Raw genomic sequence first — 62,187 nt, forward strand, 5'->3', positions numbered from 1 at the left:
ATCATGTACATATGTTTATAATTCTAGATGTCCCAAATTACAAAACATGGATTTATATAATGGATGCATGAAACACAGTACAACTTTGGTTAAATGATGAACCCATGAACAATACCCATAAGAAAAGCAGTTATTTTCTGCTCTAAAGATATTTAATCCATTCATTCATCTTTATCTTGGTCATGATCACTGTGGATCCAGAGCCTATCCCAGGAACAATGCGTGTGATGTTGGAATACACACTGGATAGGACACTAGTCCATCACAGGGCCCTGTGCACACACACATGCACACCTAGGGCCAATCTGGAGTCGCAAGTCTACCTACTGGCACAGTTTTGGGACCCAGCGACAACACTACTTGAGATACAGATTGGGACAGTTTTTGAATTCACATTCTTGTGGTATGATAATGGTAGCAACAATAACAGGGTTTACAAAATCCAAATTTATAACCAATCTTTTCTAAAAACCCAGTATGAACAGATTAAGTTTTAAACAAAATGACAGTAAAAACACCACTGCTCTAAGTAACATTTTATAATTTATTGCTTGCAGCAGCAGCATAAAACAGAATTTTTAAAAAATAATAAATAAATAAACATCAACATCAATCACTAAAATTGAACATAGTACACTACATAAAAAATCTCTGCACACTATGTAGTTGTATAAATCCATCAGTGCATCATTTAACCATAGTCATGTTTCATACATCCATTTATGCATCCATTAATTCCCTTCACTTTTCCTCCCTGCACTTACTGTATTTTAAGATCCATTTGACCTGAACCATGCTGTCTTAAATTACTAAACCATGAACCATGGTGGTTCAGGGGCTACTGTGAAGACTGAAGTTCTGCTAAATACCAGGATATTTAATCCCAAAACCTAGTTGCCTCTGCCAGGGGGCTTAGATTTAGCCATAGATAGAGCTTTCAACAAGAAGAAGAGCCAAACATCCTTCAAATCAACACAGAAAAGGTTAAAGAAACACAATATCAGTGTTGTGCAACAATCACCTCCGTCTCTGGATGTGTAAACCTTACTGAAAAGCCGAGCTCAACCAAGATCTCTTTACAAGTGTCTCCAACCTTCCTCTACAGGAAGAAGCTACCGAGAGTGCTATTATTCTTTCTAGGACAGGGCTAACTCACATAAACTAAATCATGCTTTTAGTTAACAGTCAATTCAATTCAATTTTATTTATATAGCACCTTTAACAATGGACATGTCACAAAGCAGCTTTACAGAAATCTGCATGAAGATTTTGAACTATAATGAGCAAGCCAGAGGCGACATTGGCAACTTAATGAAATATAGTGTAATATATAGTTATATAATTAGCATATATTTCGTGCCCAAGCAGAGATTGCTTTCATATACCAAGCTGGCGTCGGGCTTGGCCTGTTGTTGGGCTCGGCCTGCCGTTGGGCTGCACCCTTCTGGGCTACTGCTGCCAGGACACGGCTGGCCAGGGGATAAGATTGTTAAGAATGGATAAACACATTATTTTCAGATATATTGCTGTCATTACCTGCTTTTGCACACTTGGCCTGCTTATCCAGAATGTTCAAATGGCAGCTTTCTGCACTTGCCTTTATTTATTTATTTTTTTTACTGTAATCTGTGAAATGAAGAAGCAGATTCATTTGCTGTCAACTACAACACAATGTAACAAAGCAAGAGTCACTTTAAAAATAAAACAAATAAATAAAAGTAAGACTGATACAATGATTGTGCATGTGTCAGTATTTACAAGTCAAAAACATGTATTTCATTTATTTCACCTCAAATGCTGTCTTCACCAGGAGTGAAGGAATGCTCAACTCTTTTAAAAAGCACAATCCCACATGTTGATTAGATTCCAGTCTAGTCTAGAAATTTGCATATGACACAATATCATTCTGTTCTTATCAGTAAATTCTTGGTCCAGTGATGGGTTTGTGTGCAATATCTACAGATTTCTGCAAGCTGCTGAAACAGATAATTATTAAAATGCACAGTATGACTCCATACACACCCTGCTCCTGCATTGTCACACTGATCCAAAGCGCCTCTATTGGCTACACTAAATTTAAATTACCTGCAGCTTGACCGCTACAGCAGCTTCAGTAATTGGACTGCAGGACGGCACTCCGCCTTCGTACTTCCGGTTAGATGAACAACTTCCGCTGACGTATTTTGAAAGCTTGGCGGTTGAGAAGTTTTTTGTACATACGACAGGCTTGTTGTGTTGCGCTGGCTGAAGGATTGGGTTTTATTTTTATTTTAAAAGCTTGTGTTTATATTAAGTAGGGTAAAATGGACCCAGCAGCTGCGACGCTTCTTGTTGGACTTGCTGTCAAAATTAGCCGCAGTGACGGTAAAAGAAGTTATAAAATGAAATAAAAAGTTAGCAGCTAAGCTAGCTAAAGTTTTTAACGTTGCTATTCCATCTAGTTAGCAGCGTTACATCCGGGTTCTTGTAGTATTTCTGTTCTATATGTCTACTGTTCGAATTTCACATTAGAGTGGTTTATTTGGTAAAGTTAGGCTACTGGCTGTGATTTGTTAATGTTTGCTATTAAAGCTTAAAGACTTTTTGTGTTGGTGAAGGTGTAACTAGTATTAAGGTGAACTTGCTGTGTTGTGTTGTGTTGTGTTTTGTGTGTGTGTGTTTGTGTGTGTGTGTGTGTGTGTGTGTGTGTGTGCAGGGAGAGTTCACAGTGCAACAGTGAAAACTGTCAATGCTGCCAAGTCGACAGTACATGTGGAGTGGAATGAGAAAGAAGTGACTAAAGGAAAAGAGGTTGGCAAAAGACAACAGCTTGAGTCAGCCCTTCGCTGCTGTGTGTTGTGTGTGCATGCATCAGAAGAGTTGTGAAGTGCTTGTGGTCCTCACTTGGTGGTTCTGTGTTCACTAGATTGACCTGAGTGACATCTGTCGTCTCAATGCTGACCTGCTCGAATATCTGCAAGCATCAAACCAAGCAGGACCTTCCACCGCTCCAGCTGCCAACCCTGCACGTGCGCCTAAAGCGGACAAAGTGAGTTTTATAGATGATTCCATACCAATGCTGATAAACCCTATTTTGCCAGGCATACAGTGGATGGGAAAAGTCTACATACACTTGTTGAAATTGCAGATTTTTGGGATGTAAAAAATGAAATCAAGATAAATCCTGTCTTATCATTTTCCACCTTTAATGTGATAGAGCGACCAAAAAACTTCAAGTGGAAAACAAATAGAAATGTTTTAGGGAAGAAAAAGAAAGCAACTTATAATAACTGGTTGCATGAGAGTGCACACCATTTTATGAGTCATGTGACTGCGCTCAGAATTAACCAATCACATTCAGACATACGCTTGTCATCGGTGAAGTGATTCTGATTAAGCCCAGATGAGGATCAGTTGTTTCATCTTGCTCATCTTTGTAGGCTGTGCTGAAGCCATTGTCTGCAAAGAGCTTACAAAGCATGTAGGAAATTTCACTGTTGAAAGATATTTCGATCAGGAGAGAGGTACAAAACAATTTCCAAAACATTAGATGTACCATAGAACACTGTGAAGGCCATCATCAATAAGTAGAGAAAATGGGGCACCGCAGTGACATTACCAAAACAGTACGTTCTGCCAAAATTGATGAAATGAGAAGACGAAAAGTTCAGGGAGGCTGCCAAGAGCAGCTCCTTACAGCAACAGGAGCTGCAGGAAAATCTGGCAAGTACTTGTCACTTTTGCCAGAACCTTATGGCCAAATGTGTTATGATCTGATAAGACCAAGGTAGAACTTTTTGGGTACAACTCTAAAACATATGTTTCAAAATGTTGCGAAAACAAGACCGCTAATCACACAAAGAAAACTATCCCCATGGTGAAGCATGGTGGTGGCAGCATCATGCTATGGGACTGCTTCTCTTCAGCTGGGACTGGTGCTCTAGTCAAGATAGAGGGAATCATGGGTGGCTCCAAACACCAATCTATTTTGGCACAAAACATGCAGGCCTCTGTTAGACACCTGAAGATGAAGAAAATTTTCCAGCATTATAACAACCCAAAGCCAAAATCCAAGTCAACAAAGGAATGGCTTCAGAAAATCAAGGCTTTAGAATGGCCCAGTCCGAGCCCAGCTCTAAATCCTATCAGAAACCTGTGGAATGACGTGAAGACAGCAGTGTACAGGAGATCTGCTCTCAATTTGATAGATCTGGAGCATTTCTGGAGCAAGGAAAAGTGGAATAAAATGGCTAAATCAAGATATGCTAAGCTGGTACCCAAAATGACAACAACAAAGTATTAGTTAAGGGGTGTGCACACTTATGCAACCACATAAGTGTGCACACCCCTTAACTAATACTTTGTTGTTGTCATTTTGTTATTGTAAGTTTTTTTCTCTTTTTTCCCTAAAACGCTTATTTATTTTCACCTGAAGTCTTTAATACAAGTTTAAAAGTATAACTATATTGCATTAAAGATGAGAAAAGATCCAAAATGATTTATCTTTATTTCATTTTTTACATCACAAAAAGCTGCAGTTTTATCAGGGGTGTGTAGACTTTTTATATCCACTGTATGTCTGTGCCAGTTCCAGACCCTGTGCTTGTTTAAGCTGGCAGTAAAACTTTCAAAGATTTGATACAGTTAAAGATCATGCTTTGGTTACACTGTACATTATTTATGGCAACTTTCATAAAAAATGCAGAATATATTCAAAACATAATCTTAAACTGTATTATCTATTATTTTTTCATAATCATGTCTAAGTGTAAACAAAATACATATTAACACATTTTACAAAACGTTTTTAAAAACTTTTTTACACCACAACACAATGAGATTTTCAGAGTAAAATGTAGACACTAGAGTGAAAAAGGTCTGCAAAATCCAGTCTTTAGAAGTTATTAAAGAGTTTGTTTTCTGTGAAAGCTGGAGATTCTTGGCCACTTCTATTCATGAAATGTACCAGACTATCCAGTGAATGCTTGAAGTCTGGCTTGTGAGAATAGAGTGAATGTAGTTGTAGAAAATAAAACAGTAAAGATTTTTACACGCCGTTGCCACTGTGGCTACTAAAGCAGCTAGAATATTTGTCTTAATACATAACTTTTTTAAAAAACTGCTGCACATGTGGCCATGAGTTCCAGCCTATTTAAGGACATTTTTACCTTCTTTTTTTTTCTTTTTTCCATTGCTTTGTCTTAAGAGTTTTCTATACTTTACTGCATGTAACTGGTCTAAGGCTTCTCCAATGTTTGTTGTGATTACTGTATCAGTAAAAACCGCCATTTTCTGACCATATATTTAATTTCACTGTTAAATGTGTTTTTTAACTGCAAATAATTTGAGCAGCGTTTTGGTGCTGGAACTGAACTGATTTTGCCACTTTTGTGGTGGACATTTGGCCCTGTTTGGGATTGGGCACCAGCACATGGTTGTTATTGTAATTAATATTTCGCTGTAACCAAGTTAGTGAGTAGTAATGTAGGCAGCAATTGTCACAGGTAATCATGTGCCTTTTCATTTTTTTTCCAGAAATCAGAGCAACCTACAAAGTCATCAAAGATACCTGCCCCTTCAGAGTGTAAGTGACCTTTGATTTAATTCACCAGAGGGATTTTTCGAACACTGCAATGCTTTCTTCATATGGCGCTGTATAATGTTAATGTGTGTTTCCTGTTTGAAGTGGCCCCTCCAGCTGGTCCGTCTGAGGAGCCAGGTTTGCATACAGCACATGTTTCATCCCTTCCTGACGTATGCACTCTCACTGATGGGGCTTCAAAAATCTAAATCTGATCTAAACGGTTATGCCATAAGTTCTCAACCTTGGGGTTGCTCTGGAGTTCTATGCAGACAAACTTGACCTATGGCACATTTTAAAATAATTTAAACTGATTTTTATATATACTCCAAGATTTTGAGTCATATTTCTGTGTTTCTAACCTCAAAATACAATAATATTATGCAGTATATGTCCATGTACTAAACAGCAAATGGTCTAGATTTATTCAGGCTGTAGTCTGCAGCAGTGTGTGTTCTGGCATGATGCCATCGTATAGAGGGGAGTCTGGCCAAAAAAGGTTGAGAACTTCTAGGTTACACTAAGCTTTGGGAGTGTATCTTCCCTCTTCTTCACAAAAGTCATGTGCTGATAATGTGATACTGCAATATTCAACACTGTATTATTTGAGGCACTTACGATACAATACGCATGCAACCTATATGGCAAGGCACAGTTAGTTTTTTTTTTTTTTTTTGCGTGTGTGTGTGTAGCAACAAAAGAACAATAAAACACGAGCAGCACTACGATGGATAATAATTTCATGAAAATTCCCTGATGTGTTTGGTGTCTGTGATCACCTGGCTACAGTGTTGATCTTTTTTTCCTTTCCATTTTCATGTCGAACTATTTTCTTTTCACCTTACTTAATTAACTAATTCACCTTTTGTGTAATTTGTCTCTAAGTTTTGGCCTTTTTTGCATGTTTCTAAATAATATTTATATTTAATTGGTGTAGATTTGAGCCAAAATAACTTCCATTCGTGTCTCTGAGAAATTCCTTTTCTTCCTCCTTCAAGTCATCACTCAGTCATTTTCAGCTCCTTACGATTTTATTTACAAGATTAGACCCTGTACATCATTGTTTTAATTAACTTTAAAAGGTAAATGGCATACGTGGTGAAATTTGAGTTAAAGTTAACTCCCCAACTCTTGAGGAGTAGCTATAAAATAGCTTTAGTGAGCTTAAAGTGTCTCTGAATGTACTTTATAGCAACTAGCACTTGCACAGCATGGATACCGTCTGCATGCAAGCAAGTTCAAATATTATTCAAATAATGCTTTGAAAAGTTTGAATAGTAATTTTGAAATGCACATTTCTAAGTTAAAGATAGACGGTTGTCATTATTTCTATTATATTTTGACAAATGTAATATCAGCACATGACTACTCCACACTCTTTTGTGCTGCCCTTTCATATAAATGGTGAAATTCACTGCACTGATTAGCCCCAATAATAAAGTTTCTGCACTGGCTGCTATAGCAACGTGATTACTCAATCAAATCAGTTTATAGGCTTTATAGGTGTGCACCCAATTAAGTAGCCTAAGTAAGAATGACTTTTTCTTTATCACTTTTCCTGCACTAAGTAGTTTAACTTGCCTTCCAGTCCCCAGAAGGATGACCACTCGCCAGACTTGTCTGTTTCGACCACCAACCATTCCATCTGCTGGTTTGACTCCTGCTGATGATGCTCCCAGTCAGGAGCAGCCCTCGTCTACTATCCCTAGACCCTCAGGTCAGTGCACATTATCTGTTTTAATGCTACATAAGGCTTTTCAGTACCTGTGCTCATTATCTAACTCGGGGCTCAAACTTTTTTGGTAAAAGATCCCAAGTGGACATTATTCATTTTCTGTGACCCCCAAGCCTTGAGCCCTTGAGCAGCCTACATTTTATATATATATATGTGTGTGTGTGTGTGTGTGTGTGTGTATATGTATGTGTATGTATATATATATATATATATATATATATATATATATATATATATATATATATATATATATATATATATATATATATATATATATGATAAAAAAAATTATTATTTCAGATTTATAATTTTAGGCTTGTAGATCCATATTCCTTAAACGTTTCAGCTTATTTTCATGTTTGTTTTCTTGACTGATGTTGTTCTACTGAATCAGAGTCACTTGATGTTGTTGAGGGACTAGCAGAAGTGGATGGAAGGAGAAATTTGTCCATTTTTATTGGTGAACTCCTACGCCAGTGCGGTGCGTCGGGAGTAAAAGACTAAAATAGCATGTACACTTTAAATTTAAGTGTGGCTTGTTTGAATGCAAGGAAGCAAGGAGACTGAGCAGAATAAGTGCATACCTATTTAAAGTTAATACAAGGGATGGCTTATTTGAGTCACCAATTTATTGTAAAACACAGTGCCTTTTATCAATTTATCTAGGGTTTAAATATAATTAACTCAACATTGATTTTGCTTGAAGTTACACAGTGAATGGTAGGTACTCACTGCTGTCTTACATCTCAAGATGATGGATGCTGTATTTCCTGTTTTTCGGATTGTGGTAATGATGGTGATGGTGAAATGTCACTCCGTGTTAAATTTTGACCTGTGATCACTTTTTTTATTACAATTATATGTGACTAAAATGTCTGCGGTACAACTGAAATGTTACATATTAGTTTTAAATATGGTTTAGGACTTACATCCTGACTTGCAGTCAGACCTAGTCAGCTGGTGAAACTGGCTGCTGGAGAACAGGAGCATGTGTCCTCTATTGCATTCTTCATCTGTTTAGGAATAGCCAGTCAGCGTCCTCTCCAATTTGTAGGGCAATAGTTCTACTTTTAAAAGCAAAAAAGCCACATTTTTGCTGCATGCATCGTGTACTGAACACATAGTGTGTTGTAACACTACAGCTATACACTCTTTCTGTAAAGTATAAAATTGTGGACTTATTAATATTTAAAGTCATTAAAACATTAAATCCTTTAAGTCATTAAAAGCAAAATGCAACTTTTAAATGTCTTGTGGAAATTTGGCAATAATGTATTTATATGGATTTCCATGACTCTTTGTCCATCATGACAGGATTACCAAGTTATCCGAGAAGACAAGTTGCTAAACCCCCATCTCCTCTGCTTCCTGCCATTGAAGCTGTGTCAGAAAGTGAGGCCTCAAAATGTGCTCCTGCACCCACTGCAAGTAAGTTAAGAGTGCATTCTGCTGGTACATTTCAATCTCATGTTTTATGCTTGTACTAGTTGAGAGCAAATTTGTTCTGCATCAATTAAATACAATTTCATTCAAAGCAGTTTCTGTGCTAATGTAGCAGTCAGAGCCTGATTACGTAGTAAGTCAGAAAATTGAAAGATGAAACAGAATCTCCTTATTTTGTGTATTATTTTGTTACTTTGTTGATGGGCAAATCATTTGTATTGGTATTGCCCCTTGCCTGTATTTTAGACCAGCGCCTTTCACGAGTTCCAGAAGTAAATAAGACAACAAACAAAAGGCTGTCCGTGTCGACTAAAAACCCAGAAACCCAGTCCAAGAAAGGAAAGGTATGTGGTATATATGAAAAGCTAAAAGTTTTATGGAAAGCAATGCCACCTGCTCATGTTTCCATTTATCCTTAGTATGGAGATATGAACCGCCCCAACAAGCAGTTTTACCAGATGATAGAAGAATATCGAGAGACTGTGGAGAAAGTTCCATTGTCTTTGAGTGATCCTGTAAGTAGATTAGCAGTCCATGCTCTCAAAACGTCATCCGCTATAAGGACCTGTCAGTGCATTCATGTTTGTTTTCATAGTAATTATTGATTACGTATTAAATACATTTGTATGTTTAAGGTTGAGCTTCACCGAATCTGTGTGTGTGTTCGCAAGCGGCCACTAAATAAAAAAGGTAGAAAGCTTAAATGTTTTCTCTGAGAGTAGCTGTAAAAGACCTGTCCTTTAAAAATGATCATTTATATTTTATATTCTTTTTTTTTTTTTTTTTTTTTTTCTCCACCAATATTTCCCCTTTGTTACTATGGTGTTGATTTGATTTGTTCAGAAATAGCTAAGAAAGAGATTGATGTGGTGACGATCCCTGGAAACGGAGTCCTCCTGTTCCATGAACCCAAGCAGAAAGTCGATCTCACAAAGTACCTTGACAACCAGCCCTTCCACTTTGATTACTCATTTGACGAAGATGCCAGCAATGATTTAGTTTACAGGTAACTTGGTGTTTTGTCTGCAGTTATAGATTAGAGGGTTGCAATTCCATTCCACCTATTATGAGTGTTTGATATTGGCTGAGGTCTAGACACACTGAGCACATTAATAGGAAAAATTGTTCTGAAATTGAATTCTGGAGCTTTTTAATGCCCAATTTTAAAAGATTTAGTATAGATAACCCTTTGTCGCATTTGTCTCCTTCTAATATTAACCTAGCTGAGTTTTCATTTCATTTGACCTTTGTCTATATCTGCTTGGTATCTGTTTGGTAGGTGGAATAAGCTGGTTGCTGTAAGTTAAAATGTATCAGTTAGAATAATTCCAAGGCCACGTTTTATTTTATACAAATAATAGATTCACTCTGTCCACTTAGTACTGTTCTTTCTAAGGTAGGCCAGAAATGGCTGACTACTGGCAATGGCTGTGAATGTGTGGAGTATTTTCCATCACATTACATAGCAGGATACATTACAGATATGAAAATCCCCTAATTACTTGTTCCTGTCCCATCCTGTCCTGTGGCCATTTCTAACTGTGATTTTTAGATGTTTAAACATCTCTAATGGACTTTTTCTATTCTATTTTCAGATTCACTGCCAAACCTCTGGTTAAGACTATATTTGAGGGTGGAAGGGCGACATGTTTTGCATATGGTCAGACTGGGAGCGGAAAGACACATGTAGGTATACTGTCAGTCTTGTTAAATGTGCCTCAGTGTATGAATTTGAAATCCTCATTGCTTTTTTTTTTTTTGGGTCATGCTTTATAGACAATGGGTGGAGACTTTTCAGGAAAGGCTCAGAATAGCTCTAAAGGAATCTATGCCTTGGCAGGTGACTTGTACATTTTAACTCTCCTCTCATACTAATAGAAATTTGTTTTACAGCAAGCTATTTTTTTATTAATTTGTCTACATACCTTACAGCACAGGATGTGTTTACCCTTCTGCAGCAGAAAAGATATGCCGACCTATGCCCATACGTGACCTTTTTTGAGATCTACAATGGCAAGGTGTGTGTAAACAGGATTCAATACATGGAATTACTTTAAACGAGTTCAGTTTGCTTATATTTTGTATGAATAATGTAAATGTACAGCTCATTTTATCCCCCAATCCCACCAAGAATTTACTGTCTTGCTATCCAAAGGAATTAACAATTTAAATGGCGGTTTCCAATCTAAACATCTGCAGGGATTGCTGGGATTTTAACCTTGACTCAGTGATTTATTTCTAACTAGGTTAATGTTTGTCTTGTGGGCGCAGCAATGTATATGAATAATTGGTTACTTCACTGGAATTTCTGCCCTTTGGATGTAAAGTGAGCCATCTTATTCTTGTGTAGATTGTCACGTGTTCCAAAACACAGCTTTTATCACCACTATGCATTCCTACCGACTGTGCTAATATTTGGTAGGTTCACACATATAGGACTGAAGATTTCAAGCGCTCCCTTCATGCCCCATTGTCTTTAGCTCTGTTTGAGTGGTGTAGCAAGTTAGGAGTCTTGGACATGAGCATGTCTGATGAACAGCCAGGTTAAAATATTAGGATCAGTTCTTGGATAGATCTGCAGCTAATTCACTTGGTTTTTGTTTTAGCATGTATCTATTATGCTTTTTTTGTCCAAACTTTTTTTTTCTTTTTTTTTTTTTTTTTTTTTTTTTTTTTACACACTTTCGCAAGGCTTCACTGCTGAACTGCTAGTATCCTTTAGCTGGGGGGAAAAAAGGCTATTAAACTTCTTGTGTTTTCAGGTCTTTGACTTGCTGAATAAGAAGGCAAAACTGCGTGTGCTAGAGGATGAAAACCAACAGGTGCAGGTTGTTGGCCTGCAGGAGATGCCTGTCTCATCTGTTGAAGATGTCATAAAGATGATTGAGAAGGGGAGTGCATGCAGGTACACTTTTTCAGACATGTAGTGCAAAATGTTATCAAACGATTAAAAGCATCTAATTAAATGTTCAATGTTTCCTGCTACTCAGCCTGAACTTTTAACTAGTCACTAGTTCCATCAGGACCACAGTTAATGATGTGCAGTGTTGTCTGGGGATGGAACAGATTCCTATCAACATTAGGGCTTTATGAATCAAGTAGAGGATACCTTGAAAAATGTGCTCTTGCCTGATTGGATGACTTGTTTTCACCTCTGTTGTAGAACATCTGGCCAGACGTTTGCCAATGCCAACTCGTCCCGGTCCCATGCCGTCCTGCAGGTTATCCTGAGACGGCATAAGCTGCTTCATGGGAAGTTCTCTCTGGTGGACCTGGCAGGGAATGAGCGGGGCACAGATGTCAGCAGCAATGACCGGCAGACTATGGTGGAGACAGCAGAGATCAATCGCAGTCTTCTGGCATTGAAGGTACTGTATGGTTTTCCAGTAGGCTCATCTAATCACTGAATGTGTCATTTCCTGCTGCGCTGTAATGGATAGTACTATGAATTTAAATAAATAAATGTATCAAATTATTGGTTCTAGATACTTAACATTTGAATTTGGAAGCCTTTGCAAAATGTACCGGTGATTTCTGTCTCTCCATTTTTAAGCAGAGATTAGCACATTACCCAAAAAAAGGTCATTCAAATCTGATTAAGCCTGGTCAGGAGAGCCAGTCACTATGATTGGCATCAGTTTTGCATTCTACATTGGAAGAATTCTGGGAATGCATGCCGTGAAAGTGTCCCTCTGTGTCTTATTGCTGATGCCATGTGAATGCATCTGATTCCCAGGAATGCATCCGATCTCTGGGGCAGAACAGTGAACACATCCCCTTCCGGATGAGCAAGCTCACCCAGGTGCTCCGAGACTCCTTCATAGGCGAGAACTCCAGAACCTGCATGGTAATTAAAGCTGGCTCATATGCAAGAAAGATTACTAGTCAAGCCCTGTAAAGCCAAAGGAATTATCTGCAGTGCTTTAAAAATACATGCCTTACATTAAAGTCTTATAAACTACTGATTTAGCTGACATGAATCAATGATCATATTCAGCATTAATAAATCATGGGTAATGTTAAAGTAACCAATTAAATGAACATATCCATTAATTGACATTTGTTCAAATATTAACCAAATACACATGCACTAAATAAGTCCTCAGAAATTAATTTCCTACATGTTTATCATTTGCTGAACTCTGAACCCTGTGTCAGAATATTGAGAAATGAGGCTGAAAAGCCAGTTTCAGTTGTTGGTTCCTGTCAGCTGAATTTTACTCACTGATGGTATGAACATGGTATGAGTTTAAAAATTTTTTATTTTATACAAATTACAAATGTATTACAAATGCAATATTATATTAACTCAGAAGTTCATGGTGTGATCACGTTAACTAATGTATTAAATAATCAGTTAAAGGACTGTTCATATAAAGCATGGTTACAGACAAGAATGTTTATAACGTCATGTCACTGAGTAATTTCTATAGCTGCTGCAGCAATGGTTTCATTCATTGAAGTAGGATATAAAGAGAGGACCACGATTAAATAAATTATCGGTGTGCCTTTCAGATTGCCATGATCTCACCTGGTATGACCTCTTGTGATTACACTCTGAACACACTACGTTATGCAGACAGGTATAGTACATGCCTGCTTTCTTCAGTAAGCATATGTAAAGTAAACGTGCATCTAATTACTTTGCTTCTGTTGGGGGGAAAAAACAAAAAAAACCAAAAAGCTCTCTCTTGTCTTAAGGGTCCCTCTAGTGGCTAGACTTGGCTTCACACTTGTTTCTGTCTCTGGCTGGCAGGGTGAAGGAGTTGAATGGATTGTCTAAGGGAGCTGCACAGAACACTAAGCTAACAGAGGAGTCAGAGGAGGGCAGCAGTTCCTTAGAGGAGGTAAGTGGAGCTTTGCAGAGTTCCAGCTTAAAGACAGTTCACTTGTACAGAGCAGAGGCTTTCACATCTTTCCCATAAAAACTTCTAGAAAGCCCTTAAAGCAAATGGCTGAAACCATGTGCATTTTGTGATGTTTTTTTTAAGTAAAATATCACTTTATTCATGTTTGTTTCTGACCACTTACTTTTTAGGAGGGTATTCCTGCAGAACTTGAAGTCATGGCCCAGTTCTCTGAAGTGGAGGAGAGGTTCTATGAAGATCTGCAGGTGTGTAGTTTCACACTGCATACTCCATACTCAAACATTCACAGACATTTTAATCTGTGAATTCAGCATGATGAATTCAGATAATTATCTGCTGAATTCACCCAGCTGTTTTGTTGCTCACTACATGCCTCTGAGAGGTGTGTAACAACTTGTCACTTTTTTGTTTGTGTCTGTCATGCCATTTGCTGTCTTTCAGGGTGGCAGTGAAATTGCCAGAGCGATGGAGCACACATCATATGACATTATAAGCGGTCTACCAGAAATCGATGCATACATGGAAAGACTTCAAGGTTTGTTCCTCAAACTGAATCAATTTCTAAAAGAAATAAAACACCCAGTCCTGTTAAACACAATATATATTAGAGGTTTTTGTTGTCTCTTTGATGTAGGATCTTACCATGCTCTGCGATCAGCTATTGAGGCACTAAAAGCCAGGTCACCCAATCTGGCATGACATGCAAATGGAGTGGAAAAACCAAATCAAGTAATTTGGTTCTTTTGAATGCTGACTGCTAATGTTCTGTGTTAACACGTTCCCTTGTAAGTTTAATTACAATTTGTTTGGATGTTTATGTGTTGTGTCGTAAATGTTCTTATTCACCGAATAAATGTTTACTTATAACAGATCGGCCTTAACAGTTGTGTTCAGCCCTGATCTTAGTTTTCACCATGCTGTTATAAACAATGCTTCACTTTTTCCTTACAGGGTGAGGAATAAAATTATATAAGACTTAAAAATGGAGAAAATAAAGAGCCAGCAGAGATGATTTATTGCTTCAGTGTTTCTGGTGCTTAGTTTTCTGTATCAACTTTAATCATCTTTTCCAGTTCCTTAATTAAAGTATTAATCTGGTTTGAACTCAGTATTTTATTGTAGAAAATTACAATTGCCAGGATAAATGAATGTACTATATTATTAATCCTGTTTTGCTTATGTATTATAGTCTGGCATCTGGGTTTATGATTTTTGCAAGTGTTCAGTACCAAGCAAATAACCAATGCAGTATTCCTTTAAAAATCCTCAGTGGTATGACATTGACTCCACATTCCCAGACAACTGATGTTATGCTATAATATGCTCTGGAATTTGTCCATCACTTTTGAATCTTTTTGCTATGCAGCTGCTTATCTTGAAGCAATTTACCTCAAAGCTACATTGTGACCTGATGATGTCGAAGTGACATGAGACCCCCCCCAGCCATCTCATCAGTTCCTCTAGGGCCACCTTCTTCTTTGACCCTTAACACATACAATTCCAATTTACAAGTTCCAAGCAAAGTTTACACATGCCCTGCGAGCAAAAGACGACACAACAAATCAAAGACCTACTAAACAGCTCTCGCTGAACAGTTTTCCCCAAAGGATAAAAAATAAACAAACCAGCCTGAAACTGGGTGGCCCCATGTCTCTGTGTGAGGCCCACCAGTCCAACCGCTTCTTTTGCAAGAAAAACCCCATCCCCCCGAACACACACTACCCTACTCTCTGGGTGGCATTCCACAAACCCATTCCCCTAAAATACAGACACATTTCTCCAAACCGTATTCGAAGGCCACACTGCTGATTTTCCCATGTTATTGCAAAACTAAAAATGGTCGCAATAGTTCCCTTACATTCAGACTCCACAAATCAGTAATGGTTCCTTGGCAGTCATACGATGTAAGCAGAACTCAGTCTTGCATGATTTCTGTTTAGTCTAAATCCGGTCATCAGAAGATGGGCGACTGTACTGTGTTTTCAACATAGATTTGCTGACTGAAAACATTATCTCTACACTATTTATTTTGTGCTATAATGAATGGGCTGTTGATCAGTTAACTGCGCTATTTCCTGTTTGGTCATTGTTGTGATTTTGTGATAAAGCCTTTAATCCTACTTTTCTTACAGTTGTCTTTGCACGGAGGACAAGAAGTGTCACAAAACTGACAGTAGTAGTTTAAAATTCAGAGATACTGTAAATGGAAATGGATATTAATGAATTAATAAGTAAGTGAAAATGTGATTAAATCATAGTCATTACTAAAACCATTTATAAGTTAAAGCACAAATTGAAATCTTAGTTTTTTTTCTTCAAACAAGATAATGTGAGACAGAACATGTGAGAACCATGTGGTGTAGCAGGTCTCATCATGGTTTCAGTTTTTAATAAACTGTAATTCACCCTGAATGTAAATGCAGCTTCTAGTCTACCTTATGCTAACATTCATTGACTTAGCCTGTTAGCTAAGCTGCTTTATGTGTAAGAGGAGCTGTGCAATTTTGACTGCAGGAAGTCTGATTACTCCCTGTTACTGCTTCCCATGAGCTCCTGCCTGGGCTTAAGGCAACTTCCCCAGTCGTCCCTCTTGTGATTGCAAGGCTCTGTGTCACATAATCTGACAAACTGTTGTCTCTGCTAACTGGAAAGCCGGATGCTTTACAGGTCTATCTAGCTGGACAGATGATTACTGCATTACGTTGCGGACCTGACCAGGATAAAGTGCTTACTGAAGATTAATGCTATTTTCATTTATTTATTTTTGACCTTTTTGACTTTGTCTCTGCCACCTAATGTTTTCATCCGCGTATCTGTCCATGCTGAGATCCTCATTACTGTGACCTCAAGAAGGAGTGGTTGAATGTTTGTAGGATTTATATGGAGTTATCACTGTAAACAGCAGTAATCACTGTAATCAGATTTTGGAAAAGATACATTTACATTTATGGCATTTGGCAGGCGCCCTTATCCAGAATGACTTCCAGAAATGCTTTGAAGTCTCTATCAAAAAATGCATCCTCATACTCATTCACTAGGTCACAGACTACGAGTACTATCGGTCTAAAAACCCTTTTGGGGCGGTTAGCATTAGTAAAAAAAACACACAGACAACACAAGAATTATTATTATTATTTTAAATGAAGTGCTAATTTAAGTACTTCATGAAGAGGTAGGTCTTCAGTCATTGTTTGAAGACAGCCAGTGACTCAGCTGTTTGGCCATCTAGGGGAAGTTCATTCCACCACCTAGGTGCCAGAACAGAGAAGGGCCTTGATGCATACCTTCCTTGTACCCTGAGAGATGATGGGTTCGAACGAGCAGTGCTAGAGGATCGGAGGGAGCATGGTGCAGTGTGGGGTGGGATAAGAGCTTTAAGGTAGGTGGGTGCTGGGTGCGTTTCTGGCTTTGTAAGCAAGTATGAGTGTTTTAAATCTGATGCGGGCAGCTACAGGAAGCCAGTGGAGGGAGTATAGCAATGGAGTGGTGTGGGAAAGTTGAAAACAAGTCATGCAAATGCATTCAGGATCAGGTGCAGAGGCAGACCTGCCAGGAGCGAGTTGCAGTAGTCCAGTCTTGAAATGACAAGGAACTGAACAAGCACCTGAGTGGATAGAAATGGAAGAATCTTTCTGATGTTGTAAAGGAGAAATCGGCATGAGCATGTCAGTTTAGCAATGTGAGAGGAGGATGGTTGATTTTCCATGGTTACCTCAAGGTTGTGTGCAGTGACAGATGGTGAGACCTGGGAGTTGTCCAGGAATAACGCAAGACCCTGACGTGGGGAAGAATCACCTGGGATGAACAGCAGTTCAGTTTTGCTGGGATTAAGCTTCAGCTGATGAGCTGCCAGACATGCTGAGATCTGATCAGAAACATGAGTGTGGGAGGAAAGGAGAGGATAAGTTGAGTGTCATCCACATAGCAGTCACATGAAAACCCATACCAAACAGGACCAAGGTCAATGTCTGAAATAAGTTTTCTTCAATAGCTTCCTTCCTGTTTGAAGAAGGTTTAAGGGTATTTTAGGCACACAAATAACACTTTAAGATTTAACTAATTTAATGGAACAGTTTTACATGACACTGGAGACTCCTTCTCTAAATAAACGTCTCCTTACAGAAAGCTTCATATAAGACAATACAATTTTTGTTAAATAGCCATGTTTTTCTTTTAAATATGTTTTTTTATTATTATCATTAGATTATGTAGACTCTTCCATAAGAGTCGCTGTGATTTAGTCGTGTACTATAGAAACAATAACGGATCAGAACGAGTGCATTAGTATAAACCTGTGATTTGCCTTAGAGCTGGAATTATTGTTTGAGCCCTGCTGTTATAGAAAAATATATCAAACACTTTCTGACCAATCAGAATTGAGCATTCTACAGCGCTGTATTCTAAGTAGTGTTAGCATGTAGCTGGAAAAACAATAGCTACATCGTTAAATGTGCTGTTTACATGTGGAATGTAAAACTGAAAATGGCGCTAGACTCAAGACAGCAGGAGAGCTGGTCAAAGTTTTACGTTCAGATTCTGGGCTCATCTGCTTGCCTGTATATAGTATGTTTTATTAACAAGGTGTACACTGAATTTGGTCTCTTAATATCACTGTCATAATGCATTAAGCCACATTAAGCATTTTCTTTATAATGGGTTTCTATGGGAAAATGCTTAATGTGCAATTTAGCATGTTGTGTTCATATTCTTGGCTCATCTGCTTGCCTGTATATAGTATGCATCATCAAAAAGGTGCCAGGTTAAGCATTTGGAGATACGGTAGGTTCTGAGTCATATTACATGTTGTTCTTTTTTCGGCTGCTCCCGTTAGAGGTCGCCACAGTGGCCCACATATTTGATTTGGTACAGTTTTTATTTAACGCTGGTCACCCTTCCTAACGTGACCCTCCCCAATTTTGCCCAGGTTTGGGACTAGCACTGGGAGTGCACTGCCGTGTGCAAGCCCAGTGGCTGGGGTCAGTTCCCTGGCCAAGAATCGAACCCGGGCCATGGCCTAACCACTAGTCCTCCATGGACCCATGAGTCATATTATATATAAAGTCATATTTTCCATGACCTCTCTAACTGGATCATGGTTCTGCTAATCAGTCCTGTGTCCTAGATGCCCAATCTGACAATAAAAAGGACCTGCGTTTCCTACTCTTTTAACTAAGGCATAGGGAAGTTCACTAGCATTTTCTCGCCCTAGTAATGTGTTTCATGTGAGCCCGGAGCATTCGTGTGTCTGTTGGCCCCCAGCTCTGTTTGACTCTCTGCTCTCTCCCTGGATTCCGTCTGTCCACATGAATATTTTTCTCGGCTCAGAGAGAACTGGCAGCGGCCGCCGCTCGGTTCCCATCACCTTCACAGACTAAATAAACAGACAGAACCACCCAGCGAGTCCGACCAAGCACAGCAACCTCTGTTTTCTTTTCTTCTTTGTGCACGTTCCCTTTCCCCCTCCATCGCCTTCTTCTTTCCTGCACTATTTGACTTTGCCTCTCTGTTCAATAGTGATGGACGATTCCTGAATGACTCTTTTTAAGTGAATCGATTCGCGAAAACTGATTCACGTGCATGAAGCAATCCAGTGTGTTTATAAAGGAGCAGTCAGACAGGACACGAATAAAACTTGCCACACTTGAATGGGAAAGAACGTAAACTAGGTAGTAAATTTTGCTTTGCCTCACCTAGATGCACTTTAACCCAATGAATTCACAAGCCTCAAAAATGACAACAGAAACAAGGGCGGATGTGCTGTGGTACCATATAGTATATAAAAGCTGTATACATAACCAGGTTTCACCTCCTCTGAACCACTTTGCTTACACAGCTGATGAAGGACTCTTCAAAATGTCCTCTGTCTCTGGAAACACTTAATTCCACCACATAGATTTGGCATCGACTACAAAGGAGCTTGACCAGGAAGCATTGTTAAAATAATGCACTTGGTTTTTAATTGGCAACAGACAGTTATTGCGCAGACACTGGCTTGGTGGATAGTCACAAAGCTGACTAGATGAGGGAAAAAATGGCAATGGTGGTGAATCTCACAATGAAAAACACAGTGGACACAAAGGAACGTACAACAGTGTGACGGTATAATACATACGCGCATAGACAAACTCGCCACACAATCTTGCAGTAACATAATGCGTAATCTAGCAAAACAGCGACAACACTGAAATAATGAGGATGCCACAGGGGCTCAGGGGTATGCAAATTACTGCTCACTGTACTTGGTTGGAGCAACACTATAATATACACTTACTGGCTATTTTAATAAGAACACCTGTACAACATGCTCATTCATTCAATTATTCAATCTCATGTGGCAGCAGCATAATCCATAAAATCATGCATATACAGGTCAAAGTTTCAGGTAATGTTCACTTCAAACATCAGAATGAAGAAAAAAAAACATAATTTCATCGTTGTTAGTGCCAGATGGGCTGATTTGAGTATTTCAGAAGCTGCTCATCTCCTGGGATATTCACACACAACAGTCTTACGAGTTTGATGCAAAATGGTGTGGGGAAAAAAAAATCCAGCAAGCAGCAGTTCTGCAGGCTGAAACACCTTGTTAATGAGACTGGTTCCAGCTGACAGGAAGGTAACTTAACTATGGTAACTCAAATAACCACTCTTTACAACCGTGGTGAGCAGAAAAGCATCCCAGAATGCACAACAGGTTGAACCTTGAGGCTGATGGGCTACAACTGCGGAGAGCAAGTCACTGTGATCACACTTTTCTCCATTCTGATGTTTGATGTGAACATTACCTGAAGCTCTTGAACTGTATCTGCATGATTTTATGCATTGCGCTGCTTGGTTGGCTAATAATTGGATAATTTAATCACCTATACATACAGCGTTCATGGAATATCACACATGGGCACAGTGAGAGTTGGCTTTCATTCAACATGACATGATACAGTGAAACAATATATTTTTCTAGGGACCTACCGGTTCACTGCTTGTGCTGGTATTGGGGCTGATACTGACCTGATACACTTTATCAGTATTGGATCTGATGTGATATATTTTTCAGTCCGTTCCACTGACTGACATTTTATTACTGACTGACACAATCCTGATCTTGCCCATGAAGACAGGGCATACGTTTACAGAAAATGTAAAAAGTTTGATTCGAACAGTGGGATAAACCCTCACGCATATGCCTCAATATCAAAATTGTAACTTTCTATAAATAAACTCTTGATGTAATAAAGTGATCATATTGCCGTGTGTGAGACACAAGCATCCTACTTTGCAGGAAATGAAATTTGCTAGAACCTCACTTGTGCTGTGTGTATTTTTTATATTGATATTTAGATTTAGATTTTATCTTATGGGAGAGTTATTACAGACACCCCCATAAGAAACAGTGTGAAAGGGGTATTTTTATAGTGTTTGGATCAGTTATTGCCACGCACTTTTATGTAAAATACCTTTAACAGACTACACTTTCAAAATGTGATGGGGTAAAACTAGGCATATCAAAAAGTTGTGGGGACTACCTCAGATTATCCGGATGCTTTACGCAAACTAAACATGTACTTAAATCATGCCTAATTCCTTGCTCTTTATGTCAACGTATATGGAAAAAAGAGTGAATTAAAGTGTGAGCAGAAGGTCTGGCAGAATACTGTTCTTTTTCCAATTTACTGTACCTGAGTATGGGTTATGAAAAGTGCTTTGATAAGGTGTTCAGTAAGTGTGTTTTAAAGTGTTCGATGTTTGATGAGATGAATGTAGAGGATAGGATATAAAGGTGTTATTCAAATACCTAGTGTTGATTTTGGGTTGGTCATCTAACTAAGCTGATGAAAATATGACAAATATGACATCATGTTTCAAGAATTTAATGAATTTCCAAGTATGTAACATGCTTCTCTAGCCATTAGGGGGCAGTCAAACTGTTTAAATCCAAGGATTCTGGGGAATCATATTCACTATATATGTATATATGTGTGTGTGTATGTATGTATGTATATTATTATTATTATTTTTAACTCCTGGCGCACCTGAAAAATGTAACCAGCATCATACAGCCCTTGATTACTTGGCCTTAACATGAAAGGAACTGAAACAGGGCAAAACTTCAGCCTGAAAAGTGCAGATAGCTACCACAGGCAGAAATATTTTGCAAATATTTAGTTTGCTTCTTTTCCACAGGCAGCCTACCACATTCATATATCTGAGTGTAAAATGCTTTTAGTGTGAATGAATTCATCTACTGTATTCTCTTTTGAGCTGTTTTGTGTGAAGGAATGGGGTGCGCCCCACATTTGGCAGTGTTGGGTGTTACAGGCGGTTGATATGCAGCAGGCATTGGCAGCACTCCTGCCTGTCGGGCAGCACTGTTTATGACCATTTCTAAAACCCCGAATGGACAGCACACTTGTCAACACAGGTGTGCAACCACAGCTACTCACCGAGGCAGCGGTTTATTAAACAGACAAATGAATGGCCAGTTTTCATTGCTATTTGTAGGACTTCTGACGCAGACTGCCTTTATTTGGCCTGGCATGGGCTAGGTACGTTGAGCCATGGGATTCTTCATTTTTATTCACCAAGTCAGTGCATAGGATGTCCATGCTTACTTTTTTGCTCATTCTACTTGTCATGCTCAAAAGCAAGACAAAAATGTGGCTTGCTCCATTTCAAAGGGCATTCCCTCAATGTATCTTAAAAGTGGTTAATAGGAAATCCATCTGTGTCTTCTTGGACAGGACCTGAACCCCCAATGTTCAGACGAGAGGCCCACTGGACCCTTAGTGTGTCAGCCGAAGGTTGATCAGGACACACACATATACAGTATATCCACATGTCTGGAAAAAGGGGTGTTTAACTTATTCTGCAAGGGTGATGGATTTTGGTGATGAAAGCCATTGTGTTTTGAATATTGGGTCACTTCCTGTTTCATGTAAGTCCCAGTCATACAGATTCAGCATGCCTTAAACGTATGAGACAAATGTGCTTTAAAAAGAGTCACTAATCAGTTTTCAGTAAGGTGTTCAGTAAGTGTGTTTTAAAGTGTTTGATGGTTGATGAGATGAATGTAGAGGATAGGATACAAAGGTGTTATTGAAATACCTAATGTTAAAGCCTAATGCCTAACAAAACCATGTGTAAGAATTAGTGGCACCCATGAATTTGGTACTTTGCCAACATAGCAGCACTGGGTCATCTCCTATAATGCTTGATGAGAAAAAAGAGCAAGCAATATAAGACACTCCTCAGTCTCTCCAGATCCTCCATGGTCCTACATCCTCTGTTGTGGACTCCCCTTTTTTTTCCTGTTTTTGTCTAATCTGAGCGTAGAACCTGGTTCTAATCAGTTGCAGTAGTGTCTAGTGAGCTCCAGTCACTTACGTTTGTGGTTAGATGAAAGAAAAGGCTTTCTTTTGGCACGCCTTCCAAATAGATTTTTGGCATGGAGTTTGTGTTTAATTATAGATTTGGAGACTTGGTGACCTCAAAATGCTGCTAGCTTCTGCAAATCTCCAACTGTGATCCCTGGGGAAATAAATATTTGCCACTCTAACCATCCTCCTTGCTGTGTAAGGAACAAAACCAGGCAGGTTCATTACAGCTGCAAATGTTTTATAAATTTACTTATTGCTCCAACAGTGGATGGGGCATTTTCAGGCCTGTGCTATTGTTTGTAGTCAATGTCTGATTTATGAAGGACAACACTTTTATCTCATTTGATTTGTGTATTCTTTAATCTTCCCCATGTTGATGAATGACTAGTGGAATTTGGTGTCAACTCAGGAATTTATAATTTTTTTTTTTTTATAGAAGTGTTTTTATTCACTCATACTTTCAGTATGAGATAAAGCTAGTGAACCACAAAAACATTTTCATTGCTAATTTTTATTAATAACTGGTGCTGACTGTGTGTAATGACACTCATCACTGATAACTGAGTTGACTTATTTTTAGCCTGAATAGCACCACCTGGTGGTTAATTGTCATTATACACCATTTTATTCCAGCACGGCCTGTTTTGCAGGACTGCTAAATAACTGCAGTGATCAGGGTCTGAAATCAGTACCAGTCTGCAATACTGTTTCTTCCCTCTACTGGTCATGAGACAAAACTCTTCCCATTTCCATTGTCACAGCACCTCCATATTGTAGCATACAACTTGGGCTAACATCACAGTCCTGCGTCTGCATTTGTACACGGCTTCCAGCAGCCATATATGGGCAGAAACTGAAACCCAGAGCACCCGAGGACACATGTGGCCCCGCTCTCAACGCCCCTCAACATGTTGCGCCTGGCCACATGAAACAGCTTTGCCAGTCTCCTCTCTCCCTTCATTACGTTTTATTACCACTTGCATGTGTTTAATTATAATCTGGAGAAAAAAAAGACTTTTAAACCAGAGTGCCATACAGTGCACACCACCTTATGATTATTACCCGTTTCGTTTTAGAACTGAGACTCTGCTATGTGCAGTGAGCTGCTGTGGTGCACAATTTGTAGGCAGCAGCCCATGGAAAGGTCCAAAGCAGAACCCCGACATGACTGGCATTCGAGCCATTATTGTCTTAACCAAGCATACCACTTCTAAACACTGGGTTTGCATTACAAGCGCACATTTGGGCCCTTCTGCAAACAACACAGGGCCAGAATGAATCAATTAAACAGGCATTCCGTGGGTTCCTGTTTATTTAAACATGTTTACGCGGCAAGGGGCCTGTCTGCGAATTCATATTGTTCCCGCTCTAGAGGAGAAGAGATGAGAGATTGCAAACACATTTGTTAGTTTGAAGCAAGTTGCATAAATATTGATTGTGGGATTGATTGTGATTAGGAGCCTTGGATGTATAGCTCAGAGCTGAAATATGCAACTCAGAGAAGACTATTCCATCATCGCTGTGTTCATTTGCACAGATTCAGACTTTAGGCATTTTTCTGAAGACTGCATTTCATTATACAATTGTCGGATATCCACTTCGGCTTCGTTTTTTTGGTCTTGCGAAGATCGGTAATATTGTCCAAAAAGAGCACATTGCAGAAATACTATAACCCTATAACATGTAGGCTGCCCAATAAAACTTTCATGAAGAAAAGAAATGCTCCATGGACTAACTATAAAAACTTCTCACTCGGTCAGCGAGGAAAACAATGCATAAAACTGTGATCTCTTTTTCCTCAGTCAACATAAGACATAAAAATCATTGCCAGTCTATAAAAGATACACACATGCCCTTTTTACTAATCCACCCAACTGAATTTAAGCAACTGTAGCCACTCATCTTGTTGACCACCCAAGAAGCCCAACAGATCATGTGTTGACTCTTTTGATCTTGTACTGATTTTGTCTTCCTCCCCCTGCCACACACACCTCTTTCTTTAGCACTTGCTTTGCCCCTGATTCTTGCCACCTACATGCAGTGATCAGTTAAGGATGCCAGCTGCCTGTGCATTTAGGCTATTTAGAGCATCTTTCATTGGGTGCCAGATGCCATGCTCTATTTTCCAACAGTCTTTTTTCTAAACATTTCCACCAGCCCAGTTTATACACACACACACACACACACACACACACACAAACAAACTCACTCATCTTCCTCAGACTGACACCCACACTTCTGCTATGCTCACTTCCTGTCTTTTCCAATCTCAACCCTAATCTTGCCTGATAAGGGTGATTCTCATGAAGCCTATAGCCGAAGCCGTATTTCATGTCACAGTCACCAGGGAAATATCAAGAATGCTATCTCTGGGGTTCAAAGGCACAGGGAAAAAATATACAGGACTCTTGAGTTCCATCTTTTTCACAGTGCTTTAACTTAAATTTTGATGAGACAAACAGCATCTATCAATTACACAGAAAAGTTAACTTTTGATATAAAAGAATAATTTACTATAAATATATACAGAGCTTTCATGAAAAAAAAATGGTTCTTTCTTGATACTGTTATGCCTGGACTACCTACAATAAAATATTTCTGTAGAGTTCTTTTACATATAAGATATTCTTGAAGCCCCTTCTACAGGCAGTGTCGATTTGAAATTTTAAATATAATTTTGTAATTTGTACATATCAATTTCTCATAAAAGTGAATATTTGAATAAACAAATAAATAATTCTCATAAATGTAAAAACAAAAATCTTAAAAAAGGAAAATGATTTTTTTTAATGACTTAAATAATGATGTTGTACTTTTTATTCGTTATAGTTCCATTTAATGTTGTGGAACATCCACGAAACAAGTTAGTTCCTGTTATCACTTACATTATAATAGCTATAAACATTCTCCCACCATTTTCTCTTTTTTCTCTCTCTTGAAGTTAATAAAGCAAACAAATTCAGCCTGTCATGTTCCTGAGAAACCACAAAGTCCTCTGTCCTGAAGGCTTTCCCGTGTCTAAAAAACCCCTGAGATTACTTCACCTCAGGCTGTTACAAAGCGGACGGTGGCGAGTCCTTTCAAAAATGCTAAATAAACATACCCGCACAGATCACACCATATCAGTGCTTTAATCTGTTTAATCCGGGTGTATTAATGTCAACTTTGGAGCTGGAAATACTGTCAGAACCGTACTGTTACAGGAAATTCTGACCACCTTCTAACCAATCAGAATCAAGCATTGAACAGCACTGTGGTATAAAGAGGTCTAAAGGTAGATACTTAGTTTCACTACCTGTGTTGTCAAGCCCAAACTTAAACACATCCTCTGGACCTCTTGTGAACCTTTTGGTTGCTTAAAGAAATAGGCTCAAAAATGTTGCTTTTTTATAAGCTGTCTGATGTTTGGGGGAAAAAAAAACTTCTGTAATTTTTCCCACTGTGCTGAGGAAATGACTTCGTACCACAAGAGAACGTAGCTTACGATCCCCTTAAATTTATGCCAAAGCATATGATGTAATTTGGAGCATACAAACTGCAGAACTATGACAGTAACTTGAAAAGCCAGAGATATATCAGATTCAGACATGTGAGGCAGTGTTGTGGGAGGTGGAGGAATTTACAGTGCACGCCTTTCATCTGCATAGGTGGGCTCAGTGCACACGGGACTCTCGCCTCAGGACTCATAACAATCAAGCAGGAAATGTGAAGCCGGGTTGTTACACCCTCCCCTCCCCCACTGCACCTGAGCAGCTTGTTCCCTCAAATCACCTAACACCTCAGCCCTGCCAAGCACACACACACACACATCCTGTTGAGCCCCGAAAGGAGAGGTACCTCGGTACTGTACTGAATATCACTCGTGGGTAAGATTTTAATGTGCTTCTATTTCAGTGACATGCATCTTATAACAGATAACGAGGTCTTTAAAAAAAAAACAAAGAAAGAAGAAAGAAAAGAAAACAGAACCACATTCAAGTTGATTTTTAACATTTATTTTGTTAGTTGAAATCTTATTAAGGGTGAAGGGGAATGATGATCACACAAAGGTTGTGTGTTTTTTTTTTTTCTTGCACATGGATTTCTGAAGTCAGTGTTTTAGACAACAAATAGATATTGTTCAAATCTTTAGATGAAGAAGAAAGGCAAGGACATCTACACAAGGTGGACAGCGACAACCACAAACCCATCCTTCATTTTCCAAACAGAATTTCTTCTCATCTAACAGCAAATAAAAAAACTGAAAACCTCCACTCCAACCAATTTTACACCCCCCGCCCCAAAAAAGCAACAAATAGATATAATTATATATATATATTTGCATTTGTAATATATTTACTCTTTAAAAATATAACATCAGTCTAGTGACTAACATCTGTACAAACTACAAAAATAAAACTTTTTATATAAATAATTCATATGGCATGACATACATTTCAAATAGAAATACAGGACCCCCATCCCCTAGTCTTTCCTTTCTGCTATCTCACCATGCATGTACTTCATGTACATGTATACTGTGGATCGCTTGCTTGACTTTGTGTTATGTTGTTTTTTTGTTGTCTTTTAGATTCAGTAGCTACATATTGTTCTGTTTCTAGTTCTATTACAACAAAGAAACAAAGCTGCCACTTAAATCTAATGTTTCCCTGGGTTTAACCTGGCAGTGTTGTGACCAGTATTGAAAAACTCAAAATCCAAGAGACAGAAAAGAAGAAATACTGGCTTGAATGAGCTCTAAGAGTGATACACTGGCCTAGCTGGAGAAGCCTGCAGAACGACCTAATCCACCATTGCACAGGACTTCAACTATGTATTATCTCTAAAGCAGCCAAAAACAAAAAAAAACTGACCTCCCTTTGTACTTAAATAAGATTCCCTTTCTGAGTGACATTTGGGGAAAATAATAATTCAATATTGACCATATAACTGACCTGCTATATCTCTCATAGCTTCAGCAGGAGCATTGGAACAAATGTGAGACTTAACTCACTATATAGCTAATGATATTTAAAAAATAAAAAAATCTCTATCTTGCTGCCCCTTAAAGTATTCAAGTGTATTATCTGCAAAAATGAATCCAAAATACCTAGGAAGTGAATGTCATTTGATCTTGTAGTCCTGAAGAACACAGCATGTTTTACTGACCTCAACAGACAGAGGAGACAGTGAGAACTATAATGTACTACAGGTGGAGGAACCTTCAGGTTCAAATTTAGGACCACAGAAGGAAGTGTGTCATTTTTCATGAGAACTACACCAATGTAAAATATAGTTTCCAATTGTATGTAAAATAACAAAGGCACAGTGGTTGCTGTCAATAAAATAAAGGTAGGGAGAAATATTTCAAAGAAATTAATTATTTGTGACGAAAAATGGATGGAATATCTCTTTAAGTTTCTACATGTTACAGTGCAATCAAAGACAAGACACCATCAGTGAACACAGTGCAGTGGTAGCTCAGCGGTTAAAGTTCTGTGTCAGGGACTGTAAGGTTGTGAGTTAAAATCCCAACACTGCTAGATATCCACTGCTGGGCCTTTGGGCAGGCCCTTAAGCCTCAACTGCTCAAATTGGATTCTGTCTCTCTTCTAAGTCACATTGAATAGAAGTGTTTGCCAAATGAATACATATAAATGTAATGTAATCTGGGAACAAGCTGAAGACATTTGCAGTGTAAGAACATGTTAATGTTATGTTACAGCTTACATTGAGGAGGGGGTACTGCGCATTTTCAAGGCAAATCGTCTCATCATATATGATGTATAGCAGCAAAAAAGAACACTGACCTTTCATTTTCAATAACCTAATATTTAACTTCTCTGAATTTTTACATATAACACATTTCTTAATCTTTACAAAAGAGGAAACAAAGCCTATGAATCCTCTTATATCTGAATTTACATAAGAGAATACACAAGTGATACAGTACTCTTTTAAATAGTTTTCCCCTCTTTTTAGTATTAAAATATATATTTATAAATGTATAATTTTAATCTTTTAAAATAAATCCTCTTATCTGTGAGGTTTATGTACAGTTCAGAAAGACAGAGCATAGGGACATCCCAAAACAGCCATAGATAGATTCCAGACAAAAGGGTTTGTGGGATTGTGGGGGTGAAGATGTGTGCTGTCTAGCAATCTTTGGCTGTTTGTGTCCATGTACCACCTGCAACACACACAAAACGGGGAAAAAACACGATTAGAACCTTTGATCATTTTTTTCTATGACTCTACATCATCACTTTTACTTGATTAAATATACAGTATGGCTTGATATTGTTGAAATGCAAAGGTTATGCAAACGGTCAGTTACCTTACCTAGACCCTGTTTAGCTTGATGCTGGTTGTTATCTAGGGATTCCAGATCTTGCAGTTGCAAAGAGTCTCTCTTGGAAGGCTGATTAGCTCTCCCGTATGTTTGTGAAGTCCTCTTAGAGTTCTCAAAAGAGTCTGACACGCTATCCTCAAAGACCTCGTGCATGCTACCCTGATATGACCCCGGCAGATTGGGGTGCACTGACACGGTTACCGAGGCAGTGGCCGTAACCATGGTGACAGTGTTGCTTGGCTGCTGCAGTGTATTTCCACCATGGGGCAGAGCTTTAGTCCTGTTCTGCTGTGGCCCTCTGCCTTGCTGTAGCCTGGGACCACAGTGAGTAGTCCTCCCATGAGTGTATGCACTGTCATTGGGTAAAGGGTCTCGCCTAGATCCCTGGTACTCCGGCTTTCCATCCCACCGTGTGACCTGTGAACTGATGGAGTTTACTGCATTCTGGGCTGCCTCACTGGGTGGATCTTTTGGGCTTGTTGCAGATGGAATTTCACTATAAGGCTTTACCACCTAGGAAATGCAAGACATCAGCTTAGTGATCACAACTAACAAGCAGTAAAACCTGGAGACAGCAGTGTTATCACTTTCTTATATTGGATAAAGTTGATCAACTTACTGTGAGCTTCGGAAAAGATGGGTTCTTGCTGGCCTCCAGCAGTATGTGGGAAGTTGGAGGCAGTGTAGGTGTGGTTATGTACGCATTTCTGTCACAGTGCTTGTAGTCCTCATCACCAATCCCAGACGTGTTGGTTGTTTCGGAGTAGTACTCAGAGTCTGAGACCTCAGTGAAGGCCTGTCGTGGTGCTCTGGGGATGTGCCCAGCATAGTAGCCATGGTTGTTCATAATCCTGGGCACGGGCTCGGATGAGGGACTGGAGAGACCGCTGGCATTATTGGCAAGAATGACTTCGGCTGGAGGGCCCATGATTGATAGCAGAACAGGCAGCAATACCAAGCCATTTAGAATTCCCAACAATGTCAAAATGGCCAGCACTGCAAAAAAGTACCTTTGGAGGAAACAAAAGTGGGATGTACATTTTACTTAACAAACACACATCAGAAATTTACATATGCAACCTAAAGGTGACATGGTGTGGCTATTGTCAAAAAAAAAGAAAAGAGTGGGTTCTATGTTCTGTGTTGCTGTCGTCTAACTTCTCCTCCCACCATTTCCTCTTGCCATGTCTTCTCTCCTGGCAAACTGACAAAGCTGGAGAGAAATTCCTACGCTCCATCTTTGGCGCAAGCACTCTCTTTTGCTCCCTCTGGGAACCCTCATCTATCACCACTGCACTGGCACTTCCTGAATAAGTGTGTTTACATTAGTGAGCGGATTCTACACGTCAGAAACACTCACTTCGTTCCAAAAAGCTCGCTCTCTCACTTGTAGCCTACTCTTATTAACCCCCTCCATTTCATGACCACCAAGCTGCTGCTGCTAATGTAATTTTCTTCTCAACAACTTAATATCCCATCTCACTGAGATCCCATTTCACCTTGAGCAAGATACAGCAACTCTGTATTTATGGTGGTGGGCAGGCCAACAACCCTTATATCTCCCCATCTCTTATCCTTCCTCCTCCTATGTTCACTTTAGAATTAATCACACCACACTAGCACAGGTCTCCTCAGTACAAGGTCAACCAATAAAACAATAAGCCCATGAGCCAAGGTTTAAAGTATATGGTACCAATGGTCACCAAATCCAGAATGGTCCCAGAATTTCAGCACTGACTGTTTTCTTATTTTGAGTGAAATAACCATGAAATAACAACCCTGGAGGTAAGTGAGTAAAAGTTGTTCCTCTACAGACAATTTAAAGCTGGCAGAAATACCATCTACTGTCCTCCTAAGCCAAACATATAGCTGCATGGCCTGGAAGTAACTCTGGCAGCATGCATGTTTGGAGGTGGTGAGCAGGGCTGCACAATATATCGGAATTATCAAAATATTGCAAATGTAAATATCATGATATGCATAATGTTAGGGCTTGCGATAACTGAATGATTTTAATACAATTCAATTCAATAATTCAATTTTCAGTTTATATATATATATATATATATATATATATATATATATATATATATATATATATGTATATATATATATATATTCACTTACAGCATTATCGTACCACATATCACATATCATATTATTTAACCACTTATCGCATTTTTCTTCAATATCGTGCAGCCTTAGTGGTGAGGTATAAAGGTATGAATCCCTACAAAGATGTAGCTCTAGGCAGGTTGAATGACGCTCTAAGTAGAGCTGCTGCCATTGTGCTGTGTGCCCTGGCTGGCGTGCTAGTGGAGAGGCAGTCATAATGGGCTGCAGAGCTACAAGAATTTGCGTCTCTGGGTTTCAGTTCATGGCACCAAAGGAAGGCTCGCCCCTCACCACAAGAAAGAGAGCATGAGAAAATTACAGAGTTCCTCAGTTAAAAGCTCAAACATACATAGACAATGTAACTCTTCTAGCTGTGGTTCAGATATCTGGAGGTAAGAAAGAGAAAAACAGAGTCTGGAAAAATCAGGATGTGGATTCTGGGACTTTAAAGTGTTCCCTTTAACAATCCCTGCCACACACACTCAACATCATCTCTCATGTCACACCCAACAAAACTGAACTAAACAAGTTAACTTCTAGAACATCTGCTGGGAGCATTCAAGTTTTAGAGTGGAAGCTGCTGTCCATTGGCCTGTCTCTTCCAATGAGTCCACAGGTTTGTCTTGGCTAGCTAAGTCAATATATCAAGCCGATATATAAAACACTCTTTTAGAAAGATTACAAGGCCAGACAGCCACTGCCCCACTAAATCTTTATTTTGGCTTTTATCTATTTTATCTTTTTTTGTTTGTTTTTATAACAGTACATCATACCTTCAGATTAACAGAACTGTAATTACCTAATTTTAGTCCTGATCTACACTTAAGTGGGGTTAGGGGAGGTTTACCATTATTTCTCCAAAAAGAAGTATCTCTCCAAAGGGAAGTGTTTTACCACTGTTCTCCTGACACCTGCACAAGATGGGCAAACTCAGTCAGGCTAGAATTCTGTGCTGCACTAAACACAGAGACTGAGCTAAAGCATGGGATCGTTCAAAAATATGAGGAGGAATTGTTTCCACCTATCCAGTCTTGCCTCCTACCTCCCTCACTCATGCCTGCCTAATTAAAAAAAGCTGAAGCTTTCTACTCAAGTGTGAACCATTTTTGTTTGCAGCCAGCTTTGTGCACACAGGGGCCCCGTTCACACCGGGTATGATGAGCGTTCGGGTCACAAGTGGACAGCTGAGATGTGTAGCCATTCACACCTGGCATTATGAACAAGTTGGCAGTGATCACTTTTTATCGATCTTGTTATCTTGTTTCATACATCATTTCCACTGGAGAAAGGCTGTCATGCACATTTGTTATGTCGGTCCTCCGCTCCATTTATTTTCAGGCAGAAATGTCCTGCGAATTATATTTCATGTACCTTTATGGGCTATTTTAATAGTTTTAATCATATGGTCTTCTGCTGCATTAATTTTCAGGCAGAAATGTCCCGCAAATCATATTTAATCTAACTAGGTGGTCTGCTAACTTGAAAATGAACAAGAGATGAGACGATTCGCCTAATGACAGTTCTACCGTTCAGCACGATTTCCAAATGGTCTCGCAATGATGACCTTTTTGGCCAGGGCATTGACACAGTCAATTAGTTTGTCCTTCTTTGCTGCCTGGGATGCACTGAGATGCATTTACATTCACACTATAACTTTTATATACGTCAAGTGTTATATACATGTGGTCATATAAGTCCCAGAATACCTCCGATTGTGGCATGAGTGATCGGATCACAATGCGTCTTTGAGATGCATTTGACCCCGTTCACATCTGTACTTAATGTTGTCCACTTTTGAACTGATCACCCAGGATGCATCTTAATGCCAGGTTTGAATGGGCCAGGTATCACAATTTCATGCTGCAATGCCCTTAACATGTCAGATAAATGGATTCTGATGAGTATAAGCATTTGGGGGAAATGTTCTAGGAGTGAGGCAATTAATATTTTCAAAATGCTTGTAATATTCCATGAAAACACATGAGCTGTTTAGAAGGTTTAAAAAGCCAACTGTTTCAGGCTGTATTGGAGTCCACCTTTTGTTTGTAAGAGGCATTCTGACTACCTCGTTCCTGTATACATGAAAAGACTGGAAAAAAGATAATTGTTTATTTTACTAAGTCAACATTCTGAAAGTTGAGTGTAATTTATTAAAGATAAAAAAAAATACAGAGGAAGAAAAAGTGAAAAAAGTGAGAAACCATCCATGGGCCCCACTTGGGTTAGACCTCCAGAGTAGACCTAGTGTTAGGAATTCTGTTGTTTATATAAACTGTAATCTTTTCCATTCCGAGTCAGGGGTTGGAAGGGGTGGCTCCTTCTGAGAGGGGCCGCTGAGCTTGTTCTGGTGTTTATTCAGTGTCCCACCGCCAGGAGATGTTTACAGGACCGTATTTATGCTACTCCCCAGCTAGAGGGCCTGCTTACTCGTGCTGTCTCTCCTCCACCCTTTCTCTCTCCCTACATCTAAACAGGACCTCCCAGTGTGAATGCCCCAATGCTGGCACACTGCACCCTCCAAATGGTTTGCTCCAACTACACCGCCCCTCCACCCCCACCCCCTCCCCCATCCCATTCTACTTTACCACTGTCCTAAAAGGAACCCCCTTTCCCAAACAACCAGACTACACTGTTCTTCCTCCTCTCCACCTCCTCTTTATACAGCTTTGTCTCAATCTTTAGGGTAAAGAGGAAAAAAGGAAAAAATTCTTTTCACCATCTGACTTCATTCAAACTCTTAGAGAATGTCTGAATAGTTGTGGTGCCAAGAAGCCACCCTGGGGGTATTTAGATTTTTCAACGTACTTCTTCTCTGTTCTACTCTCTTCTCTAACTAAGCCATTTTTATGTTGTGGGTCTGTTTGAGGCTGCTCTCAAGGTTGTGGTCAGGATCCAGCAGAGCCCAGATTCAGCAGAAAAACACTGCTATTTGCTCTTTTTTTTGAGCCAGACATTTAAGTGAGACAGGGAAAATAGCAGGCCAAAGGCAGTGCTCCGAGGCTTTTTGAATTTTGGTCAAGGCATTCCTGACCAGTTGAACCCATTGATGGAGTGGGAAAACATCCCTCTTATGTGGTGGCCTCTTTAGGCACAGAAGCTCTCAGCCGGATGATTGGACATTTGACGTACTCCCCAAGAAAAGGGTTGAGAATGTGTGTCACCACCCAGTGGGTATTTACATGTTTACGAGCAGCTGTTACACACCCTTGTTTTCTACATTTGTTCTTGTGATGAAGCAACACTAAGGCACTGGTAAGGGTGGCCTGAACTTCTGGAGCAAGAATGACAAGGCCAGGTGAGGAGTGAGAGATGGCCACTTGCACACTTGTCCCTCCTGCTCTAACTCTGAACAGCAACACAACATCTGTTTCTTTGCCTAATGACAAAAATACCTAAAGCTCTTAGCTTACATACATACCTGAACTTATAATGGAAAATCTCAAAAGTTTAAGGCAGGGATTGTATAGTCAGTAGCATGTTTAAGACTGTCAATCACTCACCTCATGATGAAGTCAAACTCAGAGCCAGCCAGCATAAGCACTCCAAGTAAAGTGGAGATGGCACCATCCATCACAGGTGCAAACATGTGCTCTAGAGCCACACCTGAGCGTGTGTTTCTGTCCCCGATGGCAGTCAGGAAGCCCTGCAAAGACAGAGTGAAATAGCTAAGTACATCCTGCTTTCATATTTAGAAATTAAACTCTGAGCTTTGTAGCTAAATTCTTATCATTTTAATGATATTATGTTCTCCCTTACCAGTGCAACATGCACAGTGAACTCCACTCCAATGCCAACAGAGGCAATAAGGATAACCACAGGGATGGCACTCAACTTGATACCAATCAGGCCCATAATGCCAAACAGCTCTACTGTCATCATAGCCAAGATAAAAACCTAAGGAATAAATTAAGACACAGTTATTAAATTTGTAGCATACCACCCAACTTGAGCCATCCTCTGTTGGGCAAAAGGCCCCACCACCTTGTGTGGAATGCTTCCCAGTCATTAAACTTACACCCACCCCCCACCCCCACACCACATCAAACTGCCCTCATCCCAAACCCAGCACTGATTGAAGGGTTTAGCAGACCAAGGTCACACATGGGCAGATCTGTCCAGTCCCCTAATATCTGACAAACGCAGTTTGAGGTAAAAGGTTTCAGGAAAGCTTTACCACTCCTTTGCATTTCTTAAAAAAAAAAACCTCTTACAGCTCCAATTAAAATATAAAAAGAGGTGGGGTAGTGTGTGTGTGCATGGGTATATGTGTGTTAGATCCCTCTGGGACAACCTGCCCTCCTCAGAGAAGACTCCTGTGTGATAGTGTTATTTGCATATATGAGCTTACGGATGCCCACTGGTTAGTGTCGCTCTGATTGACAGGGAAGAAAGTAATTCTGTACCTCCTCCCAGAAAGCATGGGCAATTTTGCTCTCTTGGACACCTGGCCATGGATGGCTGTGGCATTGTTGGGATTTGAACTCACCCTATGCTAAACTTCCAAGCTAACTAAGCAAATCCTGTGGAAGTAGGCATAAGCAGGGGAAGGGGGAAAAGTGGACTTACAATAATGCCTGCTGTCCAGGGGTTGAGCAGCAGGATGGCACACACCAGGAAGGTACAGGCCAGCACCACACTGACAGACAGCAGGAACCAGTGGCGTAGGCCAATGTACTGTTCCCAGAAAAGGAACGGGTATCCATTGGGGTAGTTTGGGATGCCCTTGCGCATAAATTCTTCACAGATGGAGCGCACACTCTCAATGGCCTCAATGAAGTCTGAAGCCTGCCGAAGACCATTCAGGTAGAAGGGGAACTGGGCAAACTCCAGCGGCTCAGCAGCTGGGACTGGGAGAAAAAGACAGGGCATTAGGACACATAACGTGTGCACAGACATAGAATGGTCACTCCAGATAAAGCTAGATGAGAAAGAGTCTAAGGAGGACACTTACTACGTAGGTTCTCTCCAGTGGTATCATATTTATCATGGGTCCACTCATGAGGGTGGGGATAGAAATTGGCCTGTGATGCAGCATAGCCTAGTGGATCATTACTGACCCACACAGTCAGGTAGATGTAGAAGACCTCTTGGGGGATCAGACCATCATTATCCACCAGGCGGCGAGATGTCAACTAAGAGAGAAACAAGTCTGAGTAAATATTGGCCTCTGCACCTTAACTGAAATATTAGACAAATGCTTAAACAATCAAACATTGATAATAACCTTTTACACATACCTGACTATAATTGAATGGCTCTTTCTTAGAACCAGTCTGGATAAGGAGTTTGTAAGCTAATGCTCCATCCTCAGTACCATTGCGGTAACTGTCATAGGTGATCCTGCCTGCTTCCCAGTCAGCATCAAATGCAGCTTGGAGTCCTATTAAAAAGAAAGTGTTATGTTAGCCTGATTTTAAACAACAACTGTTTGTCCAAAATCAACAAGTTTTCAACAAGCACTGAACAAAGTGACTCTCTTAAGGGAATTAGATGAGTTAATACTAACCCATACACACAGACATGTAAAATAAATTCCCCCACTCCCCATATTGGGTAGTGTGTGGGAGCTGAATGAACCAACCAGCGAGAGCCTTTCATGCCCTTCAAATTACAAAGTCTGGCAACAACTGAAAAACAGTTTCCTCAATCATTCTTTAATTACAGAGATCTCCACACAAAAAAGGAAATAGCATAGGGGGACAGGCAGTGGAGAGAGAAAGACCCTTTGAACTGCTTCCAGTTTCCACTGTCTTTCAAAATAAATTTCTTCTTTTTACTCTAAACCAGTTTTTCTGAACCAGCTCTAGGTTCTCCTTCCAGTTAATTCTGCTTTTTCTAGTCTAATGCCAGGTGGAGTGGTCATAAGCAGGCAGAGATAACCTCTCACCCGTCGTGATCTTCCTCCCTAAGGCCAAAGTGGGAGTGGAAAAAAATGACAAACAGGCTTGAACTCTGACTGAACTCTTTCCCTTACCTGTGGTCTAGCAGAATTTCACTTTCATGTGAGCTGAAATACCCAGTCCAAAACTGGATAGATCATTAATTTATGTAATAACTATAGTCCCAATGGACTAATCTTCAGGCAAGTATATTTGTGCCTTTAAATCATAGCATTAATTTATGACTGTCTTGCCCATGGAAACATACATGTTAAGGGCACACACAGTTCATTAACTTTCCCCCACAAAGTCTTTTCTGTATGTGCCCAAATGATACAAGCAATGAGATGAGTTCTTACCTCGGAGCCAGTCCTGGAAGTAGTGGAGCCACATGCGGGGCAGTTTTTGATTACTGTCTCTCACAATGTACTTGACTGAGTTGAATGCATTGTGAAGCTGCAGGAGCTCACGTTGAGAGTGAGCATAGTCAAAGCCATCCATTGTGACCAAGTACATGTTGTAGAAAGAGAAGTATTTGAACTGGGCCGAAATGAAATCATACTCCTTTGTGTCCCTGGGCACAATATCTGTCAAGTAAAGGCCGTCGTGGACCATGGTGGTACCATAGAGGCTAAGGCTGAGCAGTGCCACAAATACCACCACCACCATAGTCTTCGTCTCGGGCTTAAGCAGAAGCGGTGCATACTTCTCTCGGGCAAAGCGGGGCAGGTTCCACTGCAAAAAGGGCAGAGGCACACACTCGCGTCCCAGTCGAGGCTCCTCTGCTTGGGCTAGCAGGTCCCGGGTGGAGCTGGAAGGCATGAATAGCTGGGAGCCGTAAGGGTCAGCAGCTGGTCTGGGGTCTGGGGGTGACAGCACCACAGATGGAGGGCTGGTGGAGATCTGAGATGTTGGGGGCAGAATGGTGACAATGTGCTGTCCAGCAGCATCACACTGGGTGAAAGCCTGCACTGTGGTGGTGATGTGGGTGCTGGTGGTGATTGTGGAACCAGCAAAAGTCGGGGTGGCTGGGTCATGAGGGTGAGTATGGTTATCATTGGCATCAGAGAACTCCTGACTCTGGATTTGGATTACTCGAGAGGAACATGGGCTGCATAAACAACACATACATAACAAAATTGATACATTGATGTGTCACCCTTTAAGGTTTAAGATTAAGTAATAAAACATCTTAAAATACATCAGTATAACTGACTGACTGAATTGAACTGAGTTAGTATTAACCAGGCTTTTCTGAGGTATAGTGCAGTCTGTGATGGGTACCTGTAGAAGCAACAAAGGATGTCCAGTCTTTTGTCCTTGCGTCTATGCAAATCCAGACTCAGAATTGCAGGGAAGATGAGCAAGACCATAGCAAAATTAAATACCACCACAACAGCAGCCTGGAGACAGTGAAAAGTGCAAGAGCGATTAGAAGAAAGGCACAGAGCTTTCATTTACAACACCCAACTCCACAGCTGCTGTCTTAACTTGATAAAAAACACTCTTTGCATTCAAGCTCCCTTACTGTTTTAGTGCCTTGAGACTGAATCCTGGAAAGTAAAATATGCATCCTAAATCAACCAGCTTTACCCCCTCCTTCCTCCTTCTACTCCTAACATAGTCAACAAGCTAGTGAAAGGGGACTCCCAAGGATACTACTAGCCTGAGCAGTATTACCCCCCCACACACCCCAAAACACACACACACACACACACACACACACACACACAAAACCTGCCTGCCTGGGGCAGACATTATATTCCATATCACTAAAGAGCAGGACCACCCACTGCTCGCTTACAGAGATCAGAGAAATGTGGGTTGACAGCCTGGTGATATACTGAGCATTCACTCATCCTATTACTCTCTCTTCTCTATCTCTCTGCCTGACTCTGTGTAAGAACCTGACAGACAGGCTTCGTTTTTAGGCAGACAGAGGGGGAGCAGCCATAAACATAGGGAGAAAGAAAGAGAGATGGCAAAAAACTAACAAAAGCAGTCCCTCGTTTATTATGCCTACCCTTCATTGACCTTTTCAGAGTGCTAATGTTCCTGTCAGTCTAGTGAATATGCATCACAAGGTGCAGACGTTTCCAGGTCTCTCACTCACAAATTCATACACACATGCACACTCACAGTCCTGTCTATACCTGCAATGAGAAAGCCCGAAGGGCAGGAATGGGCACTAGGGCTGCCATGAAGAAGGCAATCATGTTGTTAATAGAGGTGAGAGCCACACTAGTGCCAGTCCTTCTGAGACAGTCACCAGTCCTTTCCTACACACACACAAAGAGGCACAGAGTAAACACACAGTATACATGCAGCAGCAGAAATAAACATACATTTTTAATATATTTTAGAATCAGTGGCACAGCAGGGTTGTGGTTAGAGTATATGAGAGCCACATGCCTTGAAGGGGATGTTGGAGCCAGTCTCAGTGAAAGAATGAGCCAGAAGGAACATGTCATCCACCCCTATGCCCAGTGCCAAAAATGGCAGCACCTGTGGAGGATTACACCATTCTCTCTTAGAATCTGTCCAAAAATTGTTGTGAGAATCAGTGCTAAGCATATTCAGGGATGTCTGTGTGTACCTGTGTAGTGGCGGCGTTGAAAGACAACCCCAGCAGAGAGCATAACCCTAAACCTGCAGCTACAGACAGAGCCACCAGCAGCACTCCAGCCAGCCCCACTGCCCCTTGACTCTTAGCACAGTCCCAGCGGAGCATGGTCACACATGCATAGGCCAGCTACACCCACACAAACACACAAAAGTACAGAGAAAAAAACAGTTGGTTATGCAAAAGCTTCATACACAAAACGGCATTTTAGTTATATATCCAGTACTATTTATTTAGCATCTTTATAGTAACATAGTGGTTGTAACTACTAGTTTACCATGAGCAGGTAACCTCCTGCTACCCTGATGACACTGACATCGGAGAAGGACTTCATAATGTCATTGAGTGTAGTGGTAGAAAAAGCGTGGACATTAGAGGAGGAGTTCTGGGGAATGCTTCCATGGACCACCTGGCAAGAGAACCGATCAAATCATCAGAAACTACTACTAGAACCAATTAACCAAGCAGATAAGAAAATGTTACTATTACAATACATATTATTTAAATATAGATTTCTAAATCTCCATTCGCTTACTCTGATGACATTACTCTGATGACATTTAAAATTACTTTCTCTGCAGTTCACCTCATGTTTTAAATGCTAATAACACACAAACAACATAATGTGAGCCCACAGGAAGTTTGATAAGCATGAAATAATGAGCACAGATGCCAGGGTCAGGGGTCAAATGGATCAGATGAGATTACCCTTCAGGCTACTCCATCAGCTCTGTGAAGAGCCAACAACCTGAAGGGGAACTAAATACGCCAGCACTTTGTTTTTACAGTGCCCTACCCCCTTTCTTCCAACTCCAATTCCCCTTTTGCTCACTATTTCTCTTTCTCTCTCTTTAACTCTGTTCCCTCATTCACTCAGCATGCTAGGTGTCAGTTATCTCAAAAACAGCTTGTTTCTATACCTGGAAGTCTGACAGTGGCCTCCTAGGAGAACTCCATTTACTACGTGGCTGAGGATTGATGGAATTCAGGCAAACACTGCCATTCCTGAATATACACAGAATGTCCCCCTCCATTTTTCAGACCTCAGACCTACCCCTGCCCTGACCTCTATGGCAGGTAAATCAAGAGATCCAGACATGCTCATCTACTATAATAAAGGGCACTGCAACAGAAAAATACCTCAACAAACTTTCTCTGCCAGGACTCCAGGATGGCAGTGGCCTTATCCTCATTCCAGTTGATGTCATGGATCTCATAGTCATCCTTAAAGTGTTCATATAGCTGCTTGGGGCTCATGAGGAGAAACATGGTCTGCAAAGCCTCTGCACTGCAAGAGGAAAAGGAAGTGGTGGGTGAGCCATGCACATGACCTCAGTCACAAGGGGCTGGGCTGGAGTCCCAACTTTGTCACTCCTCTTAGTCGAAGACTTTTATTTATACAAATAAAGTTGAGTTACATGGATAACCAGATAAGCAAATCAATAGAGGGTCTCTGGGTGTATAGACTGCCTCATCATCTTCCTCTCTCACCTCTGCAAAAAACCCTGCGAGTTCTTCATCCGTTCCCCCAGGATCAGCTCCTCCTGCCAGTGCATGAACTTCTTTGAGAAACCATGGCAGCCACCCTGTAGTTCCACAGCAATATCTGGACTCTGAACAGGATAGCAACAAATTTAATTTAAACACCTAAACTCTACATGGCATTCATGGCAATGTGGCATTCATCATAAGAGATCCATGCCCACCTGCTGCAGGTCCTTGTTGGGGGCACTGAGTGGGCAGTCTGGGTCCCTGGGATCAAGACAAGGCCGGTTCATGTAGGCATGGCCTACTTGAGCCTTGTCCAGCATCTCCTTGAAACCTTCTAATGAGGTGAACTGGCTCAACTCCTCCATGAGCTTCAGAGGGTCCAGATTCATCCACTGAATGTCAGGCATCCCCCTGGAGAAGACAGAAAACATGCATGGCATGTATCAGTATTAATATCTGGATGTCTGAAAGCACAGCTCCAGTGCCACCCCTCCTCTGCCTTCCCATCATCACCATTCACTACTGCCTGGTTTCTAGGCTGGACAGCACTAGAAACTTCTTGCTGATTTCATTTGGGCCACAGCCACAGCATAAAGTAGCGTTTATTATCCTATTACACGGCTAGGGCGTAAAGCGCTGACGGGCCATGGACTCCAGTATCTTAACCCATGTACATAGAGTCATAACAATTACCTCTGCCTCCCAAACATCTTGATAAGGTGCCAGGAGCAGTCGCGGTGGGTCGAGCTCTTCACTAACCCATTCTATAGCTCAAAACTGATGCTTGCCGGGCCTCTGGCTAAAGACTCTAATCCACAGCCTCCCACTCAATACCACAGAGCCCCACTCGAATCTACATCTGAAATAATGGGAAAGCATTATGCTGTATTGAGATGTCTGAAGGCTATATTTCAAGGTCCATGTTTAATGAATGAGGAAGCATCTCATCATGGCCACTGTGACAAAATGTTCCAAAAAATGTATTTCTTCTTTCAGAATTTTTCTTGCTATTCATAGATGACAACAAGGACACAACCACTTGCACAAAAAAAGCAATTTTATGCAGAAGTGCAGTTAATCTTATCACTGTGCCACTTACACTGTGTAAGTCTTTAAAAAGCGGTCAAGATGAAGCAACTGAAAATTACTGGGAGAAAGTGATACTCTCAGCGCAGTCATTATTCTGTTTATATCCATTAAAATGACGCAAACTCAGGTTGATATATGCACCAAGGAGAGTGGGGGGTCTTTCAGAGTGGCCAGTGCTGGCTGCAGAAGGGAGAGAGAGGGAATAGTGTCCTAACACTGGGCCCAATCTCCAATAACTCATGAAGAGTAGCTTCGAATAAAGCTGTGCCTCTCCCATTCCCACATACCAAGCGCCTTTGCTCCTGCCTGCAAAGAGAGCCTCCTTTATCTCCTATTTTTTGCTTGAGTGAACTGGCCTAGGTCCTTTTGTTTTTCCATAGATTGCTGCTCTTTGTTCTGTCAAGTTTTTCCTCTCTCTCTCTCTCGCTCTCTCTCTCTCTGCTCACTCTGCTTTTAAAAACCCTCAAATTTACTGAAGTGAAAGCAAGAAAAAACATTAGCTTCACCCATAGCTCCATGCACACATGGTGAAAGACCAAGGAAAGACGAAAATCTTTTGTTTGGTAAAGAAAAAAAGAAAACACTATACCCTAAAATTTAGAGGCAGTGGTTGGAGCTCTGAAATTTGCAAAGGCCCCTTGAGTGAACTGAAGATAGCAAAAACACATGTCCATCTATCGCATGTACATCAGTGCATAATCTGATTAAAATTTGATTTCTAAATCTATAGATATCAATCAAAACTGACAAAAACAAGTGCACCATAAATTCTTCCTGGCCGACCATTATGCAAAACATTATGATAGCTTGGAGGAATAGGTGCATAGATCAAAGTTTGCTGTAAATTTCTTGCATGCTTCTCTCTTTCTCTCTCTGGGCCCAAGACTTGAATAATGCCCATTTTATTTGTTGGACAACTTACAGCTCAGAACCCGAGTGATTACCATGAGAATGCACAGTGTTACCCAGTGCTGACAAAGCTGGGGCCCCCTCACTGATGGACACTCAGTCGTAAACCCAGAGAATGCTTACCATTGTTTGACCAAAAGCATACCCCCTCCACCCGCCTGGACACCCACCCCCACCTCCTACCCACCCAGCAGCAGCCATCTCTTCTGTTCCTCCCTCTGTCCACTATCCATGAGGGCTTCTTTTCCCTGGCTTTGACAGCAGTATGGGTGAAAAAAATGGAAGGAGCCCCCGTCACAGCTCTGATGACAGCACAAGTCCAGGTGATGAAGGAAGCATGCCCCAGCTTATCAAAAACCTAAATGGGGCTTTTGCTTGGAGCTTGATGTTGGAGTTTGCCAGTGTTGCCTGGGAGGGAGGCTCTTGTTAACAGAGTGTATGTAACATCCAGGGAGGTCAAACATGCCCGGTCCAGCCGCCTGAGGTTAACTTTAGCTATATGAGCTAAGATATACTATGCACCGCTAGTATGTGCTGTATGTGAGAGTATGTGTGTCTGTGTGTGTGTGTGTGTGTGTCAGATAAGAGTGTCATACTTACGGTAAGTACGCTGAGCCTCCCTGCAGTTTGGAGCCCTCCCAGAAGCAGTCCAGTGGGGTCACAATCATGCAGGGGAATAGCTTGTCAATCATCTAAAATGAAAAAAGCGCAATTTCTGTAAGGTATCAATATAGCAGGTCTGTACCACAAAGGCTTGAGGAGGAGTGATATATGCCATTTTTGATATAGGCAAATGTAAATAGTCAAGAAAACAATGTGTAAATGTCATAATGATAACATACCCTCTCAATCATGACATTTTCTATAACTGGGACTCCAGATTTGAAGCAGATTTTGTTAAGATCCCAGGATCTGTGGAAAGAAATTGTTTGAATAGTCATACACTAAATGATGCCCCTACTGTAGCAGAATCTCAGTTCTGTAATTAATCTTATAAAAAAATATATATATATATCCCACAATCTTTCAGGAGGTTGCACTCACTTTCCATAAAGAGACACCTGGACTTTGCTGGCAGACACAGCAGCCTCCAGGTGGAGCAACAAAGCTTCCTGGGTAAGAATATTGGTTCCTTCCTGTTTGGGTGTCTGTATGAGCATCTGTGAGGTGAACACTGCCTCTTCTCCTTGCTTCTCCTTTGTGTAACGCAATTCCCTGCTCACCCTACTGCCAGCTAAAGGAGTGGAAGAGAGAAAGAGAGGAGTTGAGACAAAAATCAGCTGATGGATATTCAGTACCACAGACAAACGGACAATCACATTAGGTTAACTTGTTTTTATTCCCTATACCCCCAATGCCAGTGCTCATTCCCTAAATGTTTATGCATTGCAACATAATATTAGGTACAAGGCTACACAAACAAGCTGTTTTAAGTTTAATGATGCTAGATAGATATCTGGATTCTCAATAAGCACCAGGCTTAATTAGGCTCTGCAGTTGTAATTCCCACATGTATCTCACATCCAGAAACAGATTTGAGGGTCACATGAGACACTTTGGCTGGAAAAGAGAGCCAGAGCTGTGTAAAGTATATGACACTACTAATGCTGTCCCACAAAGCTAAGAAGACAGGGCTTTGCACGGGATCCCTTGTAAATTATCCCAAACTGTGAGTGGCTGGAACATACAGGATAGCCTGTGCCCAATTCTCAGCCAACCTTGCCACCTCACTATTCAAAGGACACACTGAGCCTGAGTAGCCTGGCCAAAGATAGAACAACTCATGACCTCACCCTCCCCTACACTCACATCTATGTTAATCCACATTTCAGAGGCATAAAATTTACTAATATGCAGAAAAGGCCCTTAATAGCAGAAATTAACTAACATACCCAATTTTTAATCCTTCTCTGTCAAACCTAGGATCTGGCCCCTGGAAGAGGGCCCAATCCTCAGGCCTGGAGGTCTTTATGTCCACCTCACACTGCTTCGATCCTGGTCATGTGAGAGCTCCATGACTAGCCCTTTATTCCCAAGCCGACCGACCCATAAACAGAAAATGCCAGCAAGACAGATGGACTAGATAGTGTCCCTGTTTGAAAGCAGGCATACCCTTGCAAAACTATGGTTTTGTAGAACCAGTGTGTATGCGCTTGTGTGTGTGTGTGTGTGTGTAAGCTAGGGGCTTAGAGAACAAAAGTTGATGGTTGGACCTATCTAGAGGAATAGAAGAGAGAAAGGACAGGCAAAAACACTGTTCATGTGGTACGCAGAGCTGAAATGAAAGACATCAAATGGAGTGGAGGGAGATCTAGAGTCCAACCCCCTAATTAACGAAGGCAGTGGTGAAAAGAGTGCATGGGGTAGCAATGGCTGTGCCAACTCCCCATGAAACACAGTGGCCCAGATCAGAGCCTGTCTGTATGCCTTTCACATCCCAGTACATGATGACAAGCCTGCAGTGACTGGTCAAAAGCTATGTTTTGCCTCCTGCATATCACCCAGGGTTGGTTAAGTGAGTAAAAGTCTTGCTCATTCTGCCTTTAAAAAAAAAAAAAAAAAAAAAGAAAAGGACGCAAGTGACTATAAGAACGTTTGTTTCACTTGCATGTCCAGTCTTACTGTCAGCAAAAATGCAGTGCAATAATACAAGCTACAAGCTATTGAACACATAGCGATGACTTTATCTTGCATGGGTGCAAACAAATTGATTACACGTTCACAAACATTCAGGATCCTGTTCATTGATTGTCACTGGAAGTTCTCTTGCAATTGGTCTACACTGCTTCAAACACTTTCCAAAGTACTTTCCATGTACTGATCCGTTTGCAAAACAGAAATGCGTGCTTGATTTTATTATTTTTTTCTTTTTTGTCTTGCTGTTCTGATGCCATGTTCACATTTAATACATTCAGACATCTGCAGGAATCGAGCTGCAGTCCTTGGGCCTGTAATTACAGGGGCTCCTGAAGTAAATTATAGCTATTTGTGTCTGGTTCCTCCCATCTGGACCACCCAGATAGAGGGCCGAGTGAGAGCTGTTGCTCAGCCAGTCTCCAGATGGGAGCTCTGCTCTGCTCTCTCTCTCTCTCTTTCCACCCACCACTGCTGTGCGCTTAAAGAGACAGGAGCACAAATACTTTCACAGCCAGAAATACAGCCGCAGGGAATGGGAGGAAATGGGCATAGGAGCTGGAATACGTGTTTGAGAATGGAGAGGTTTTGAGTACTCCGCTGCTACGCTGTTTTCAGGCATAGGTTTTCAGGAAAACCGGGCTTTGCTGTAAAGGGGTTTACCTAACTTCCCATTACAAATCGGGTTCAGCCCTAAGGGAGGACTATACAGACATTTAATAGCCAGAAAGTTAAATTAAAGCAGTAAAAATGAGACTCTATTAACATACTATAAAAGGCCGATGTGTATTGATCCATCAGCAGCCTCTCTCTCTCTATCTCTCTCTCTTTCTCAGGCTGAGCACCTCTTTTGTGTCCCCCATCATTTTTCACAGCCCTGGGAGTGACATCACCACCACAGGCCAATTATCTACCAGGAGGGTCCGACCACTGCTCCCCACCAGAAAAACAAACTAACCTCAATATCTTGTAAACTAATCATTTGCTTATCTACTGCCCCCACATCCCCCCTCCCCCCCTTGATGAAACACCAACGCTAAAACTAAAACCTAATCTCTAGGACAGCCTTTCTTACGGCTTGGATTATGAATAGGACTGGTGTGAGGGCCTACATTCCCAGCAGGCAGTCTGGAAATTGACATGTAATTAAGCATGGAGAAGAAGCCCTCTTCCTCCATGGGTCAGCCCTCTGCTGGACCCTGTCAGCAGCATTCTCCTACACGCCCATTTCAGCCCATTCGACCACCCAGCAAGCAATACACTGTATTCTACCTAGTATTAGGGGGATACCAGGCATGACACAAACATACTAGTTCATGCTTATGCAGTCGTCAAATACCTTAGAAAATCCTGATAATCTATCATAACGCTCCAAAATTAATAAACAATGTAAGTAAACCACCAAAATTGTTTATAAATAAATAACAATCTATGTGAATTTTGCTGCAAAAAAAAAAATTTGACCAGGACAATACGAAAAAGGATCTCACTCCAGGGTCATTCTATCTAGAAGTAGTGTGCGTGTGTATGTGTATGTGTGTGCGTGTGTGTGTGTGTGTGTGTGTGTCTGTGTGTGTATAAAACAGTTGCAAGTGGTGCTGTAGTGTGGAGTTGCTGGCACTGAGTCCTCACTCCATTATACCAGGCCACCTTCAAAGTGTTGTGGACCAGATTAGTGGGATTAGGAGGCCACTGAAAAGACCCATGCTGATTTGGAGGAAGTCCCACAAGGAAGAGTGCTGAAAGAGACATTTTTACCTGGTTCTGCCACCCAAGTAAAAAATAGAATACTAATACACAACTGAGTGCCAGCAGGCACAAACACGTACACCAGCATATAAAACCACCAAGCACAAACCAAGTCTGTTTGCCATCTACACTCTTTGCCTTTGATTCATCGTATCCATTCCAGTGTCTTTGCTTCTCTTTTTGAAGTCACACTGTGGTAACAAAAGGGTAGATTTTGGCCAAAGTACAAATGTTTTTAGAAGCTGCAGCTCAAGTGCAACTCTCAATCACAGACACCATGAATGGGACATCCCTGAAGGAGCATTTGTGCCTGTCTCTACCGCCCCTGGGCGAGATGGAGACAGCTCCACCTCTGGCTCACCCACAGCTGAGGCAAGGGCATGGGGAGATTCAGTGCACGTCTTTGTCACTCTCATTTCCAGCCCTTTTTTATATGTTTCCCAACAAACAGCGAAAAACTAAAGAGAGAAACCCACTCAACAAAAACAAATGGATCAAGACTTTTCCCAGGCAGCTGAAACAATGTGTAAGAAAAGGGAGGGATGGATTCACTTTACCTAAAGAAACACTGCTTATGTCAAGCGTGTTTCTGTCAAGTGTTTTGTTCACTACGAGTTTGTTCTTAAATAACACTTTGATCTATTTTTTAAACGAATAAAATAGAACCAAAAAGAAATCAAGACAGATTACAAAATCTAAGCTCCTGTTACCATCTATTCAAACCTGATGCTTCTGTCAGCACTGACATAAATTTCCACTAGTGCTGGCATTTAGGCCCTGGCCATTTCCATATGTATAGCCAAGCCTGTACTAATTATGCTAATCATCCCTAGTGTTGGCTGCTGTGGAAAAATGCCCACATTAGGCACTCCAGTGGCTGCTAATGCAGCTTAATGTGTAGTTGAAACATACATTCATCCCATGCTGAAAAGCAAAATTTTTCCACATTGCTGGTCTTATTCAGACTGGAAATGAATTTACTGAGCCCAAGAGCCATTTTTTTTATTCTTCTCGAGTTCTACGATTTTTTTTTTCTCTAACCAAAGAAGGAAACATACAAAAAATAGGAGATATTTGTTTTTTTTAACAGGAATCAATAACTCTCTATATTGTCTACACACAAAGAAAATATATGGAAAATGAACAACCTCTGAGCAGCTTAATTTAATGGGGGAATAGACAGAGAACGTAGAACTCCCAGCCCTCCACAGCTGCAGCAAGAATAACATTAAAATAAACCATCCAAACACATAGTGTTGCCTTCATAAGCCTTCTTCACTTTTTAAACACAGTTTAATTATGAAAGCCATCTCACTGATTATACAGTCTTTTTGCTCCTTCAGATTCCCTAAAATTGCTGTATTTTGTCAGTGAAACGCTCAGCCAGATGCACTGATTCACTAACTGCGGTCAGAGTCTTGAGTTCTGGGCCAGCTCTTTGCTTTGAAAGTGACTAACAGAGCAGTACTAGGGAAAAGGGAGGCCTTCTGAATTGAGTATTCAACTCATAGGCTGTTCTTGAGGAACGAGGGCTGGGAGTCTGGGCTGTGGTGGATGCGTGTAGGGGGTTGGGATATGGAAGGGGGTGGGCTGAAATAAACATTTTCAACTGACCCAGGTTGACTCTGGCCTTGTTTGTTCTTTCGACTGGTGAGGTCTGAATTTCTGCAGTATGAGTTTATTTATGTAGCTGGGCTGCTGCGACCTGCCGTTCACGTCCAATAATGGCGTTCTTTCTCTCAAAGCAGCCAATAGATCACTATAATTTCTAATTGTTGAATTTGCCTAGTTTTTTTTCTTGTTTAGATGACTTTCAGAATGCAGAGCATCTTACATGCCTCCCTCTGGCATTCTGCAAGTTCTCAGGGTGGCATCTAGAGAACTTGCGAGGGCAAGGTCATTCACGCTAATGTATAGATATTTGTTCTCCCACCATCCATGCTCTTCCTCAGTGTGTGGTGACTTTAAAAATCTCAGCCAAGCTTGCTACCCAGAAAGCCTTGCTCTCTTTTTTTCCATAATGTTTGCACAGCTTGCTTGTGTTGCCCATGTCTGTCAAGCGCACCAAAACTGTGTCAAGACAGATGAGATGAATTAACCTCTGCTTGTGCACAAGTACACAAACATCTTTTTCTGTTTAACAAATGGTGCTGTCCTTTTAATCCATTTTTGTAGGTTTTAAGTATTGACCATTTAATTCCTTACAACCCTTCCAAAGAGGTTTTCCGTTAGTCATGTGACTGTGCATGAATACACTTTGGTCTTCCCAACCCACCGCAATGGTATGGCTTGTCAATAACAAGCTGTTGTTTATCCTTCCTTCTGAGAGAGAAACATACTTACATTCTCTCAGGGGTTGTGATATGATTGAAACAAGATGGTGGCCACCTCAGAGATTCAGGGTGAAACGACTCCTACTTCATTCTCCTAGCAAATTATTATATTGGAACAAGTACACGCATGGTGCTAAAGTTCCAGTGTGTAGGAAGTTTAAAGATAGCTCTGATAAAACACTGCTGTCCCCTGCCCCCAACCCTTCACCCCACATTCTACTTTATTACCCCCCTTTTCTTCTTATTGACAATGGGGACCAGCTCACACTTTCTCAAGCTTCCAGCAATGACCTCAGCCCTCTTTAACCAAGGCAGACTATTTTTTATTCCTCATAAAAATAAAAAAAAAATCAATTTAAAAAGAAACTTAAATTTGCACAGCAGACGGTAATATAAGAACAAAATTGTAACAAAACCAACAAAAAGATATTGCTGAAATAACAAACCCAGTGCTGAATGAAAAGTGTAAATAAACACACTGTAGTGACTGACGCTTAGTAGTACTGAATCAGAAATGTCCCTCAAGAGTCTGGTTCTTCTCTCCTTCTTCATTACTTTTATAAAGAACGAGACAGTAGGCTCAAAGCATACATAAGGGACAGGGAGGGAGGGTTTACTCAGTGTGCCGAAAGACAAAACGCGACAAACGCAGGCTTCTTGGGTCGCCCAGACTCCCTCGCATTCTGTGGTTGCTCTCTGCACATCATTTGATGGAAGGCGGAAGCAATCACTGATGCCCGGGTGGTCCTGGTGGCCAGAATGACATTTGGGTGGGGGGCAGAGGTTGGGGTGATGGTGCAGCTGTGACAGCCTTAGGCTATATGATGATGTGGCAGATGATCCCAAATGCACAGCCGGACAAATGTGAGCCTCTTCCCTTTTACGTTCTTAATTTTACGGACAGCACTCTCACACTGCATCTGTAGTGAGTTTAGGGCAGTTACAGAGTAAAACAGAGTGGAAGTGAGAGTGAACCTTACGTGGCCATTTTTAATTTTGAATTCATAGGTGTCGTTTTGCTGATTTACTGCATTTTTCCTAAACAGGTTTGTGTCCTACAGCAAGACAAAACTTGAAAATAAACACATGCAAACAGTACTATCACAAGACCCATTAAAAATGCCTTTCCTTTGTCCGTATGACTTTTGTGTGTGCGTGTGTGTGAGAACTAACCTCTCCTTGTTACCAAACCACTTACTCTCCATTCAGTGGTGAGCAGCTTTGTCAATGGGCTATTGGGGGAAACAACGCAAGCAGAAACTTTAGTAACATGGGCCCTGCCTCTTAAAGGCACAGCGCCCTTTTACAGCATCTGCGCCTCTCTCTGTGAGTCCTGTGCTTTATGTCTGCTTACCATAGGTACTCTAATTTTGTGACAAACCTTGACAGCTCCCACTGCATAGCCCGCATACATCACTCAGTATGCAATTAAAAAAAAAAACACGATATACATGTGTGAAGGAATATATATGAGCTTTTTGTTTTGAATAAAGATGTGCAAATGGCAGAATAAAAAAAAACATAAAATTAAATCAGTTCAATATAGTACGTAAACTGGCTGGACAAAAACGTCCCTGGAACTCACATTTCCCCTTTTACAAAATCATGCACTAACAAGTTACTAAAACTAGATTTATAATATGATTATGGCGACTCCCCATGTCAGTGTACGTGTTTATGTCCATATGTGTGTAACAGGTGGGTAAACTTCAGCTGTATTCACTTTTTTCCCTGTCGCTAGAGGAAAAGGGTTCCTTTATTGTTGAACGGAATCCAAGAATAGTTAAGGACCACACAGAGAGCTGGAGGGGGGAGGGGTCAGTGCCTCCAAGATGGCTAACAATTCACACAGCCCATCTGTGCAGGGGATCAGCACCACTGCGAAAGCCTAGGGGGCTTAGAAGGAATTTGGCAGTGTGAAAACCAAATAAAGATGCCCGAAAACGCAGAGATAAGTGAGGCGTGCAGAAAAGACGTCAAATGAGGAAGGAAAAAATCACGGCGCAAAGGCAAACAATACTGCCTGATGGGGAGAGAACAAGAGAAGGCTTGCATGCGCTAGGAGAAAAAAAGAACACTACTTGTGCGTGACAGAAGATATGGAATTCCTGAGCCCACAGTCCGTGTTCAAAGACTTAGCTACTGCACACTGCAAGCCCACAGATTGGCTGGTGGAAAAAAAACTCCCAAGAACTGTACAGCTAGAAGCAAAATCTAATTTTCAGTACCCTGTTGTCTGTCAGCTTGTTTGTAGAGCAGTAAAACAGGGAAGCTTCTCCAAAAATAGGCAGTGAAGCAAAAGGAATGGTGTGCATGGTCAGATGGTGCTGTCTCTCTCTTTTCCTAGACCCCCCACGACTTGATACCAAAATATAACACTCACAAACAAGTTCATTTGGCTCACAGATACAATCCCCAAACACCCCAGCCAAAAACCCCCAAAAGGCCAAAAGCATGGACTCACCTTCCACCCATAGCTGTTCAATGTCTGTCTCAATGGCGGCCACTCGCAGGCCAACCGAGAAGGCTCCAAACACGAGGAGTCCAATAAAAAGCACTTTTCCACAGTGTCGCTGAATATGACAACCCAGAGTAAAGAGGAGAGCCTGGAACCTTGCCCGGAGCCACAGCGGAGCTTTCTGACCCGCAGCCTTCCCCTGTGACACAAGAGAAGAACACTTAGTCACTTGGTCCATAGACACTTATTTCAGATTCACAGCAGTGCCACACAAAGCCTGGATCTGTGAACTGTTTTACAGGCAGACATCAACACTGTGTGGAGTTGTGATTTTATTTTGAAGGAGAGATTTAGTTGCTGAGAAGAACTTGAATCTCAGCCATGCATTTAACTCCTCTGAAAGAGTGTTATCATTGCTAGTAAAACTTCTAATATTCTAAGTTAAAAAAAAAAAAGCAACAATATGCATTTTTGTTTGTGTTAAACCATATTAAACTGTTCTGTGACATGGCTAAAACTTTCGCACAAAAACAAAACAGCTTCCTGCTTTTGATTTCTGCTAACTGTACTTCCATATCATATTCCTCACTAATTGGATGTTCCTGCTTTGCTTGTATAGGTATTTGTGCAAGTATGATGCAGTTCACACTCAGAAGTAAGTGCAGGCTTATTGTCTCATGAATCCAAACTGACCTGGGTTAAATGTTGAAAGCCCTCCATGAGCTAAATGCTATTGCATAACTTGATAACTGGAACGCTGACTGAACCGTCCAATGAATAAAACATCATGTTATGGAACCACGGCACAATCTGAAGGCTCCTCTCTGACTATCTTGCAGAGCCGGCGCTGTTTAACTAGCCAGTAATCAGTGCCTGTATGACTATTTGGCTTCGAGGAAACGGAAATGGTGATTTTGAACTATCCAGTTTCATGTGCCAAACAATTCAAACGTCACAGCTTGATGTGGACCACACACATGCACAGCAGACACTATGTGGGCGCAACCTTCATTAGGTATTGCATTTCTTAACACATTCCTTGAAGTTTTTAAAAGCCGACTGAAACACTCTAAAGAAGTGTGTACTTTAGAGGCTTATTTACTTCTCTTTTTAAGTGCATGATTTTTGCTTTACTTGTATGGGAAGTGTTTCAGTCCCAGATCTTTTTCACGTTTAGATTAAACACACACATCTGTGCTCTCTGTGTAAACACATGACAGTGTGTTATATATCTATAACTATATAACTATAAAGGTATAGAACATAACAGTAAATTAGGTTATTGCACTTGTACTAGAAGTCTAGAACTATGGTCCAGGTTGAGGTAATAAAGTGTAGATATGATACAACAACAGACTCTTCAGATCAGTCTAAGGAAGACTTTCTTTATGTATGATTCTTCCTGGACACACTGTACTGAGTTGCTCATATCTTCACTCCACTACTTGCGACTCGTTATAATGAAGCCTGGCTGCTGATGGATTGGGTTTTGACACCAAATCTATATAAATCCGCTACTTTGTCAGTTACACAACTTCATTAGTAAACGTCTGTGCAGGACCGGACACAAGCAAAGCCGAAGCCCTGGCTGAGGAACTGTCTCCTGCAGGCTCCCCAGCGCGTGCTCCCAGCCGCGACGCGCACATCTGCCTGCAAATGAATGGAGGCTTCCTCTCATTCATGGATCAGAGATTCACACTCGCAAAAACCAACCCAACCCAAACCAAACAACAAAACCCTAAACCGCAGAGTAGCCGGTCCCGTTACATGACTGTGCTTCCTGCGCGAGCGCATTTACACGTTCGTTACTTCTGACTTCTAAACACCTCGATGATGAAAAGCAGCGCGTGAATGACTACACACGTCTGAAGTTTCCCACGCGTAAAGAAAGCGCGAGCAGTAAGAGGGAAAAACCGGGAGCTCTCCACTGGAGCAAGGTTTCGGTCACCTTAGCGATCTGTTTGAGCGCAAACGCGGCGTGGCAGTAGCTGGGTCTGCGGGTGAGGTCCGGGTTACCGGAGCGCGTGTAGCTCGGGGGTAAAACTCCAAACCCGTCGGCCCCCGCCACTCTGGGAGCCGAGGCCATAGTCCAAACGAGACGTCGACGAGGCGAACAAAATAAAAGAGAAGCGCCTCAGTAATCCGTGAGCAGGCGCGAGCGCATCCGCCAGGCGCGGTTCCGGAGGTCGCTGTGTGCTAGTGTTCCTCTGAGCCGAGCTCCTCCAGCACCATGCCAACATTATGGGCTCGAATCCGTGTAGATCCTTCGGTCTTCATTCGGTCTGGACGCGCGTGCTTTCTTTTGCTTTGCGTCTCTGCAAGAGAGAGAGAGAGATAAAGAGAGAGAGAGAGAGAGAGAGAGCGGTGCGCTGCGAGCGGCTCTTTCCGCCGAGTGTGACCGCGCTCGCGCAGCACTTGAGCATTTGGAGGAAGGCAAGCCTCTCGACCGAGCCTGAAAAAAAGCGCTTTGGTTTTGATGGAGGAGCGCTCTGGTTCTCATTGGCCGAAGGAAGAGGCAAATTACTTTGCAAACATCGCCTATTATTAGCTGCTAAGCAACAGCTCGCCGGAGCGGAGAGAGAGGGAGAGAGGGAGAGACCACCCAGGCAGAGCCCTCCAAAACCCCAGAGGCGGGAGGGGCGCGCGCGCGCGCGCTCGAGAGAGAGAGAGAGAGAGAGAGAGAGAGCTCTTTCAGTAGTTCAGGCGCAATCACACATGCCGTCTATTGATAAGAAGCACTGAGTTTTTGTCTCTTCTATCTCCAGTCTGATAGTCCAAACACTGTCACACACAGTAAATGCCTTCCAGACGTTACCTATTAGAGAATTACACATCATTACTGCTATTACTATTAACTATTCAATAATCAAATACTACCAATAAAGTCCTGAAGAACAGAGCTTTAACACTTAAAAAGGCTTCATTTAGCACCTCTTTATAACTGAAGAATAACTGGACTTGTGTCTGTGACTTGTCTTAATACCAGCACTAGGTCTAACCTGCAATCCTTCTTAGCTCTACTACCTGGTGCCAAGTACCTTTCGGGAATGAATGCTTTCCATTAGGGTTGTACTTTCACTTATACACCTTCAGTACTTTTAGTTACCTGGGAAAGTGAACATACTTTACTTTAAAACACAAGTGAAAGGTAAGGGAATGTTGTACCTGTGTGTACTTTTACATTGTTTTTGTCTGTTTTATCTCTGGTCTGATAGACCAACAATATCACAAAGAGCAAATGCTTTAACAGACATTATCTATTTAATAAATAAACAGCACTGACTTTTTTTTTTTTTTTTTTTTTTTTACTATTGTTGCTATTCCTACTATTAACCTTTAAATAATTAAATCCTACCAAGAAAGTCATGAAAAAAACACTCATACATTTATTTATTTATTTGTTTGTTTATATATATACCTTCAAGGGTTTCCACACTTTGTCCCTAACAAAATCTATGTAACCCTACAAAATAGACGTTTCCTTTTTAGAAAAAGTTCCAAGTAGAACCAAGCTAGAACATTTAATCATCCAAATTAAATGAGGCAGGAGGTCCTCAGTGTATTTCTGAACTGCATAATTTAAAAATATTCTGTCAAATTTTTTTTATACTTTGTTTTCAGTAAAAAGTTGTAAAAGGGTTAGGGAACTCATAATTAAAAAAAAATATATATATATACACCTATGGCGCACCTATGTGACTTACCTTCTGCCAATACTTGGTCAAAAGCGAAACCCTTCTTAGCTCATATACATTATCCAGGGATAAACATGTACCTTTTAGGGTTCGAACGCTTGTCACTAGCATTGTATCTTCACTCTTGTGTACTTTAGTTACCTGGGAAAGTGAAATAAGTTTACTTTTAAAACATAATTGAAATGTAAGGGCTGCTGTTTTAACTTTGTGGGTACTGTACAGTATTTTTTTTTACCCAATTGTGTAGGATTATTTCTAGTGTAGTATATTTACACAGACCCAATAAGGTGCTATATATAATGTAGTGGTAATAATCATCTTAATTATAGTCGCTCGACCTGGTACTTTTGGCATTGTAAACACCCCACCCTTCTGCACAAGCTGTCATTTGTGATGAAATGATGAATTATAAGGTTTCACTGATTTAGAAGTGTCTATAGAAAAACTTAGTCATGTGTACAGCCCAATCAGGCCTCTTGTTCCGTCCCAGGACTGGAGTAATCTCACCATTCATTGGCAGTGAAGAGAAATGATAATGAATTTAACCATGAATTCCTGCTTTGAGTTAAGTGATAGCACAGATAACTGACTCCTTTCCCCCCACAATGTGCTAGTATCTGGCCTAATCTAGAGATAAAGGGGTGATGGGTTGAGGTGAGGTGAGCATGTTTGCTCAGACTAAAGGCAGGTATGGTGTGGAATTGCATCATCCATAGCCATGGACCTAGCAGTCATTTCAGCTAGGAATCTTTGTATTAGTTTTAAAAACACATCATGATATTACAGCGCTAGGTTTCTCTGTCACAACCTAAGAAACGTGCATCATTTACAGTTATAACTACATGCCAAGCGAGTATAGCATTATTTACTACAGACTTGGTGTCTTGTATTAAATAATAAACCCTATTTCAGACATTTCGCTCAAATCTAATATGCCAATTAATTACCACACCAGATGGTGCTGGAACTGTTGGCAGCAGGAGAGGAGGTGGGTGTCAATCATATGCATGAAATATAACACACACTCATACAGGGTTTAGAAGCATGTGTGTTTGCTCCAGCAATGCCGAGAAAGACAACTCCATTTTTTTTTTTTTTAATTTGATGAGGGCTCACGTGGAATGCGAGGAATTGCTCCGTGCGGTCAGGGCCCCTTTAAGGCTAACAAACTGAGGGAGGTCCGGCCTGACGTCTGCAGGCCTTGGATAAATAAACTGAGGAGATGACCATGCGCTCTCCAGAAAGCTGCCATCATGCTTCCCCCCCCAAAACGTAAACAGCCACAGCCATGTGCCTTGTTTCTGCTAATACCGTTAGCTAATGGCTAACGGTATTAGCACCTAGTTACTCTCTGTGCTTTCTATTGGCCAGAATATTCAGACTCTGAACTATAAGAGATTTAACATCTGCAAATTTACATGTAAGGTGTTTATATTACTACAATCGAGTGACCAACTTAAAATGTTAAGTCGGTTAACACTGAAGTTAACCCCCTAAATTCTGGAATAGTATTTCAGAGAACAAAAATGCTAATGTGCTTTATATCACAGCGCTGTAATTCAAATGATAGATTTTTATTACCGCACTCATTCTAATACATAATCATTCCACAATAATAACTCATTCACAGGATCCTCCTGTTGTTCTTTAACAAAGAAAAATGGCTAATCATTAACATGGTGAAGTTTTCTCTAAGGAGACGTTTATGTAACAATTATGGAAGGAGTCTCAGGTGTCAGTGCTTCGTAACAGTCAGGAAGTTTTTCAGCACGGGTCTTCAGGACAGAGGACTTTGCACTTTTTCTTGCTAACATGACTAGCTGCATTTTTTGTCTTCAAGATTAAGCAAAAAGAGAGGCTTGGGAGGGAATGTTGCTGCTAATGTAAGTGATAAGGGGAACTAAGTTGTCTCACAATATTGAATGTGAGTATAAACAGTTAAAAAGCATGAAATGACTTTCATTAATAAAAAAAATTGAAATCATTGGCAAATTGCTGTGGTATAAGAGGAATAAAACACTTCAGGACATGCTGTTATCGGATAATAATCCACTTAAGGCCGGTAAAGGTAACTCCGCTTCATGTCGCGCCACATCCCCACACCCTGTCATGGATTGTTAATAGCATGCTGCCAAAGTTTCTGATTCCTTTGAGATTTTGAAATCAAAATGAAAAGTGCTATATAAATTCTATTCATGGCATATATTAGCCATCTGACACAAATCCCCATCCCCTTTTGGTTTACTACTGGTTATTTGGTTTACTAGTTAAAACTACTGACACAAAGAGAATTCTGGGAGATTAGTAATAAAAGCAGTAGCTGTTACATTGACAGGAATGTACAAACAAGTAAGAAAAGGAAGAATACAGACAAAATGCACCTCAATCCTGTCAGACGACTCTGCGATTGTGGTGCCATGTAGCACTTGTAACTCTCAAAGATTAATCTCATTCATTTTTACAAGGTTTCTTTGCTCACAATGGCTGAATTTTGCTCTTATAGGAGTAATAGAGTTTATTTTTTAGCATAGAATTAGCAAATATACAAAATATGATTAACTATAATCTATGGTAACAGCATGAGAACATTAAGGAAATTCTAATGATTTACTGAAATTAAACAAAACATTTGGGTGACAGTGTTGTACTTTCACTGTGACCTCATCAGTCAATCATATTATTATTGAAAATGAAAAAAAGAATGAGAGAACTTACTTTTCTTCTTGGAAATTCTGATGATATAACTTCTTGTTGAACTTCGTAGAGGAAATGTGGTCAGGTAACATGGTTGAGAGAATGTGGCAGGAACTAGAATGTACATATTTCATAACCTATAATGGATGACTGATGGAAAAGGATGTTTCAAGGATTAGAGGATGCAACACATGAATGCAGTAATAATATGATTTTTTTAAAAAGTATTTTAATGATTTTATTTCAAAGAAAACTGTAGTTATAGTGGGCTGAAACAGGCAACTCTGTGCAGTATTTATTTTTTTTAAATTACTGTTTTAAGCCATTTATGTGAAACATATACATAGGTTATTGTGAAGGACACTTTACCTGTTTGTAAATATAATATCAGTGGGATATATTAACGCACCCCTATCATGGAATCCTCCAGATGTTTACCATTTGACCCGAACAATTTCTTTAGCAGCTTTCCGTTTAAATTGATTTAGATTAATAACATTAAATCACACGGGCCATACTGAATTTTTTTAAATACGTTTATATTTGGATTAGCCATTCTGCCCAGGTGATACCTTAGAAAAGAGAAGCCACATTTGTATCCAAAAAGGCAGAAACAGGCTATTTTGCCTGGTAAAAGGCATGGGGTGATGCCGGTCTCCTGCTAACATGCAGGACTTGTTTAGTGAATGTTTACAAAGCTTAAAATATTCTTAGGCCCCAACGTGCATTGTGACACACTGATGTGTACATGTTGGCATTGTAAAGGCCCATCAGTCGCAAATGGGAGAGACTTGCCACCCACAGTCACAGATAAGATTAATTATGATAATATATTTCTGTCTCTTTTGTCATAGTAATGAATGGCCCCCCAAACTTTTCTTGAGGCGTCTTTGTTTGTGGTCCTTTAACAGTGGTATTGTTGAGGGCAGAGTTAGCAGGTGGCAAGAAATCAGAGCCCTTTGTTTTCCGAGTTTCTTTATTTTTTTTTTCTTTAGAGGAATATAAAAATATGTGCACACTAGGAGCATGAAAGAGGATAGAGACAGACAGAGAGAGGGAGAGAGAGAGAGAGAAGAGACTTTTCAGGTGATCTGACAAAGGTGTCAAGAGACAGAGTTGCAATATCATTTATCATTAATAATATTGACTACCATTATGCCACATATCACATAAGTAAAAGTGCTAATTCATATTAGTCAAACCTATTATATTACCTGTATTAAGCATCATATAAGCATCATAAATTATCTAGCTGCATGAGGAAGGTCTTCTTATGATCTCAATTCCTTAACATGATGATTTTTTTTTATATTTCAAAATGTAATAGGAAGGAGTCATCAATCAAGTCAAATAATTCTTGGTATTCCAAACAGTAACTAAATACCACCCACAGGAATGGGTACTGAAAACCAAACTTCACTACCTTTTAAAAAGAGAATATAAAACTTTTAACATCGATGTTTTCACTGAACAGAGGGTGTACATCTCATTGCACCACAGCAGCTGACCGAGTTAAACAATAGCTTAAAACAGTGTAAATGTCTTTAGGATCATTGTGTCATGGCCTGTGTGTTCATTTCAAAGCTGCGCACTGCCTCGTGTGTCTTTGAGGTTATACGCCTTTACAGGCCACACAGCCTGCATACTGTCTTTGTTCGGCAGTAAGAAAGTACTAATTGTTAAGTGTGTGTGTGCTGGAGGTGGGCGTGATTTCGAGGGAGGCTTGCGGGGGACGCAGCGTCTCAAAAGGTGGCCACGAAAGAGAGGAAATTCGTTTGGGCCTCAAGAACACAGAAGACAAATTGAGGAAGTGTTCTGTTAATGTGTAGGGGTCAGCAGCAAACATGCAGGTTTTCTGCCACTTGGGTGGCCGAGGTGGTCTCACACCCTGCACCGTGCTCAGTCCTGGAGCCTAGCATCCCCCATGCCCTCTAACCAGACACACACAAACCACCCCACACACACAAGGTCCTTCAGAGCAGAAGCACTGACCACTCAGTCCTGTCATTTGGTTAGTCATTCCTCCCCTCTTTTAGCCGGGACTTCACCATTACTTGGCTGGCAGAGGTATCTGGACCCAGTCCATGTTCAAATTATGTCACTCTCAATGATTTACGACCATTCAAGCTTTCACAAGTGCCAATGCACTTACACCACTTACTGTAACAGCATTTCGTGCCCATTTAGCCACTAATGTGTTAACAGTAGCATCTGCATTTTGAAGCAGATCACCTGCAGAAGACCCACGTGCCACAGTGGAACCCCACTTAGACAAACCAGCAAAGCATCAGTTTTCTTACAATGACTTATATAAATTATACTTCTTTCCCAGAATGTCTGCATGTTTTTAAGCACTGTACAAGATTTTGTCTTGTCTGATTCTAGTGGATTCTGTCCCTTCATCTCTTGCTGTCCCAGCAAACGAGTGAAGGAGCAAGGGCTTGGAAGCTACCCAGAGACAGTAAGCCGGGCCTGATGTACGATCTGTCGGCTGACATCTGAACCTGGGCGCTGGAAAACACAAGCATCTGTCACGTTCGGCCCCGGAGGGTGGGGACTGACACTGAACACAGCTCCGGTGGGCTCAGATCCCAGTTTAGCTGTTGGGACTCTTGGGGTTCCAGGAGGCTCTGCCTAAATATACAAACCTTTTCCCCAAATGACCCATGCAGTGACTCGTAAGCACAGCCTGGAGGTCTGGCCATGGATGATGCAGAGAGAGGGCAGAGGGCACAGCTTCTGATTAGCTATCACAAGTATACACATGGTATATATTAGGTGCAAAAACGGGACAGACATATGGAAGAGACCACAGATTTGAGCTGATTTTGACATCTTGATTTCTGTCTGTTCTTCGTTTTTTGGCTGGTACATGAAAAAGCTTTAAGGCCAATAATCTAGCTCGGCAGGGCAAATAAATTATACATTCAGCAAAAACCAATTCCTACTACCGCAGCTTGGCGACGTGATGAACTGCTGAAGATCTTGAATTGGACAGAACTCAGCCGGAGAGGAAAAAGGGAGGACAAAACGCAAAGCAATATCCTCATAAATACACATATTAGTTTATGGATTTAGAGAGGGCCATTAGAAAGTCAGGGGAAATTATTTCAGTATGTCCAAAAAGAAAAACTACAAAGTACAGGGAGGCGAAGGCTGCGAAGACAAAGAACTCATGATCATTTCATTAGTGACACTAAATGACTCGGT

At 40.8% G+C, this 62,187-nt stretch overlaps 2 protein-coding genes across 5 annotated transcripts; one reads left to right on the forward strand and one right to left on the reverse strand.

The window, feature by feature from the left end:
* The first annotated feature begins 2,142 nt into the window (after window positions 1-2,142).
* kif2c (kinesin family member 2C) lies at window positions 2,143-14,682 on the forward strand. Of its 3 annotated transcripts, XR_003403979.3 has the most exons (23): window positions 2,143-2,364; window positions 2,696-2,790; window positions 2,906-3,028; window positions 5,515-5,563; window positions 5,666-5,698; window positions 7,149-7,277; window positions 8,610-8,723; window positions 8,985-9,082; window positions 9,158-9,253; window positions 9,374-9,428; window positions 9,582-9,744; window positions 10,334-10,424; window positions 10,515-10,578; window positions 10,671-10,756; window positions 11,501-11,643; window positions 11,902-12,106; window positions 12,475-12,585; window positions 13,254-13,321; window positions 13,495-13,585; window positions 13,777-13,851; window positions 14,048-14,141; window positions 14,241-14,391; window positions 14,558-14,682. XR_003403979.3 is itself a non-coding variant. In XM_026935923.3 (22 exons), exons 1-22 carry the CDS (start codon window positions 2,304-2,306, stop codon window positions 14,303-14,305), a joined length of 2,109 nt encoding a protein of 702 aa, XP_026791724.1. In that variant the 5' UTR covers window positions 2,143-2,303; the 3' UTR covers window positions 14,306-14,477. The 3 variants fall into 3 exon arrangements, 2 of the variants coding, with proteins under 2 accessions (XP_026791724.1, XP_026791725.1); XM_026935923.3 differs by lacking the exon at window positions 14,558-14,682 and having other exon boundaries at window positions 14,241-14,477; XM_026935924.3 differs by lacking the exons at window positions 5,666-5,698; window positions 14,558-14,682 and having other exon boundaries at window positions 14,241-14,477.
* A 12,268-nt stretch (window positions 14,683-26,950) lies between these two features.
* ptch2 (patched 2) lies at window positions 26,951-55,139 on the reverse strand. Of its 2 annotated transcripts, none has more exons than XM_026936660.3 (22): window positions 54,537-55,139; window positions 52,595-52,787; window positions 44,459-44,648; window positions 44,257-44,326; window positions 44,015-44,106; window positions 41,632-41,827; window positions 41,417-41,538; window positions 41,066-41,213; window positions 40,203-40,334; window positions 39,899-40,054; window positions 39,715-39,807; window positions 39,456-39,581; window positions 38,587-38,705; window positions 37,662-38,413; window positions 36,661-36,803; window positions 36,375-36,555; window positions 35,990-36,270; window positions 35,180-35,317; window positions 34,924-35,066; window positions 29,928-30,318; window positions 29,299-29,821; window positions 26,951-29,146 (listed from the first exon to the last, which is right to left on the reverse strand). In XM_026936660.3, exons 1-22 carry the CDS (start codon window positions 54,672-54,674, stop codon window positions 29,112-29,114), a joined length of 4,362 nt encoding a protein of 1,453 aa, XP_026792461.3. In that variant the 5' UTR covers window positions 54,675-55,139; the 3' UTR covers window positions 26,951-29,111. The 2 variants fall into 2 exon arrangements, with proteins under 2 accessions (XP_026792461.3, XP_053089471.1); XM_053233496.1 differs by lacking the exon at window positions 54,537-55,139 and adding an exon at window positions 53,282-54,530.
* Window positions 55,140-62,187: the final 7,048 nt, after the last annotated feature.

This window comes from Pangasianodon hypophthalmus, chromosome 4, assembly GCF_027358585.1.
Source record: "Pangasianodon hypophthalmus isolate fPanHyp1 chromosome 4, fPanHyp1.pri, whole genome shotgun sequence".
NCBI lineage: Eukaryota > Metazoa > Chordata > Actinopteri > Siluriformes > Pangasiidae > Pangasianodon > Pangasianodon hypophthalmus.

Coding starts and splice junctions, on each gene's coding strand:
- kif2c (XM_026935923.3), top strand. CDS start 2,304: ATGGACCCAGCAGCTGCGACGCTTCTTGTTGGACTTGCTGTCAAAATT. Junction 10,425..10,514: donor CTGGGAGCGGAAAGACACAT/GTAGGTATACTG, acceptor CATGCTTTATAG/ACAATGGGTGGAGACTTTTC. Junction 10,757..11,500: donor TTGAGATCTACAATGGCAAG/GTGTGTGTAAAC, acceptor TTGTGTTTTCAG/GTCTTTGACTTGCTGAATAA.
- ptch2 (XM_026936660.3), bottom strand. CDS start 54,674: ATGGCCTCGGCTCCCAGAGTGGCGGGGGCCGACGGGTTTGGAGTTTTA. Junction 41,828..44,014: donor GGAGGCTCAGCGTACTTACC/GTAAGTATGACA, acceptor TGTCTTCTCCAG/GGGGATGCCTGACATTCAGT. Junction 39,582..39,714: donor GCTCCAACATCCCCTTCAAG/GCATGTGGCTCT, acceptor GTGTGTGTGTAG/GAAAGGACTGGTGACTGTCT.